The 72,089-nt window shown below is 37.4% G+C and overlaps 4 protein-coding genes and 2 pseudogenes across 4 annotated transcripts; 3 read left to right on the forward strand and 3 right to left on the reverse strand.

The window, feature by feature from the left end:
* Window positions 1-22,547: 22,547 nt before the first annotated feature.
* Window positions 22,548-23,591, reverse strand: LOC143531894 (uncharacterized). Its single transcript, XM_077027086.1, has 2 exons — window positions 23,523-23,591; window positions 22,548-23,451 (listed from the first exon to the last, which is right to left on the reverse strand). Exon 2 carries the CDS (start codon window positions 23,438-23,440, stop codon window positions 22,559-22,561), a length of 882 nt encoding a protein of 293 aa, XP_076883201.1. The 5' UTR covers window positions 23,441-23,451; window positions 23,523-23,591; the 3' UTR covers window positions 22,548-22,558.
* A 2,045-nt stretch (window positions 23,592-25,636) lies between these two features.
* Window positions 25,637-27,945, forward strand: LOC143531915 (uncharacterized). The gene is made up of 7 exons (XM_077027099.1): window positions 25,637-25,836; window positions 26,625-26,791; window positions 26,889-26,991; window positions 27,075-27,191; window positions 27,289-27,459; window positions 27,541-27,664; window positions 27,758-27,945. The coding sequence occupies exons 1-7, from the start codon at window positions 25,795-25,797 to the stop codon at window positions 27,871-27,873; spliced, it is 840 nt and encodes a 279-aa protein (XP_076883214.1). The 5' UTR covers window positions 25,637-25,794; the 3' UTR covers window positions 27,874-27,945.
* Window positions 27,946-27,951: 6 nt separating this feature from the next.
* On the reverse strand, window positions 27,952-31,111 carry LOC143531914 (uncharacterized protein At5g41620-like). Its single transcript, XM_077027098.1, has 3 exons — window positions 30,734-31,111; window positions 29,455-29,580; window positions 27,952-29,378 (listed from the first exon to the last, which is right to left on the reverse strand). The coding sequence occupies exons 1-3, from the start codon at window positions 31,109-31,111 to the stop codon at window positions 28,089-28,091; spliced, it is 1,794 nt and encodes a 597-aa protein (XP_076883213.1). The 3' UTR covers window positions 27,952-28,088.
* A 1,095-nt stretch (window positions 31,112-32,206) lies between these two features.
* LOC143531909 (F-box/kelch-repeat protein At3g61590 pseudogene) lies at window positions 32,207-40,707 on the reverse strand (annotated as a pseudogene).
* A 15,986-nt stretch (window positions 40,708-56,693) lies between these two features.
* LOC143531910 (cation/H(+) antiporter 18 pseudogene) lies at window positions 56,694-60,354 on the forward strand (annotated as a pseudogene).
* A 3,237-nt stretch (window positions 60,355-63,591) lies between these two features.
* Window positions 63,592-64,130, forward strand: LOC143531895 (disease resistance response protein 206-like). The gene has a single exon (XM_077027087.1). It carries the CDS (start codon window positions 63,597-63,599, stop codon window positions 64,128-64,130), a length of 534 nt encoding a protein of 177 aa, XP_076883202.1. The 5' UTR covers window positions 63,592-63,596.
* The last annotated feature ends 7,959 nt before the right edge of the window (window positions 64,131-72,089 follow it).

Below are 72,089 nucleotides of genomic sequence, written 5' to 3' on the forward strand. Positions count from 1 at the left end.
GTAAACAATTAAACATAATTTATTTAAAACTGTGAAATTAATTAATTGTTATTAAGCTAAATATTGCATGATTTGTGCCAAATTAAATGATTTTTTATTTGCAAGAAATATGGCACGCGTTAAATTAAATTATGGTGTTAAAACTGAATTCTTTTATTAAATGCAGGGCATTCTTGAATAATATATGCTTAATATAAATCAATGACTTTCTAAATATTTTGCATTGAATACCAAACTATCTTAATGCATTGTGTTACCTTCAAAACTAGAGATATAATCAATTCATCAACAATTATATTTACTTAATTATGTGCTAGTTTTACTCCATGTAATGATTACACCGGACAATGTTTCCATTTATATCAGATATCATGCATTTAACTCCCTCTTTATTTAAACAAGTATGATTTCAATCTCACATATCTTCTCCTCTAATCTTGATCCATCTATTGCAGTTGCAGTAATGGAAGAAGAGCATAAACCAGATCAATGCCCTTCTGAGGCTTCAAGCATATCAGCAGAAGGTGAAAACTTGAAGAACAAAGCCCTAGATATTAGCAAACCCTTAGAAGATCAATCTTCTTCTAGGGCTTTTCTTGATCTTAAACTTTCAAACATGGATCAAGAAAAGAAAATCGAATTCAATCTGCTTAACCTCCCTTCAGATCTGGAGGGTGCCAATTCATCTCAGGCCAGTGAGTCATCGAAGGAGATGGCTCGAGAAAAATCTAGGGTTTTCTCTTGCAACTATTGCAAGAGAGAGTTCTCAACTTCTCAAGCTCTTGGTGGTCACCAGAATGCTCATAAACAAGAGCGGCAGATTGCGAAAAGGCGCCAGATGGAGATTCCGCCTTATGCCCACCTGCTGCCGCCACCACCATCAAGTTATGGTAATTATACTTATTACCCTTCTTTCTCAAGTTTCACTAATACTCCACTTAGCACCAACAGATCATCATATATGGAAAGGCCCTCTTCTTGGGCAAATCCACCGATGAATTATCAGTTTGCACATACCCCAAGTCAGGACCAATTCACCACCAGACTATCATATTTTGATAGACCAAAGTTGTTGGAGAATTTTCAAGGAAATATCACAAGTAACAGTGGTGGTTTTGTTCCTCCTGGAGTTGGATCTTCCTCTTTCAATCAAGGAAATATCACAAGTAACAATGGTGGTTTTTGTCCTCCTGGAGTTGGATCTTCCTCTTTCAAGTTTGAAGGGGGCACAAGTGCAACTCATGATTTTTTGGGAGTTTCTTCCGGAATTGGTAGCTCAAGTGCTGCACTTAACCATGGGATCGAACAAGAAAACAGTGCAAATAATTATTTGGCACAAATCGGTATGGCTCGTCCAGAGAATGATCAAGATGGATCCACAAGCGGTCTTGATTTAAATCTTAAGCTTTGATGTTCACTAGTGTTCTTGTTGATTTGTTGTTGGGATCCCAGAATTTATTTCTTTTTAATATGGTTAAATTAAACTATTCAAGAATTTACGTTGTATTCTGTGATTGCTTATTTAAATGTTCATTTTTTCTTTATTTATGCGGATTTGTTAATTGTTTTTAATAACTGGAAGTTATTCATTGAAGGTTCATTGTTTTTGTGAGGAGGGTGTTAAGAAAACAAGTTAGTTTGATAACTTCAATGTTTCAGTTACAAGACTCTTGCCCCTTCTCTCCCTATTGGTGTTATCTTTTTTTTAAGGCGTTTTTTTTCCACAGTAGGCAATTAGACCTACTAATCATCAAACCCGAGTATGAGCCATGAGAAAAAATTTTAATCGTCCATTATTAATTTGGTGCTCTAGTGATTTGAACTCAAGACCTCCCTTGAAGGAAACCGTCCCCTATGGGAGTGTTTGAAGTAATTTCCAGGGCCATTACATCTAGGTGACCGGGTTGGACATGTTGGGCCCGTCAATTCAATTCATTAATGATGTAGTGAGCTTATGAAATTGCAATTAGGGTTTTATTATATTTGGTAATGTCTTGGTTAGCAAGTTAGATTAGGCTATATAAACCAAGATATGCCTTGTAGAGGTGAAGACGAGATGTAACCGAGTTAGGGTTCATCTAGATGCAACCTAGTTAGGATTCATCAAGAGTCAGACCGAGTTAGAGTTTGAGAGATTGTAATCAGTTTTTGAGTTATATTTCCTCTATATAATATTGAAAGTTATTCAATATTAATTATTGTGTGTTTATGTTTTAATGAGTTATATCAATTCGTCCTTGAGGGAGAACCCTTTGACCATCAACAACAGGCCTGCTTGCAATGTCAAATATATGATTAAATATAATAAAAATGAGTTCATTAATTGCAAACAAAGTAAAAATTTAATCGAAAACACTTTGATCAATGCAACGTGTCAAATGATCGGTTACAAAACTAATTAAATGCTGTCGCATTCAATGATCGATACATTGACCTAGACTAAATTAGCCCATACGTTTGTTGGCCTATGACCGGGCAAGCAACCCTAACAAGAGTTTACAATTACAACCCAAATAAACATGTTTTTACCCAATAAAATTTAAAATAAAATAAAAAGAAACTGAATTAAGACATGATTAAAGATTTATATGGGATCAACATGCCCCCTATAATTCTTTTATCATGACTTTTACTATCTTCAAGCTTTGAATTCATCATGCTTTCCTCGGTTGACAACGCCTTCATCTTCTTCACCATCCACTTTTGCATCTTCAAATTCTTCTTGATTGTTTGTATCATCTTAATCAGCATCTTCATTCCTGGCCCGTCTTCATCCATATATGTTGGTATGCCTCCAGGTGGAAAGTCTCGAATTGCACTTACTTTTCTTTCTTATACTTGACCCTTGTGTTACTAGTTTCACCCTTATCTTAGATTTCACTCATAACACGTACCCTCATCGTGTTCACTCACTTCTTCATTTTCGAACATCATGAATGTTTCGTCATCCAACTTGTAGCATTTTTGCTTTGTTATGGCCTTCAAGCACCATTCAAGCATGTCTAAGAATTGCAAATATACCAACTTAAATTCAAGACCTTTATCAAACGGTTTCCCCATCTTGGCTGCAATTAACATCCAAGTATCTACCTTGGGTACATCTTGATAACCACCATCACTTAAACATATAGATGAAGGCTAACAAAATCGATTTCTCTCACACCTTCTAACTTTAGTGGGTAATATTTCCAATAAATTTTCAGGAAATCTTCATCAAACCATCTTACTAACATTTTATGCACGGTTCGAAAAGCGATTGTATGTTGCACGAGGAATGTGTGAACTTGCAAAACGAAATATGACTTTGAATTTTGGTTCCAATTTAAAGGCCTTGTTGTCGTTCATTATATTGAAGTAATCCCAAACTTCAACTGCTTCCTTTTGTGAAAAGTTCAATCCTTCAACATTGAAACGTTCCCTTCATTCTTATTATCCTCTTTAGTAACTCGATCTAAGTGATTGAAGTAAGTCTCCAAGTATGCTTTCTGACGGGCAAAATATTCTTCATCATTTACCACGACACCATGATTTTCTTCTTCTTCCAAAATTAGGTTTGTTTCAAACTTCCATATCCTTTGAGCGTCTTTTCGATGTAACAAACGCTCCACATAGTTTCACATTGAAAAGTATAATTTCTTTGTTTAATACATTTTTTGTTTAATTTAGAAACAAGATACACACTCGGGATCTTCTATATTTACCATTTATGAAAATCTTATCTAGTGAAAAAGATTTCCTTTTCATTTCATTTTTATTAACGACAATCGAAAGCGAAATTTATTTAAATCACCAAAAACCAAAACAACATGACATCCAGGTTGGCCCAGTAAGTCACTGGATACACTAGCAGGGCATCAGCCACACTATTATAGCACACTGTTACAGTACAAACCGTTCCCAGTCCACCCACGATATCAATGACCTGCCACGCCCGACCTAGTTTTAACCCAAAGAAAACTTAAAGTATTTACATTAATTCTCCACTACGCCCCCCAACAGTCATCACCGCATCGGTATGCACCATATCATTCTTGGTCTTCCGTAACACCATAAGTGAAGAGATAAATTGCACGAAACGTTTTCGCCTTTCTCTTGGAAAACTATGTGAATTTATGTAGATTGAGAACATCCCGAACACCAGAAAGCATACCAAAGAGGAACATTACACCAGGCAATTATTGTTTAAAGATAATTAATCATGCAATGTTATCAAAGCTAGATTGTGAGGTATGATCAAAAGAAAAGAAGTGATTATGGTTGTTGTGAGTAACACCAAGTCTCCTCAACCTCCTGCAGCCTTCAAGGGAGAAGGTTATGAGTTTTGGAGTATGTGAGTCAAGACGGTGTTGAGATCACAGGATCTTTATGTTTAATGCCAGAGATGCCGATGCAGCTCGTCATAGAGAGAATGGAAAGAAGGATGCTCTCTTGCCCTACTTCAGCAGGCAATGCACGGCATCATTTTTTCAAGAATTGCAGCGGCCGAAACTGTAGACCCGTAATTTGTTAATTGGTTATGTTTGTTTTTATTTTTATCAAGTCGAACAATGCCGTTTATTTGGTTTAGAGTCGGATGATGTCCAACCCGTTTTTGGGCCTGTTTGGTTATGCCCGGTTGGGCTTATTTTTCATGTTTGGGTCGAGACTTAAATCATGGGCTTGTAGTTACAAAGTTTGGATTAAACTTTGAGTTCCATGATTAAAGGGAAGTTAGTTGGCGGTTACAAAAAGCAGTTATCCAATAACCACCATCTTTCAAAAGTCGCGTCTGTTCATATATGTTTCTATAAAAACCCTAGAACAAGAACATGTTTTGTAATTCACTTTTACATATTCAAGTTTAATAGAGAGTTGTTCTTGTTCAATCTTTGTTCTTATATTGTGGGTGTGTGTGTGTAATTATGTTCTTTGCCAAAAAAATCAGCATGGTGTCAAAGAACCAAACAAGATGGTGAACGATCAGAAGGTTATGCAAGATCAGAGAATCGAGTTTGAAGACGATTGGGATCGATCATCAATACAAGAAAGTTTTTTTTTTTTTTTAAGTCTCTTGTTCTTCAATTCTCATGTCTATCATATTGTGTGTGTATGATTGTTCCTGATTTACCAATAGAATCAAGAAACCAAGCATGGAGGGTGCTTGAAACTGAGTACAAAGGTGATTTGGGTTGGGATGGGTTGGATTTGGGTGATGGGTTAGAATGAATTTGAGTCAGGATGAATTTTTAAAATAGAGGGTTAGGTTAGGTATGGATCAAGATGGATAAAGTTAACCCATATTGGCCCAAGTGAAGGTTAAAATACAGAAGGTTTTAAAAACCCCTAAAAAATTCAAAAAAAATAATAAAAAACTAATAACTCAAAATATAAATCAAAAACACAAAACGTAAAATAACTAAAATTTTTCCTCCGTCGTCCTTCATTAAAAAATGGTATTGTATCGGTTCAGGTTAGATTTTTTCATGGTTTTTTTCGGTTCGGTTTTGCTTTTTTTCATTTCGATCGGTTTCATTATCTGTTGGGTTTCAATTATTTCGGTTTCTATTTTGTTTCGTGTGTTTTGTTTGAAATAAAATTGAGTGGAGCTTGTTTTAGTCCATTCTAACCCATAACCAAACCCATTCTAACCCATAACCAAAAGTCACTAGCATTTTTCCAACCCATCTTGACCTTCTTACAAAATTTTTTTGATCAATCCTGACCCATTTCCATTTTAAAAGTTATCCATATTAACCCAAAACAACTCATTTACATTTGGGTTTGTTTTGCCACCCTTAGCTTTAACAATGAAATTGTAGTGGCTTCGACGTGAGTTTGAAACCCTGCAGATGAAGGACGATGAGGCAGTTTCAGATATCTTATCCAGAGTGATGAGAATGTGAATCAAAAATGGGCATATGGTGAAGACGTCTCTGATCAGCTCGTAGTTGAGAAAGTACCACAAAGCTTACCCACTAAGGGGGATCATGTTGTAAAAACTACTGAAGATTCAAAAGAACTCTCTACTCTATCATTTGATCAACTCATGGGCCCAATACAGTCCCATGAAGCGCGTGTCAATCGAAGCGTGGCAAATGCCGAAGAAGAAAGAGCCTTCCAGGCTAGAGAAGTGGTTGGGTTTGGTAATCTTGTAAAGGACGATCAATATTTCGTGTTCGTGGCAGAGACCGAGGTGGTCGGCTTAATGCTTGAGGTAAGAGTTGTAAGGCCCCGTTCCCAGATGCCCTACTTTGGCGATGGATTTACTCATAAACACAGTTCTAAATATCGTAGATAATTAAAACTTTTCACATAATATTAAAACTTCAAACATTGTATTACCAAACATAAATTCTTGTCTGAGACGTTCAAATTGTCTTATCATAAACATCATAAATAAAACATCATGGCATTTCTTCATAGATGCCATCTTCTTTGGTCCTTGCCATGTGTCTCCCTCAAGCCAGCTGCTTTAACCTATTTGTCTGCGTGCATACTAAAAGTTAGCTACGCTGAGTGAGTTATAATTAACCAGGCAACATACGTTACATTCACATACTTACAAATACGCATTCGAAGGTAGATATTATATACTTATCATGTTCATCTTTCATTCATACATACTTACATACATACATTCGTTCATTCTTTCATATTTTCATACTTTCTTTCTTTTTTACACTTTCATGCTTTCATACCTTTTGTACTTTCGTGTTATAACTCATTTAGTTCATACATAATATCTCTACATTTATAAAAACCATTTCGCCCTACATACCTCGGATATTATTAGTGTCCGGTGCCCTATGTACCTCGGATATTATTAGGGTCCAGTGCCATACGTACCTCAGATATTATTAGGGTCCGGTGCCCTTCATACCTCGGATATTATTAGAGTCTGGTCCCTTCTTCTCGTTCCATACAACCATATTCACGTACATACTCTTAGCTCTTTCTATATATTTATATACATATTCATATACATCCACGTACATACTCTTAGCTCTTTCTATATCATTCATAGACATTCATATAGCATACACTTACCACTTAAGGTAAGTTTATTCACTAAACACGTAAGAGTATGCACACAGCCCCGAAAACATAACATAGAAAGGGTCTATGAAACACACCTGAATCTTGTTCCTCTCTGACTTTTAGTATGCACGCAGGTTAATAGAATGAGGCAGCTGGCTTAAGGCAGGACACATGACAGTGGAATGAAGTGGCTGGCATCTGAAGAAAGAAGGATGCTATGTTTTTATGGTTATATTTTATTTTAAGACAATTTGTGATGTTTAAGGACAACAGTTGAAAGATTTTTAAGAAATGGTTAATGTTTTATATTTTTACGAGCGTTTTAATTCCTCTGATATTTAGAACTGTGTTTATGAGTAAATACAACAACCAATGTAGGCACCGGGATCGGAGCCTTACACAAAAATCCAGACTAAGCGTCGATTAATCCTTGAGTAATCGCTAGTCCCTACTTTACTGATTAATTTTGAGCTAATCGGTCAATGATCAAATTCTTGCCATAATAAGGATTAATCGGACTTAATCGGCTTTCTCTGATGAGGTTTTGGCCAAAATCGATGGTTTCTGGCGAAATTCTGTCCTAAATTAGCGATTTCCAGGGAGATTCGAGCAAAAATCAGCGGTTTCCAGTGAGATTCCATCCAAAATGTGTTTTTGCATGTATAAAACTGAAAATTACATATAAAAATATGTGTGTGTGTGTATAAAATCGTAAATTATACCTAAAGTCCGATTCGATAAATCCGATTAATCGCTAATCCCCACCTCACCGTCGACTAGCGACTAGCGATTTTTACAACACTAGTGAACGTTATGTGATCATGTGATCATTGTTGAGTCGTGGATCTTTGTTTGCTTGCTATTGAATTTATCATATGGCAAGCCAACCCAATTGGGCTAGCTCACACTAGACGAAAATGTGCTCGATCATGTCATCTAACAAACCACACGCTGGGCATATCAATGAATCGACTCCAATGTTCTTTTTCGCGAATAAGGTTAAAACTGAGACTCTATCCAACTCCGTTCTCCACGCCAAACTTCCAACCTTGTCGGGACCCAAATATTCCACTCAAATTTATAATCAACCAGGTTCAAAGTTAACTCATTTATTTTTTTTTTCTTTAATGCTTGAAACAGAGAAAATTCCGACTGACCACAATCCCTATTCAACCTTATCGTCTCCAACCCCGACCTTATCGTTGGCTTTCGACACCAAAATTTGTTTTGAAATTGTTAAACAAATATCTATTCCCACAATACTTTCTTTGATTAGGTATCGTCATTAATTTTTGTCAAGCATTTTTTTTAAGATTCGTGTTATGTCTTATCTTGAACAATTTTTGAAATGTCAGTCTTCATTGCCATCTTTAGCATGAGGTTTTCATTTCATAAATCTTATCTATCTATATATTAAAGCAACACAATATTTTCACTTGTCATTCAATTATACCCTCCACGGCTCCAAGTGTATAAGTTTTCATTTTTACAATTTTTCCTTCATTAATGATAAAATGAAAAATATGTTGTTGGTGGGAATTGAACTCAATACCCTACTTTTAAAAATGTTTATGGCTTACCAACTCAAACAGGATTAATTGATGTTAGTTTTCTTTTTTTCTTAATTGGTATAAATTCACAGCCTTTCATTTTATTACTTTTAAAATACAAATACAAATTATTCTTACTAATCTATATAAGTTAATATGTATATTATTAAATTTAATTTTTTTAATTTACTTTTTAATAACCTATGTATCACACGGGCTCTATCTTAATAATTGTAATACAAGAAAACCCCATGTCATATTTGTTTAAGGGTTTAAAACTTTAAACCAAACACAACCTAAAGATACAATATTGGATTGGATATTTGAATTAAATATATACATGTTCAGACATTGAAGCCCCTGCCATCCAAATTATGCGTTTTTCAGGAATCATACTACTATCTCTTTCCAGAATGATGATGTGACACAATATGTATACAAATTCAAACATTACAAGTTGTTGGAACTATATATAAATTTTCGGTGAAAATTAGCATGTCCAAAGTCGTATCAATGAGGAAGTTAAGGTTTATAAATAAATGACAAAATTATATATTTATAATATTATAACTGTCATCATAACCCGCAACTTTCTTAAAACAATTAAAAAGTTATAATTTAAATTAATTGTACCTCTATTAAATTATAGAATTTATAGTTTATTACAAAAGGGTCAAATTATTCTACATACGGAGATAAAAATAAGAAGGGTGTGAATTATTTGTAGTCACGCAAAAACCCCCTCAAGAAAATAAAAAAAAACCATACCTCAAAATTTAATAAAAAAAGAAAAAAATAAAAACACAAAAATGTTTCCACCGTCTTTCTCGTTCTAAAAAAAACAATGTTGAGTGAAAAACATCATTATGTCTTTTTGTTTATCATTGTGTTTTGTGTTTCTTTTCGTCATTGATTGTGTCATTTTTCCTTGAAATTGTATTTTTTTTTCTTGATATTGTGTTATATTTTGTTCGGCAATGTGTTATATTTTGCGATCTATTGTGTCTTTTTTAGTTATAATTGTGTCATTTATTCATTTTCGTCATTGTGTCTTTTCGTCGGATTTTTTTTTTGAACGGGAATGATGGGAGAAACATTTTAGTTTTTTAAATTTTTTTGTTTTTTATTTATATTTTGTTATTATTTTTTTATTTTTTGAATTTATTTTTAAGTAATTTTTTATGTGATCACAAATCCTTCTCACATTTCTAATTTTGTCTTACTTTGTATTTTAACTTTACCGTATTACAAAATTTATGGCCGACTCTAAAAAAACAATAAATGTAACCAATAAATAAGATAATAGAATTTTGACTTCCTTTTTTTCATATTTGAATTTTTTTTTTTGAAAACTTACCTTTTAATAAAGGTACAATTAATTGAAATTATAACTTTCCAAATTTTTATGGCAATTTAATAAATGTATAATTAATTTTTGTTGAACTTATAGAATTATCGTCTATTACTAAATTTATATCCGATTTATAAATAGAGAGAAGTTATTCTACAAATGAGAAAAAAAACGAGAATAATTAGAAGGATTTGTGACCAAAAAAACTCCTATAAAAATAATAAGAAATTAATATAAAAATTAGTATAAATATCATAACTCAAAGTAAGAAAAAAAAACAAAAATGTTTCCCCGTCTTACTCGTTCTCAAAGAAAAAAAACGCTGAGGAAAAAATATCATTGTGTGTTTTATTTATTATTGTATTTTTTGTTTATTTTCGTCATTGATTGTGTTATTTTTTTCTTGATATTGAGTAATATTTTTCAACATTGTGTTATATTTTACTATGCATTATGTTATATTTTGCGATCTATTATGTCTTTTTGTTATTTATCATTGTGTTTTTTTTTTTGTTATGTCTTTTATCTCGGCATTGTGTCTTTTTCGGTTTTTTTTACCATAGAGAAAGACATGGAAAATATTTTAGTTTTTTTTAACTTTTTTTATTTTTTATTTGTATTTTGAGTTATGAGTTTTTTATCTTTTTAGGGTTCTTTATCACAAATTATGCTCACACTTTCTGTTTGAGTTTATCTTTTTATTTTAACATTTACATTTAAAAAAAAAACCATACACCTAACCCATCAAATAATACCGTAAAAGTTTGGCATTTCTTCTTTGAAAACTTATTTACCAACGCTAAATAATCCAACTTTAAATCATCCAATATAAAGACTGAGATTATTTTAAACTATAAAGTTTGATTTTACTAAGAATGTTAGGAAGGAGGGTATTTTAGTCTTAACATTTTAATATCAAAACTCACCTACTTTAATCTTAAAACCCACTTAAATTAATTTCAAAAATCCACTTACATAAACCCATATACATCTTCACTCATCTCCTACAACCACCACCACTCCATCGCCCACCGCCACCACAACTGTCACCCGCCGCCGCCACCTCGCCGGAAAAGTCTATGGAAACTTCGCCGGAAAATTTCACCGAAAAAGTCGTCGGAAAGTCACCGGAAAACAATCCTCGAGAAATTTCGCCAGAAAATCGCCGAAAAATTCACCGAAAAGTCGCCGAAAAAAAGCCACCGGAAAATGGTCGCCGAAAAAATCACAATGGAAAACACTATGAAAAACACAATTTAAAAAACACAATGTAAAAAACACAATGAAAAAAATCACTATGAAAAAAAAAACACAATGATAAAAACACAATTCTATGGCACAATGTAAAAAACACAATGAGAAAAAAAAAACACAATGATAAATACAATTGTATAACACAATTTTGGTAAAACACAATACGTAAAAAACCCACTAATTTTTTTTTATTTTTATAAAACAATATGGTACTCATATAAAAGATAAAAAGACACTCGTTATTATGGTGAATTTGTTTTTCAACAAAAACGTCGTAATAAAAAGTTATTGACGTTTTAAAATGATGGGGGAATTTGGCATGTCCCTTGCATGTGGAGAGAGAAAGTCAACAAATGTATTATTCCTTTTATGTTATTCCCTTTGTTTTCACACATGATTTCTACCTAAACTAATCTCAACCCTCGATATTCAAAATCAATGGACAAGATTACTTCATATGCTTTCTACAAAAACTATACTTCCTATTATAACCTAACCCCTATAATCATAAAATTTTATAAAGGTTTTGTACGTTTGTTATAATGGCTCGCGATGACTTGTCCCGTGTTGCCCGAGTTTTACCGTCCGATTAAACGTCATTTTAAATATGATTGTGTTTTTGTATTTTAGGCTATACGAGTGTTTTGGGTGTTAATATTTTATCTTTTGGGTTTAGTGTTAGTACCATAATGAAGTTAACCAAACTGGCCAAATTTATTACGCTATGATCATAAGTTCCTTACGTACGTGTGTCATTGCTGTTTTAGGCGTTCAAGGGTCTTTTTTTTTAGGATTTAGTGTCGTTGCCATTTTGAAGTCACTAATATCGACCAAATTCGCAGTGTGGCAATGCCATCGCAACACAACAGGTTTCGGGGTTGGATAATCTATCAAGTACTGATTTAGTGAGGAGAAGATAGATTGACCGAATTCACAGTGTTGTGTCTCCGGGGTTTGATACCTAGTTTAATTTAATGTCAAACCGTTTCTTTTGGTATTAATATTATTCATTGTTTCTTTTTCATGATTTGGACTTCTTTGAGTTCTTGTGGCTGTTTAATATCAAAGTTCTACATTGTTACAGCCCAGCTCTCCTTGATTTAATGTTCATCGGCCCCAAGCCGGACACCTCTTTGAAGAAACACTAATCGACCCCGGGCAGATTACGGATAATCTGGGGGTTAAATAGATGTTTCCCACGAGGGGTTAGATCCGGCGAAGATGGTTCTTCAGATAACCTGCAAAACAGACACCGTGAGCTCGTCACTGAGAAGGGGGGGGTACCTCCTTGTGACCACCCTCCGGCGTGAGAATCAGACTAGATTGCTCTTGAATATAAGTGTATATTAAGAGAATGACTAGAGCAGATATCAGGTAATATATCAAGATATGAGATATGAGATAAGATGATACCATTCCAAGGTGTTGGAGTATTTATAGCCGAAGGTAGGTTTCCAAGCAGGTACAGCCGGCTGAATAGTATTCCTGTTCTGCCAACTGTGGGCTACGCACATGCCATGCTGGTAGTTGGTGGGTAGGCAGCGGCTGATAGTGACCAGGCCGGCTGTGTACTATTCTTTTCCACCAACTGCAGGCTATGCACGTGCTACGACAGGTTGGTGAGTAGGCAGCGGCTAATAGTGACAGGGGTTGGTGAGTAGGCAGCGGCTGATAGTGACCAGGCCGGCTGTGTACTATTCCTTTGTCACAGTGAGCTGTCGCTGCTTTTGTCAGACCTTTTGTCCATACCTCGTCAGGTACAGTACAAAAGGTCCTCCAGTAGCGTACGGACTGGCTCATTTGGGCGGGAGTATTCCCGGCTTTGGGCGGGAGTGTTCCCGGCTTGCTCACTCCTTCTTCAGGTGACATTACTGAATTATTTAAGAGTTAAGTGCCTTGTGCGTGTAGCCTTGCTGCGCAGGTAGCCTTCCCTGATGGCTTGTATCCGCAGCTGCGGGAACAGGCGGGGTACTTCACCATTGGGAGGCTTTTCCTGCGGGAACAGCTTGCGTACTGCGCGTAAGGACGTCACGTCTCTGAGCATGGTGGGTCCTGCGGATCCAGTTGGTTTCTGCGCAGACGTCCCTCTTCAAGGTGAGTCTTGCGAGTTTAGCCTTTGCGCAGACGTCCCTGTTGAAGGTGAGTCTTGCGGGTTCAACTGCGCAGACGTCCCTTTTTGAGGTGAGTCTTGCGGGTCCAACTGGGCTCTGCTGGGACCTACCTCTTCAAGTCCCCCCAGTCCAATGTTCTTCTCATGAATTGTTAATAAGTGAGGTGAACTTTTGGACTTAAGCAAAGGGTTTTGAAAAGGGTTTAGTTTTAAGGTTTTCCATGGGGATTCTTCCCGCGGAATTCCTAATGTCACATGCAGAAATTCCCTACTTTTCTGCTTGATCTTTGGGTATGATGCGGGTAGGTCTGTAACCTCCTCGCAAGTCAGGAGCGTTGAGTTCCACTTGTGTAGATTCTCCATGAGGTTTTGGTAGTTTTGAACATAGTGATCAATTATGTTTAAACAACCAATTCCATCTTGGAGCTTCAAACAATCTAGTTCTCGAAGTTCCCGCTATGCGGGGATGTTATTCCCGTTTCCGCAAGCATGGCCCAGAAGATCCTTCTTGGTTTCAATTCCCTGCGGAGTGCTAGGTATGTGAAGGGTTTCGCCTTGACACTGTACCCGCACTCGTCTTATAGTTACTTTACTTCCAAGGTATTCCTGGCTTCAATTCCCTGTGGGTGCTAAGTATGTGAATGGTTTTACCTTGACACTGTACCCGCACCCGTCTTATAGTTACTTGGTTGCCGAGGTATTCTTGGCTTCAATTCCCTGCAGGTGCTAAGTATGTGAAGGGTTTTGCCTTAACACTGTACTCGCACCTGTCTTATAGTTACTTGGTTGCCCGCTTGCTCTTTGCCACGTGTCATAGTTTCATTGCACCTGCGATTTCTCTCTCTTCCGCATTAAATTCATCGCATTTATTGCGATGAGTATATAAAGGGGGAGAGAGTGCATCTTAATCCACACTTTCACTTCTTTCTTCTTCAAGCGATTTCCGGCGAATACTCTAACCTTTCTGTCGAGCATTCTCCTGAAATCGTTGCCTTTCACCCTTCCAGAATGTCTTCTTCCCATGATGTTGAGGCTACTGCCGAGGAGTCTGACGTGTTCGTCGAGAATCCGTCGTCCACTTCTGATAAGGACGATAAGAGTACTGCTGGCGAGTGCCAGTGTGCTCTTCCCGTCGGCCAGTATCAGTATATCGTCAGGAAGTTCATGCTCGAGCCTTTCGAGCCTGAGTTTCCTGAGCCACACCAGACGGTGTATGATGCCCCCAAGGGCAAAATAGGGGTGTATGCTGCATTCTTCATCTATGGGAATCTCAGGTTCCCATTGACGAAGTTTGTATACCGTGTTCTGGAGAGACACGGTGTGCACCTGACGGAGGTACACCCAATGGCGATCGCAAAGATCCGCCATTTTGAATGGGTGTGCCTCATTCTGGGCGTGGAGCCCCATGTCGACCGCCTGATGACCTTCTATTCTTGGAGGTGCATCCAGGGGTGGTATACCTTGGTCAATCGGATCAAGGGTCTGAAGATCTGCGCAACCGAGCGCAGTCTTCGGTCTTGGAAGCGGGAGTTCTTCTATATCTCCGCTCGCGTCGTCCCGATAGCGATGACGTTTAAGAACGGGAGAGCTCTCCCGAACCTTCACGCCTCCAACTATGAGGAGGCGGAATGGTTCGCCAAGATTTCCCGGATCCAGTCTCCGGTTTACCGCTTTGCGGAGTCCGGGATGGTGATGCTCGGGATGAGCCGGGTGTGGAAGGAGGCGTCACAGATTCCCATCGTCCTTGAATACGGTTTGAACTCTGTCCCTTACGGTATGCTTCATATTATCCGTTAATTTAGGGTTTTTGTTCTAACCGTTTTTTCTTTTTGTTTACAGAGGGAAACGAATTGCAGTCTCTCCTGCAGCCGCGGGAGAGTGATGGTCCCGCTCGAATGGGTACTCGTGCTCTTGATGAGAACGAGTTGCCCATCTTGGAGCAAACGGCGGATCGGTTTGTGGAGGTCTAACCGCCGGGCCACGAAATTTTGAGTGCCACGCGGCCAGGTAAGGAACTCTTTAACCCCCGCCCTCTCCATGCTCAAACCTCTGCTGGAATTCCTCTAATCTTGTCATCTTCTGACGAGGAATCCGCAGATGGTCCTTTGTTGGTGCGGAAAAAGAAGGCTACTGGCGCGAAGGGCAAGGCGAAGGTTGCCTCCACCGCCGATCCGGTTGTCCGGTCTGACTCGGAAACCCAGAGCGAGGAGGCGGCGGGGAACCCTGGTGGTAGTGAGACCACTGTTCCGGAGGTTGAGATGGCTGTCACCTCCGGGCAGCCCAGTGTAACGACGGTGAGCTGCGTGAAGAGGCCGGCTCCATCGGGTTCGTCCCCGCCTGTCAGAACCTTTAGGCTCAAGAAAACCCGTAAGTATAATCTTCCTTAACTTTAACTGCATAGCTTTCCGCTATTATACTTATATATCTTCTTTGTGCAGGCGTGGATGCTACCGCATTCCAGGGTGGAGCGGGGAGGAGCACCTCCGGACCCATGACGGTAGGCTTGGCCAACCTACCTGAGGCGATGACCCAGGCGACTGCGCCTGCTTCAGTTGTTGGTTCAGTTGCTCACCCGGTTGAGCCAACTGTTCCAACTGTGACGACGTCCCCGCCGGCTGTCAGTGCCATATTCACTGATTCTTTCACTGAGCCGGCGGTGAGTGTTTCTGTGGATTCTTCCACAGCCGCGGCCGCGGTTGTGAGTTCACCTCCGGTGAGTTCACCTCCGCTGGTTTCTACCACGGCGGCCTCCGCTATGCCTCCTCCGACGCCGGCGACTACGGCCGGTCCTTCAGGTATGTCCGGGGTTGGGGCGTCAAGCCAATCTCTGCCTCCTTCCCATCTGCCTGACCTCTTGGATGGATATCCGTTAGGTTCGGGTGATGGGTTTGGCGGCTACAGGCCTGTCGTCGACCCTACAGGTGCGTAGGGTTATTTTGGCCTTTTATTATTTATATATATTTTTTTTTCTTATCATCTTTTCTTAACTGCTTTTTGCTTTTGCAGTGTCGGATTCCAATGAAGTGTATGTTCCACAATGGAACATCCGCCGAGGAACAACCCTTCGGACGCCTGTAGAATGCGTCAAGTGGGCGCGCCACGCCGCCCCAAGGGGGGCGCTGGGGGAAGCAATGTCAAGCTACCAAGAGGGTAGGTTGACAAATGAGCTCCGGATTCTCCTAGCCCGGATGCAGCCGCGCGTCGAGCTGCTTTGTCGTGAAAACGACAAGTTAAAGGCAGCTCGGATCCAAGAAGTGGCTTAGGCGCGGGCTGTCCGAGAGGAGAACAGGAGGCTCTCTGCTGTTGCTGCGGAGAAGGAGAAGGCCTTCAAGGCCCTTGAGGTTGAAGTTTAGGCCCGTCTCAAGGCCCGTTCCAAGGCTGCCCAAGCTGTTAACGAACAGCTTCGGTTGGCTAAGGAAACCGCTCGGAACGCAACTGAGAGGGCCACCAGGGCTGAAGCTGTTGCTGAGCCTCTACGCACCGAGAATGAGGAGCTCAAAGCCAAATTAGAGAGGCTCCAACAGGCTCATGACGCCTTGGCCATGGAAGACGCCAAGAAACTTCAAGAAATCTTGGACCAGAGGGGTATGCTTGACCATACTGAGCGTAAGCTAAAGGGCGTTGAAGAGGCTGCTGCTAAGGAAGTGTTGCTTGCCAACCTTAGCAAAAGTGAAGCCGAACGCGCCCGTAACCAAGCTCAAGCTGCCCTCCAGGAAGCTCTGGTTACCAAGGAATGGCTTCTTCGAGAAGCGTTGTCGCAGGTAAGCTTAGCTTCATAATGTCTTCACGCTTTTCTTTATACTTTGAAAAGGTTGATACTTGTATTTTGTTTTGTAGGTTGTGCATCGGGTCTTCACGGACACATCATATGACGATGCCATGAGCGCAGCCCTCAACGCTTCTCATGAGGATGGGGAAAAGGCTGGCTTCCTGCTTGGTCTAGGGTTCGTTGAGAAGGGCATCCCGCCTTCCAACTTCCCTTTATATGATGTGGATACTGAAGCTGCTTATGACCAAGCAGTGAACCAGTATGCTGCCTTCCCGCATCCAGTGGTGGAGAAGGTGAACGAAGTTGCTGTTGCTGATGATGGGTTAACCATTCTCAAGACCTTCCTTGAACCGCCACAACCAACTGATGGTGCGGGTACAAGTGGGTTTGGAGGGAGGGGTCCTGAAGCTTGAACCTTTAGATCCCTTCCCACTGTTAGGACAGGTTTATGTTTTTGTATAGATTTACACTCTTGTAGGCGGGTAGATACCCGGCCATTTTTGTAATACTTCAATTTTTATGGAATGTAAATCCTTTGTGCGGGTAGGACCGTCACTCTTGTTTTATAAACGTTATACGACTTGCTCATGCATATTATAGTTTAATTTGGCACTTGTTTTGCCGCATAAACAATATATGATTCGCTTGTGCATATTTTAGTTTAACTTAGCAATTTATTAAGTACTTAAAATAAGTTAACCCATCAACGTGGCAGATAATAGGTTAAAGTTTTGCTTCCTCTTTCGTGATTGTGCGGGTAAGACCGTCACTTGCACTTAGTAGGATGGCTAAACTTTACCTATATCTGACATGCGTGGAGGTTTTCCTCATTTTTTACTTGGAGATATTTTCTAAGTGTTCTAAGTTAACCGTTCGACGCGCGGTTGTCAATAGGTTAAAGTTCAGTTTCCTCTATCATGATTTGTGCGGTTAGGCCCGGCACTTTCATTTAGTGGGATGACCGAACTTCACCTGACTGACCTGCGTGAAGGTTTGCCGTTTTTTGTGTTTATGCGGGTTCTGCCGCTTTCCACACGCAACGATTTCTTCACACTTATTTATGCGGTGAAAACCGGCATCAGTGTTTTGAATAAATTAACCGTTCGACGCGCGGTTGTCAATAGGTTAGTTCGGTGTCCTCTATCATGATTTGTGCGGTTAGGACCGGCACTTTCATTTAGTAGGATGATCAAACTTTACCTATGACTGACCTGCGTGAAGGTTTGCCGTTTTTTGTGTTTATGCGGGTTTTGCCGCCTTCCACACGCAACGACTTGTTTTCCCACTTATGTATGCGGTGAAGACCGGCATATCAGTGTGGAAAGTTCATTAAGTATAAATGTAAGACCATCAGTGTCAATGTGATAAGGAGAATCATTTCCATTAGAAGTGGCTCTGGGCCTTTTCTTTTACAAATTTGGAATTGATCTACATGCAGACTGTGTAATTGAGCTCCCTTCCATGTTCTTGGGAGTGTCATCGAGCCTTTCGAGCCGATATGCACTTGGTTCGGAATCTCGTTGTTTACGCAGTATGTAGTCTCCGACATTGAAGCTGCAGTTTTATTCGTGTTTTCCCCAACTGGGGTTCTACACGCATTAGCCTGCTCAGCGTTCATTACGTCACGAGGTGCGTGAGCGTCCCATCTCTGACAAATGCTTCGACGATGTCCTTCAAGTCTACGCATTCCTCGGTGTTGTGGCCTCTTGTCCTGTGGAAGTCACAGAATTTGCTCTGATCAGCGTTGTGACGCTCTCGGATTATTGGAGCCTTTGGCCATGGGAGTCTCTCGGTGTCGAATATCTCGGTGACGCTTTTGGTGAGTGGCGTCCATCTGGAGTTCCGGTTTGACGACGGCATGTTATCCTTTCCGCCTAACCGAGGGTGCGAGCCGGATGAGGTGTCAAAGTTTACCATTGACTGCCAAATGCCTAGCTTCCTCTTTTTGTTTAGTCGGGCGGTAAGGACATTGTTTTCTCTTGTTTTCTGGGTGTAGAGGTTTGTGCTTTGGGGAAGATCTCTACCCAGTTGCTTTTCCGTTTCAGCGAAGCGTTTAGCTGCTGTCATGATGGCATCCCATGTGGATGGCATGCCATCTTTACCCGTTAAGGTGCGGATGAGCTCTGGGTCTTTTGTGCCCTGGATGAAAGCAGCGCGAACAAGATCTTCGCTAATATTACCCAGACTTAGCTTCTTTGAGTTGAAGCGAGTGATGAAGTCTAGCAAAGATTCATCTTCCTCTCGAATGCAATTGAGGATTGTCCATTGCTCTTCGGTATACTTTCTTTGTTGGCTGAAGTGTTGGCTAAACTTCTGTTGGAAGTCTGCCCAATCGTAGATGTGGTGGACCGGTAGACGGTCGAACCACGCTCTGGCTGCTCCAACCAGCGTCATCTGGAACATATAACACCACGTGGGTTCCGTCCAGTTGCTGACGGTTGCCCCCGCTATGAATCTGTTCAAATGATCGTCTGGGTCAGATATACCATCATAGGTGCCGATGTTTGACATCTGTTTGGCACTTCTTGGGGCGATTGCTTCCGCAATGTCCCTTGCAAACTTGGAGGTTCCCGCATTTGCAGCGGTTGGTCTGAAGGTTTTAGAGAAGTCACGTGGGTTTCCACCCGCGTTTTTTGGTTTGAAAGTTTCTCCAAAATTCCTTCTCGGTTGGAAGTCCGTTTCCTTACGCTTCCCTTTCGCCATATGGCGAGGGTTTGCGTCGGTGTCGGATTCCTTCGAATCATCGTCCCAGTACTCGCACTCATTGCTCATGTTGAGCTGTTGAGTGCTTCCGAATTCGTCAGCCTGTTGGAGTGAACGCAAGCGTTCATTCAACTCAGCTTGGAATTCCCTTTGACGTTTTTCCGCCCACGCTTTAACTTGTTCAAGTGTTTGGCGGGGGGTCCTCGTCTGTTGTCTTTCCACCTGGGTATCAATGAATCCCAGGGGAGGATTGTTTACTGCACTTGCCCCGGCTCGGGTACCCGGGGTAGTGTTCGTAAAATTTACTGCACTTGCCCCGGCTCGGGTAACCGGGGTAGTGTTCGTAAAATGTGTGTATTCGCCGGTGTTCCCCCCAGTAGCTGGGGTTGTGGTTACCGGGGTTTCTTGGTCATTCGCTGGCTTTGGCAACGGAGTAACCTTAACCATCTTTCCAGAAGTTTGAAAAAACTGAATAAATTAGTTCTAGCTTTTATGCACGGATGGCGCCAATGAAGAAACACTAATCGACCCCGGGTAGATTACGGATAATCTGGGGGTTAAATAGATGTTTCCCATGAGGGGTTAGATCCGGCGAAGATGGTTCTTCTGATAACCTGCAAAACAGACACCGTGAGCTCGTCACTGAGAAGGGGGGGTACCTCCTTGTGACCACCCTCCGGCGTGAGAATCAGACTAGATTGCTCTTGAATATAAGTGTATATTAAGAGAATGACTAGAGCAGATATCAGGTAATATATCAAGATATGAGATATGAGATAAGATGATACCATTCCAAGGTTTTGGAGTATTTATAGCCGAATGTAGATTTCCAAGCAGGTACAGCCGGCTGAATAGTATTCCTATTCTGCCAACTGTGGGCTACGCACATGCCATGCTGGTAGTTGGTGGGTAGGCAGCGGCTGATAGTGACCAGGCCGGCTGTGTACTATTCTTTTCCACCAACTGCAGGCTATGCACGTGCTACGACAGGTTGGTGAGTAGGCAGCGGCTAATAGTGACAGAGGTTGGTGAGTAGGCAGCGGCTGATAGTGACCAGGCCGGCTGTGTACTATTCCTTTGTCACAGTGAGCTGTCGCTGCTTTTGTCAGACCTTTTGTCCATACCTCGTCAGGTACAGTACAAAAGGTCCTCCAGTAGCGTACGGACTGGCTCATTTGGGCGAGAGTATTCCCGGCTTTGGGCGGGAGTGTTCCCGGCTTGCTCACTCCTTCTTCAGGTGACATTACTGAATTATTTAAGAGTTAAGTGCCTTGTGCGTGTAGCCTTGCTGCGCGGGTAGCCTTCCCTGATGGCTAGTATCCGTTACTGCGGGAACAGGCGGAGTACGTCGACCATTGGGAGGTTTTTCCTGCGGGAACAGCTTGCGTACTGCGCGTAAGGACGTCACGTCTCTGAGCATGGTGGGTCCTGCGGATCCAGTTGGTTTCTGCGCAGACGTCTCTCTTCAAGGTGAGTCTTGCGAGTTTAGCCTTTGCGCAGACGTCCCTGTTGAAGGTGAGTCTTGCGGTTTCAACTGCGCAGACGTCCCTCTTTGAGGTGAGTCTTGCGGGTCCAACTGGGCTCTGTTGTGACCTACCTCTTCACTCTTCTAAGCCTACACCTGACCTGTCCTCATGTACACGGTTTGTGACGTAGCATTCCTTCTTGATCTCCTAGACTTGCATATGAAGGATGATGCACGCTAATTGTTGAAGATCCCATGATTGTTGCTAACCGGCTATAATGTAGAAGTCATCGATTATTTTCAAATCGAAGAAGATCAATGTCGTCTCTAATCTTCTTTTTCATTCTAGATTCATCCCTTTATTTTTATCTTCTTGTTTTGAATATTCTTGTAAGAATCATTGGATTCTTAATTATTGATTAGTTCCTATATTTATGTTCAATCACACTTGTACCATTCAATTCTTGACGGTTAATTTGTTTTGTTTAAATTTCCATGTACAACTATTAGTATATTATATACAAAATCTTATCTTATTTTGTCTTATCTTACAATACTAATAAAAGAAAATGTTGAAGCTTAGGTGTCAAGCCTGCGTTTCTCCTAATTTCTAATCTTTCATCTCATTCATTCTAGCTATCCATGGATCATGGATCAAAATCATTTTGTCAAGCAGGTTATAACATAGTGTGAATTTTAATACATAATGTCATTTTCATACCTGAAGTTTGACCAACTACGTAACTTTAGCATATTTTTTAAATTTCTTGCAAATCCACAACCGATGTTTTCAAAACCATGCTGTTTTAGTAATTTTCGTTAACCCATTTGTTTTTCCTTTAAGTCTACATTAAATTAATTAATAAGTATTTTCACAATTGAAATAAATGACCTTTTTTTATTTTATCGTTTGATAAATCCTGTGTAATACAAAGGTTCAAAAGCTAGTATTTTTAGTATGAGAACATAAGAAACAATACCAATCTACTAAAAATGAGAACGTAAAAAACAATACCAAGTAGACAACTGCAACACCAATCCACATAAGCAGTGTTCTATAATAACAAACCTAATAAAAACAACAAATGAATCATAATCAACAACAAAATAACAACAGCAAAAGAAAATAACATAATAATAACAGCAAAATACAAATCAGTAAAATACAAACAAAAATTAACATCAAATACTTATAAAAACAAAACTAATAACAACAAATTAATCCGTCTTGATGTTATGTATATGCTACTTAATATTAACAACACAAACTTGTGAAAATAGAATTCTGAAAAAGAAATTAATTACGAAAGGCACCATATATCTTTAAAGTTTTAACTAACTAATAAGTAGTAACACCAGGACTTTCAAGATTTGGACAAGTCCTTGTATCGGTTGCACACGGCATCTTACTATAACCAATCCAAACTGTTTCAAGATCTATGCTTCCTTCTTCCATTTGCATTTCCATCTCATCTGATCTCTTCACTTTCGCGATCTTCACAAGCACGATACAAACAAAACTAACAAAAACCGTCGTCATGAACCCAGCCCCAACTCCCCACCAAACCCTCACTACTCCTTTCTTCTTTTTCGGTATAACAACCAAGAACCGACCATAGTTTCTAGTATAACAAACTTGTCCAACACCCATATCACTTAGAGAAAATTTGCCATTTGAGTCGCCAAAAGAAGCACATTTAGCACCCTTAGGAAACTTCAAGTCAGGAAAATGAACTGATATAGGTGCATCAGTTGTGTTAAGATCAATCTTTCTGGCATTTGTAGTTGTAGGATTTGATGCATCGTAAACTCTAAAACCAACAACCGAAGACACTAGCAAATACCCTGGAACCGTGTTGTTATAGAATTGAGATGACAAGTTACCCAAATCTTGATACATGATCACAACTCTCTTCACAAATGGCATTGGGAGAGTTCTTGATGGGATTTGAAAGCTACTGAAGTTTGCTCCTTTTCTCCACAATGTTTTGCTTCTGAATCTAACATAAGAGACATCCATGCCTGATAAATTAGCAGGCAACTTGACCGCGTAAAGAGTGCCTGTTTTGTATCGCTGTTGTTGCGATAATAGAGCTTTGAAAGCGTGTTCGTGGAGAATAACATCTAGTGGTTCTCCAGCACCGCTGTCTTTACTATCTGAGCTTTGGACAAAAGAGCCGAAAGATGAACATAGAAGCATGAGCAGTATGATATCTTTCATTGTCACATAAACTCTGAGCTGTTTTTCTGTGATGAGAATAATAAATCATTTTTCTCACTAATGATCAATTATATTTGGTAACATCATTTGGGAGCAAATAGGAATAAAAGTAGAGTATAAAAAATACAAGGGGAACAACTTTAATAATAATTAACAATCATAAGAAATGATGTAGTGAAGCATGACACGAGTCTTTTTCCCAGGGAATGCGGAGATGATTCCACAAGTTGGTATTTATTCTCTTACAATGTGAGGCAATTTAGCAATTAATTGTGGATCAGTAAGAAAGTGGGTGACATTGAGCTGGTCCTTGTAAGTCAAAATGATTTTAGCTTCACTGTATACAATTTTATTCGTTACTCGTTAGTACAAGGGTTAAAACAAATTCAATATGTAGTTAACAATAGTTTCTATTAAAATTTATATGTTAGATGGCATCATGGTGATATAATAAATTATGAATATTTAAAATGTGTGTGGTTTTTTTTTTTGGGTGGGACGGGGTTACTCATTTTAAAACCATTAATACATCGAGAATGGTGAGAAACACATAATACATTTGTATATAAGGAATAGAAAATAAGCAAAGTAGCGGAAAGAACCATCATATATATCACATCCAAAGCACTACATACAAATGTATATTCGGTTTTCGCAATTCTTAACTTATATTAGGTTTTAAACAAACGTCACTATATGCGTTTGTGCGTGTCTGTATGTGTCCATGCACGCATGTATGTCTTTGTACATTATATGTGGCTATGTGAGTGATTTAGGCATAGCAAAATTAATTATTTATAAAAAAAATAAAGTTAAAAGAAAATGGTATAGATATATGGTTATTGTTTTTCACTCCTCTATTGAAATTTTTTTAAAAAAATAAGAACAAATTAGTATGATCGTTCGTTTTTATAATTTACACATGTGTAGTAGCGAATAATATAGCATTATATAGATATTTCATATTAAATTAGTTTGATTTTTTTATATACGTAATATATGTGAAAAAGTACAAAATTTAAGATATGTGTATGTATGTAAGTGGTACAAATTTAAAATACAAATTATTGATAAAAAATGATTTGGATTTACTTTTTTTGTTCTAATAATTTAGTATTGTGTAATCATATAAATAAGGACCAATGTGATGAGTGATCCACTTTTTCGTCGTGAATAAGGGAGACTAAGAAAATCAACTACGTACGAACAAATGACTTTTAGTAATGGATGAGTAGCAATCGAGGTACATGACGTCTACGGCAAAGAACTTTTTAGAGTATTCTCATCTGATCAACAATTTCTTGTGAGTGGAGTTTTTAAAATACATGGAGTGATTTAATGTAGGCTTGTAAACGAACCGAATGTTCGGTGAATTGTTCGTGAACCGTTTAACGGGAAGTTCGTTTATGAACAATATTGAATTTTAATAAACCATATTGACGAGTATTGGCCGATAATAATCCATATTCATTTTATTACCACTGGCGGTCTCAAATTTAAAAAAGTTGGCCGTCAATGGTCCTCCGTTAAAAAAGACTTAACGGCGTTATACTTTTTTACGAATTTTAAACTTATGTTTTAGGGCTTTTGATCTGAATGAGAATACGAGTCGATTGATATAAAACTTAGCTCGAACCGGTGATCTAAGCGACTTGATTTTTGTTAATTGGAAGTTCAAACACCCGAATTAAAGCATTGTTTCGGCGTTTGGGAGCAGCGTTTCAAACTAACTTTTACATCAATTGACTCGTATCCTCATTCCGATTAAAAGCTCTAAAATATTCGTTTGAAATTCGGAAAAAGGTATAACACCGTTAAGTCCTTTTTAGCGGGGGACCATTGGCAGCCAACTTTTTTAAAATTGGGACCGCCAGTAATGATAAAATAAATAGGGATTATTATCGACCAATACCAGTCGATTAAAATCCAATAAACCTTTTATTATTTTATCAATATTAAAAATGACTCGAAAACACATCGTTAAGGCTACGCTAGGGACTTGAATGAGAATCCATGGATGGTGTAAGGACTCATACTGTAGAAAAAACACTCTAATATGTGAAAGATAAGGTGAACTGAAAACAAGAGTCAAACACAGCAGTTGATACTTCATAGTTCATACTATGGAAGCTGCAAACAAGTTGGAGATATATGAAGTCGGACCCTGTGAAGACCCATACCAATTCGGGTTATCCATTGGCAATCATTTCTCTAAGCTCATAACAAGCAGACTATCCACAGATTCCATCTTTAACAGCCAACTTCTTCCTTTTGCTCAAACCACACATGCACACTCACTCTTTCAATCTCTCTCAAATAACAACTCCACCAAATTTCCATCTTACTGGAACGAAATGCGAGGAATAGCCGATGGATCCGGCGTCCCGTTTCTTCATGTAAGCAATTTGTGATCATTGGCATTTCGGGCTCGTTGCTCGTTTATTATTTATTAATTAAGATAATGCAATTCAAAAAGGGCTTATGGGGCCGCTTGTTACCCGTTTGATTTCTGTCTAAATGTAAAACGCTATATTTTTGCTTTCTTGAAGCTTAAAATTGATCTTGTAAAAAAAAACTGGGGTTAAATAAAAATACATATTAATTTTTTTTTAATATATATATATATATATATAAAAGCTTGGCTAGAGCACGTGTGCATTATCTTAAACCAGCCGAGCCGAGCTGTGAAATTAATACATAGAACTTCAAAAGTGTCAAAACTTAAAAGATACACTAGGCTTGTTAAAGTTCGACAAGCCTAAACGATCTTCCCATACAAGGCTTGAGGTCGGGCTTGATAACTAACGAGCTGTTAGGAATTGGTGAAGCCTTTTGGCTTGTGGTCGATTGGAATAATAATAATAATAATAATAATAATAATAATAATAATAATAACAACAACAAAGCCACTGGGACTGAACTATGTAAAATCTTGTGTCGTACATATCGTTTATTATTTTCTATATATTGCGTGATAATCGTTTGTTCTCGTTTGCGTGTTGTTTCCGCTGTGCCACTTTGTTCCTAACACGAGCCTTATTTGAGGCTCGGGTTCAATAAGGCTCGGCTCGTTTTGAGCTATTTGTCGCTCCGATTTCAAGTAGCTCGCGAACGGCTCGGCTCGTTTGCACCCCTGGTTTAATCGTTTCCGTTTCCCCAACTCACACTGATGCTATTGTGACAGATCATGATTTTGAACTTTCGGAAAGAGATTCTACCGTTTATTCCAAAGCCGAAAAAGGTTGAAGATGAAGAAACGATAGATGACTGCTCGGATATTCTTGTTGTTAATGATGCAATGGCTGTTGCAGTTCATAATGAGGATGCTAACGTCGCTCTTGTTGGCCATACGTAAGCTCTAAATTCTAGCTTCAAAGTTCAAATCCCATGTTTTGTGGTTAAGTGTTCATCTTTTCTTAGATTATCAGATACATTACTGATATTGCAGGTATATGATTAAAGCAGCATTAGCTAATGGACTGTGTTACACTGCTTACACCTATGCGGGCGAGCTTCCTAGCTGTGCATTCGGTTTTAATAACAATGGCCTGGTAATAATATTATTGCATAACTGAAAATCAGATCTCTTTATGTATTTCACGATGCCGACTAATAATAACTACAAATCCTGCAGGCATTTACACTGAACTCGGCACCACCAGCCGAGTCAGAGATAGTGGCAGGTGGGATCGGGCGAAACTTCATTTCTAGAGACCTTCTAGAAGCGACAAGTCTCGAGGATGCGATTACCGTAATATTCAGATTACTTTTTTTTTCATCAAATTTAGGTGATTCAGTAGAAGGTTTGACTTTTTTCTAATATGTTGACTTTTTTGCTGGTTATTTAGAGGATTCGTTCGTCACAAGTTTCAGTTGGGCATAGCTATAACCTAATGGATGTAAACGTACGTAAGATCTTGAATGTGGAGACTGCATCAAGTCAACGACTCTCGGTTCGTGAAGTTGGGTCAACCCCTTTCTTCCATGCCAATATGTATCTTCATCTTAAAGTTGACCAGGTAACATACTAACAGTTATTATGGTTAAAGTGACAGCTTCTTTTGTTTTTGGTAAATGAAATATTGAATTTTACAATGAAGGTACATGATGAAAACTCAATATGCAGACAGAACAGGGCAGCTTTGCTGCCCAAAAAGTCAAAGCAAGACCTTATTTCACTTCTTGGAGACACATGTGATCATAAGTATCCTATCTTCATGCAAGGTACATCAGTAAAAACCATCTATAAATGTCACATGATATAAAATTATGAATTTATGATCCAATGTTATCGGTATTTATATTGCAAATCTTCAGGGCCAACTCTTTACACGCTGTGTACGGCTGTGATTGATTTAGATGAACGAACATTATCAATAACCGAAGCTAATCCTAGAAAGGGCGAAGTTTCTTACGTTTTCAATATGGCTTGATCTATTTGATGATTTCCACAATTCTTGTAAGGAATATTTTGCATATTTTGATAATTTAAAAGCATGTGTGATTCAACCGATACAAGAGATGTACATAATGAAACTCGAACGACATGGTACAATAATAATATGTAGATTATGCACGCGGAAAACATAAAATGTGAAGCTAAGAACAAGAGACAAGACCTTGTTACTTTTTTACACGTGTGCCCACTTTATGTCCTCGTGTTCTTGCTTCGAGTAACTTTGTTTGACTTTAGGCTACTTTGCTCCTTTGACTCGGGTTTGACTTTGGTTGATGACTCGGAAATCTCGAGATCTTCGGTTGGTAGCTTTGTGGTCCATCCTCGAACCGGGCTCGGGTGACTTTTCCACATGTGTTTATTAGCCGACTCATCATATTCGTTTCCCGGTTGTAGATGATGGTTTTTTAGTAAACTATTCAAATACTTTGTGTTTAGACTAACGTTTTCTTCTGTTATTTCTGTTTGTTGTTCGCCTAATATCGCTTGAGCCATTTGTTCTTCAAACTTCACTTGCAAACTAGAGGGGTCGCGTGCTGCTTTTTTCTTACCGTTGTCGGGTTTGGTTGTTGAATTTACCGTATCGTCCTTGGCACGGGCCACGGGTTTATCTAGCTCAAAACAAGGTGAATCACCTCCATTGGAAGAAGCATTTTCATCATCATCACCATCATCAGGAGGTGCACTAGTAGCCAAGTTCATAGGGATTGACTCGAGAGAATGTCGTCTTCGGGCCGTGGGTCCCACCACTGACCCGGAGCCTGAGCCGAGTTTTTGCATACCTTTTCGTTTCGCTTCTAGAAAAGCCTCGATTTCTGAGCTTAATTTCTCAACTACTGATATTTTCGTTAATGACGTTTCTTGTTTAATTTGCATTCGTTCGTCTAGCCACGATTCGGAAATATGAAGAATCATTCCGTCTCGGGCCGATCTATGGTTCGAACCATTCCCTTTATCGAGATTTACATGTTTCAAAGAATGCAACTTGTGTTCATAGTTTTTAATCCGCCAAGCAAACTCGTCACAAAGATCTTCCAAAAGTACCCTCAACCGCCTCTCATTTTCCATGTCTTTTAAAGCATTCACGAGGGCTGTTTTCGTCTCGTAAAGCTCGCGGGCCAGCTTCCGGTGAAGTGTCTCTGATCGTTTTCTTAACTTCCTCTCGTCTTCAAGCTCGTCTCTCACTGATTGAACCGCAGCATTGGCGTGACCTTGTTTATCTTCGGTCATTTGCTTCATCAAATGCTCCATTTGGTGACGGTCACGGGCCAGTTCTTTGATCTTGGACCGGGCCAGGTCTAGCTCGCGTTTCAAATCACGAACCAGAGTTATATTAGCCGCGTGTAACTCTTCGAGGCTCCAGATACGGTTCAAAACTTTGAGCAGCTCGGTTGATGTTTTGAGACTGTAACTTGTCTCACCATTTCCACCCCTAAACTCTACCGAACTTGTAGGTGTAACAGCAGGGTTATAAGGTGCAACCTGTGATAAAAATATTAAAATCATCCAATTTTCAAACATATACTTCAAATTTATATAGATTAAAATGATTTTGTACCTCCATTGAACTACTGCCATAACTTGCGGGTGAGACTGTGCGTATCGCGTTATGGTTTCTTTGAATTGCCTGCTGATGTTGCATTAATGATGCTGCAACATGTCTTCTTAAACTACTAGCACTCCCCTACATTCATCACAAACCAAGATTCAAATAATTCAAACTAAAGTTTATAACTTTATCATGATGGTGCTTTGGTAACAGGGGTGAATCTTGATCAAGATTCAAGAACATATAAAGTATAAACCAAATTAAAGTTTACAACTTTATCATGAAAGGCACTTAATGTTGCATAGGTGATGCTGCAACATGTCTTTTTAAACTACAACACTCACCTGCATTCATTATAAACCAAGATTCACATAAATCAAATTAAAGTTTACAACTTTATCATGATGGTGGTTTGTAACAGGGGTGAATCACTGATCAAGATTCACGAAAACAAAGACCAATAAAAAGTTTACAACTTTATCATGAGGGCAGGTTGTAACAGGGGTGAATCATTGATCAAGATTCAAGAAAGCAAACCCAAATTAAAGTTTTCAACTTTATCATGAAAGACACTTAATGTTGCATAAGTGATGCTGCAACATATCTTTTTTAATTACTAACACTCCCCTGCATTCATTACAACCCAAGATTAACAGAAATCAAATCAAAGTTTACAACTTTATCATGATGGTGGTTTGTAACAGGGATGAATCATTGATCAAGATTCAATAACACAAACCCAAACTAAAGTTTACAACTTTATGATGATGGTGGTTTGTACAGGCATGAATCACTGATCAAGATTCAAGAACAAATAAACCAAATTAAAGTTTACAACTTTATCATGAAAGACACTTGATGTTGCATAAGTGATGCTGCAACATGTCTTTTTAAGCTACTAACACTCCCCTACATTCATTACAAACCAAGATTCACAGAAATCAAATTAAAGTTTACAACTTTATCATGATGGTGGTTTGTTACAGGATGAATCATTAATCAAGATTCAAGAACACATAAGCCAACAAAAAGTTTACAACTTTATCATGATGGTAGTTTGTAACAGGGATGAACCACTGATCCAAGATTCAAGAACACAAACCCAAAATAAAGTTTGCAACTTTATCATGAAAAACAGTTTAAATTAACATAAAAACAGACCCCCACCATATACCCACCCACCATAATCATTAATCAACAAATTCCACTAGAAAAAAGTAAAAACAACAATCAATATGTATATCAGATCCAGACTCATAAAATCAAGAAAACTTTAACTTATGATTACCAGTTCAGGATAAGGATCAGGTTTGTCTTCAAGAAGGTGATGCCTGTGGTGATGATGGTGGTGATGGTGATGGTTCCGCCTGCTTCCACCACCATGGTGCATTTTAGCAGAAGGTAAGTTGCAGTTATAAATCTCCCAAACAGTAGCACCAAGCTTTCTAGCAGAAACCTTTAAAGGGTGGTTGCTCTCTAAACCCTTGCTATCTTGCACACCACCACAGTTGCTATCATGCGCACCACCACTGTTGCTAATATGCACAGGGAAGGGCAAAACAGGAGTGACTTGTCCTCCTTTTTTACCAGCTATTTTCTTCAACTTTTGCCCCAAATTCTGCTGCTTTTGGGGTGTTGGTGGCTCCTCTTCATCACACTTTTTCATCTAAAAGCTTTTTTTTTTTTTAACTTTCTCTCTCACCCCACCACCAACTTTTCTCTCACTAGAATACCATACTTCGGTATTTAGTTTTTGTTTTTTTTATTATTAAGTTGAGTATATCATGTCATCTGGGAAGGTGGGTTCTTTTGCTTCTGTGTGTCTGTGTTTTTTATCTTTAGTTTCTTGTTGTTCAACCAGGGATGTGATTGAATCATATGTGTGGGACCCATGGTGGGCCCCAGTTTTTGGTTTAAATTATGGAAGGTTTGGGCCTTGTGGGGTCCTTTCCATGTATTTGTCCGTTGGGAAAGGGAAGTTTGGTATAACCAGTCTTTTTCTTACTTTATTTTACCTTTTTATAAAGATTGTTTTTCTTGACATTTTGGTGCACATGATATAAATATGAATGATACATCTCTGTATTGAATAAAATTAGGTAAGTTATATTCCTTTGGTTAGTATTTCTAATGTTCTCACTGGTTTTGGTTTTTATACATATGGTATGCATCATCCTGTGAACCTACCAGTTCGATCCAGCTAAACGGGTCATTTGGGATCAAACTGGTAGGTTCACATGTTAATCCAATTAGTTCTTACTTACTTTTTTGAATATTTTTAAGGTAAAAATTAAATAGATCAGATATTTTGTACCAAAAATTAAAACATAAAAGAAAAACAAGCATCAACGGAAACAAAGTACTTGCTTTACATGCATTCTAGAAAATACCCGTTTTACGTACATTTATATCGATACGAAAAATATAATAAATTCTGTATTAAATGAGGTTTGTTCATATCAACCCGTCAAAACTTGTGTCATGTTCGTATAGGGTTGAGTGTACTAAGATCAACATTTTCTATACATAAATCACTTAAAATAAATAAACTTTAGATATGTCATTGACATGATTCCTAGTCCAATCAGTCAATCTCACATATGGTCTCCACCAAAACAGATGAGTCATAGAAAAACAAGACTGCAAATGCTTCAAATGTTTCATTGCATAAAAACCAACAACACATGTTTCCCCACAAAATGAAACATGAGAACATGTATAAAGACAGATACAAAGTTCAAAGATTTCAGATAACCAAATAACAAGATATCATTTCTAACAAAACAAAAACAACATAAAACCAGACCACCTCAAATGTCACATGAACTGCGTCCGAGGTTCAAAGCAAAACCCTGAAAAGATTTCAAGCGGAAACCGCTTATGCATCGAACACTTCTGCGACCAAAACCATTGTCGCGTATCCATATCGTATATAAGCAAAGCCGTCCCACCGTAACTCTGTATGTATATCAAATCACCACCTCCACTACTAGCAAAAACATCGTCCAATTCACCAAAACCTTGAACAAACTTGTGGGGCATTCGGGTAATTTCCGTCCACTCTACCCCATCAAGAACCCATATCCCGATTCCCTTAATTACCCCTGGTCGCCTCACCCTCCCGATACCCCCAACAAGCACGAGCTTTCCTTGAACAGTCATTAGCCTCCCACACGTAAGAGCACATGGTGCTAAAATTACCGATTCGTCCCTCAACATACCAATCAACACTTCAGTATTATCAAGATTGTAAGCTACCAACCCATGAAGGTTTTGGGGGTTTTGAACATCAATCTGTCTCGTGCAAAAGACCAAAATGTACAAAACGTTGTCACAAATTACACTTACGTCCCCGGGTCTCCACCCTTGCATAGCCCCTGTTACCAAGGATCGCCACGTCTTTTCCTTCGAATCATAAACGTGGATTGAAACTTTCCATGACACGAAATCATCGGAATCTTGCATTGACCTGACGACGGAGATGGTGTACTTTGACTTTGACTGGTCAACGGATAACGCCAATGCGCTATAAACCGGGAAACCCGAGCTCGGTGGGGTCTTTAGAATTTGATATTCCCGAGTTATGGGATTACAGACATAAATTGATTTACTTCTTTCCTCGTCCAAAAACGATACAAGACCACAAGACGGAGCAATGTTCCACGTGTGGTGGACCATAAACGGGAGCTCAAAGTTGTACCATTTTCTCTGACCAGAGTCATAAAGATACCCCACAGGTTCAAACGAGCTCGCGAACATGAAGTACCATGTTTTATCCGACAAAAGATTAGCATCTTTTAAAGTGAATCTCCGTGAATGAACAATATGTTTCCATCTTTTACACACGCAAGATGCTTTGAACGCCGCAGATAACGGAAGGCACGGTAATATTCTTTCGTGAATATCGTTTGGAAGGATATCTATCGAGACGGGCTCTTCAGATTCCCCTTCATTATTAATACTACTATCCGCCTCAAAAAATTCCAAATTTGGAATGAAAACCCCGGTTCCCTTTGGCTTAACCTCTGGCTCGTCATCCGACCATGAACTACCCTCTGTGGATAAATTCAGAGAGTCCTGACACACAACAAAACTAAATTTTTTGTGAGCAAAAATAAACCCTTACATGTTTGTTATCGATCTATATCATTATGATGTCACCAAAACCTGCTTTTTTTAATCCCAAAATTTTTCAGTTATTTTAGACACTCTAAATGACATAACCACATAACGGGGAAGGTTCATGTGCATTTTAGTCTTAACATGAGAACGTAGTAAATAATACCAATTTATAAAAAAAAAAGAAAGTAAGAAACAATACCAACTACAATACCAATCTACATAAACAATTATTTATAATAACAAAGGAAAAAACCTAAAAATTATAACAAAAGAATCAAAATCAAGAATAAAATAATAACAGCAAATACCAACAAATACTTATATCAGCAAAAGAAAAAATATAATAATAACAACAAAATATAAATAAGCAAATACTTATAACGTCTCATAATCGAAAATTAGCAAATACAAACAAAAAATAACAGCAAACACTTATAAAAATAAACCTAATAATAACAGCAAATTAGTTCTCACTGTTTTCATGTTAAGAATAAAATGTATTTGATCATGTTTCATCACATAATTACATAATTAAACTAAATAATTTGAGTTTTAATAGTTAATCTGATTTGGGTTTAATTAAATTTGAACAAATCACATCATAACGACATAGATCAACTAAATTAACATCAAATTAGCATCCAATTGAACAAATTAAACAAAATGAAAACAAGGGTTAGGGTTAATATTCATACCATGTTGGGCAATCGATTAACCGGCCTCCAGACTTGCTTCACCCATGGGCGATTACCCTGTATTCATCACAATTAAAAACCCACAAGATAACAGTCAATTTGGGAAAATTGAACAAAGCCCACAAAATTTCAGTCAATTTTGGGGAAATTGGACAAAACCCACAAATTATTTCTAGGGTTTGAATCAATTTATTAAATTTCTAATTATATTATTATTATTAATTATTATTATTATTGTCGTATGCAAGAAAATCGATGGGTATTGTACGGGGGGGTTTGTGGGAGCACTTTGGAAAACGAGGACAGGTGGCGGTGTTTAATTGGTTGGGTGTGCCCACCTGGATTAAAGGTGGCCAGCAGACAAAAAGGTAATAATAATAATAATAATAATAATAATAATTTATACTATATAATAAATAAAACTTTATAAGTGACACATGTCATTATCAAAGTGATCCTTACAAAAATTTTTCCACCTCTCTCCCATATTAAATACATTTGATATTTCTCTTTCTTATTAATAATTTGTATTTTATTTTTTTACTTTTCAATCTTTTATTTTCTTTTTTTAATAATTCTTTCTTGATTTAAAAATTTTAATACCAACATAAATATATTATTTTGTTTTATATAAATATTTAACTTATTAAATATATATGATTATTTACTAAGTCACAAGTCTTTTTCTTTCAACCTTGGAAAGACAAATTCTCTATTGATGTATTCTTAGCGTTTATGTTAACTTAACATGCGGGTTTCTTTAACCGGTTAAAATATCAAATATGGTTTGGGTCAAAACAATTTATGATTTTCATGAGTTTCGGTCCACGGGTTGGTTTAAAAAAGTAACTTTTACAACTTTTTTTAATTGACTATTTAATCAACCTATCATTTATGTTAAGTTCATTATCTTGGAAATCCACAAAAATATAAACACTGGAATAAGACAACTTCTTATATTTGGAATACAAATGTTAGACATTAGCACACTATTAATCATAGATAAATTGACTTCGTATATCCTTATATTATTGAAGACTTCAAAAATATAGATTTTTTATTGAGCGAGTTATACTTGCACCAAAAAATGATGCCGACCTTAAAAATCAGCAAACGTTTGCTATCCATGTTTCTGGGATATGAAAAATATTACCATTCTTCAGATGGTATCTATTAGACATAAAATGATACGTAAAAGAAAATATTAGTTTCCTGATGTTTTAAATGACCTCAAAATATAAGGTTGTAAAGGTATAGGTTGGTCCTAAAAGCCGATATTGCTTAAAATATAAACTAGCAAATTGTTCTATGCAATGAAACTAAACTATATGTTAAAGTACAGTATGATAATTGTGTTATAGAAGCCAAAATCATATCCGGAAGTAATATTGGAACTCACACTTTTATTCTTAAAAAAAATCCTATACCTTTAGATAAAATGATTAATTTCAAAGAATGAAATTTTTACTTTATTTTTGTTTTGCAATGAAGATTAATAAAAGATAATATCAATTATTATAGATGGTTAGTTTGTTTTTGAGAAAATTTATTTTAACTCATGGTCAGTGATGTATTACATTATCTAGAGTTAAAAACAGAAAAATGTGGAACTACTAAGTTTTGATATAGAAAGTAAAATCACAAATAAACTAAAAATATTATGTATAAAGAAATATTTAGAGATTTGTGAATTTTCTAACGACTTTTTATTTCTATATTGTGTAATCTGTAATTTATTATATCATATAATATATCTTTACATCTTTTGAACAAATTTTTTGTATTTCACATTGTGTTATTATTTAATTAATTTACTTATTCTAACCCGTGTGTACACGGGTAGCTAATCTATACTATTTAATAAATAAAGTTTTATAAATGTCACATGTTATCACTATGTTGATCCTTACAAAATTTTTCCTCTTCTCTCTCATATTAAGTACATTTCTCTTTTTAATATTTCATTTTAATTTTTTAATAAATTCATCCTAATTTAAAAGAATTAATACCATCATAAATATGTAAATATTTTAATATAAAATATATTGCATTAGTTATTAATATTAGATTTTTATAAGTAACCAATACGAAACGAATGAGTTTCTTTAACCGGTTAAAGTATGAAACATTGCTCATGTCAAAACAGTTTAAAATTAGAATGAGTTTTGGTCCACGAGTTGGTTTAAAAAAGTTGTCATTTACAACTAAGTTTTGATATAGGAAATAACAAAGAAATAATTTATGATTTATGAATTTTCTAACATTTTATTTCCAAATTGCATAATGTTTAATTTTTTTACCGTATAATATATCTTTAAATATGTGATACATTTTTTTTAACTTCACATTATGTTATTGTTTAAAACAATTAGTTATTCTTGCCCGTGTGCTACACGGGTAACTAACCTAGTAATAATAATATATCAAGGTTTATTCCTGTCCGCCGATTTTAACCCATCGTTATTAGGGTTTCAATGAACAATTTTCAATCTTGTTCGAACCCTAAAAGGCTAAAAGGGTAAAATCAAATTTGTGTTGTTTTCATTTGTTAAAACAATTGATGTGATGCTAAAAATTGTGAGGATTTTGATTATTAAGATACAAACATTCGTATAAATAAATTACAACAATGAGAAAGATGGATTGTAAGAACATGAAAAAAAAAATGAGTACCTTGTATCTTGGTCTCCATGGGAGATGCATATCAAAGAGAGATTGGGAATTGCTTCGTATCTAGAATGATAGAAGAATGATGAAATTCCTAGGACTGGGTCTTTATATAAGAAAGTTACATGAAGTCATTAATGGATAAAATCGGACATAACAGATTTTTATTTTCTAGAATCCTAAAATTATCTTGTGTATTAAATGCACTAGTCAAAGATATTTACGTGTAATATCCATGTAATATTTGTAATAAGGTGTAATCTTGTGATAAATTTTTTTAACGTTGAGAATGCGGCATGCATATGCGTGAGGCTTTATGGGCGAGGGTATTTACGTTGTTTAACGCGCGTAACAATCTAACGTCTACAACAGGACAATGCAAAATAGTATAACCACGCCATATTTGCTACCATTTGCGAACACAACTTTTTGGCACGCGTAACAGCACTAGCACCATTTAAAATGGTGTAACAACATCAATTTTTTTAAAATAAAAAAACTTCCACACTTGGACCAAATTAGCACCACATAAATGTGATACCCACCTCCTATTTTTTGTAATAAAATTATCATTCGGGCCTACATAAAGATAACAACATTGCGTAAGTAGGTTTAATCTAGTAGTTGGGATTAGGCCATATCATTCGGGCGTTTCACCATTTATACGTGATAACATGATTAACAATATAATACATCATGCATGAAAAAAGATCAATCATACAACTCTAATGATAAAATGCCTACACATTATATGATAAAATAAAAAATAACAAACAAGAAAAGCTTGAAAAGCATAATATGTTATGGGAAAAACAATACAAAATGCATACGTATCTTTATAATTTAAAATTAAACAAAACTAAAAATTATAAAAATAATTAACCATTTAACATTGGTTTGTTTTTAATCGCGTAATTTTATAATAATAACAAATAATAATAATAATAACTAGCATTTAAACCATATTAGCCCATTTAATTATGAGGAAAGATACCAATAATAAGAAAAGGTAATTCCAATACTACCCTTAACTAATTAGCTCATAAATTAAATGTTCCATTTAATTAGTTGCAAATATGCCAATCTTAATTTTTACCATTGATTAAAGTGTTATATTGGTAAAGATCTCTTCTTACATTTATTATATTTTTGTACTAATATTACTTTTCGTATTAACTTAATCATATATATACGCACACACGCATATATATATATATACACACACTTAAATTCATGCGAGAAATAATTTTTACCAATCAAAACTTTTTTTTATTTAATTAATTAGAAAGGTATATATATATATCAACATTTCAATTGCTTTTTTGGTAACTAATAAATGATTTAAAAATTCAAATTATATTTGTGTATTTTCTTTCAATCTCTTATAATTCTTAATTATTCATCATCATTTTATATTTACATTTTCCCGGTTTATTTGTTAAAATATCGACGCAATTTCAAGTAGCATCAAATGTTAAATTGTCGTAATTTTCTTCTAGTATGCTATATATCCAAATTGTCGTTATTTTGATAATGTTTTCTTTAATCCAAATCACACTTCTTATTTTTAATTATCTAAATCAATATTTTATTCAAATCATATTTATATTTTTGTATTTTATTTAATTATTTTTTAATCGGTCTTCTATTGAAAAGTTACACATCTTTTGTATTATTATTTTAAATATTTTTAATCAATTTTTTGTGTACACAAATATGAGTTATGTGTAAGTGAAAATAAAATGAATTAACAATTTGTGTATATGAATATTAGTTATGTATAGGTTAACATAAGTTATGTGCCAGTGAAAATGAAATAAACTAGCAATATGTGAAGAAAATTTGTTAACTTATATATAATTAACAATCTGTGTAACCAATTTGTAATACTACCTAATGAGCACATGTATAAACCTACACATGATAAAAAAACCTTTTTTTATTTTACACATAAAACTAAATATAATAAATCGCAAAAACATTAATAACCTATATTTATAACATTTTCATATACGCATTTGATAAATTATAAATGAAAATATTATAGTATTTAATTTATAATACTTTTGATTAAAAAATAAATTAATGAAAAGAAAATCCAAATAAATTAATTTCTAACTTTAATTAATTGATAACAAATATCAATTAAATGCTATTAATAACTCCATTTTAACTTTAAAACCTGCAACACAAAAGTATCATTCATATTAATCCTAGTCGATAGTATTCTTTTCAATTACAAGTTTGGTATTTTAATTTTGGGCCATTTATTACAATTAATCAATGGATAAGATCCACTTCTCGTCCTAATATTATTTCTTACATGAACCATCCCTTATCTCTCTCTCTCTCTCTCTCTCTATATATATATATATATATATATATATATATATATATATATAGTGATGATCTAAACTAACTTTTTGAAATTGAGAACTTTGAGAACCATTTTGATCACAAAAAACCCCTTAAAAAATTATAAAAGGAAAACAAAAATTTTTAAAAGTAAAAAAAAACCAAAAATTCTTATTTTTCATCCTAGTCTCATAAAAAAACAACTAATTATACACATATGCATATTTTTATTTAATCTTAGTTTACATAATGTACATATATGTACATTATCATTTATTTTAATTACATATAAAGAATAACATGTATAAAATTAAAAAAATACATATTATACATATATGTCCATTATCATTTGATCCCACCCCTATATATGTGTGTGTGTGTGTGGTGGATTTATAATAAGAAGTGGAGTGTGTCAAAAAATTGTAAGAAGTGATCTGGTGCTTTAGATTTGGTGATCTAATGATCTAGATGTAAAGTGTGTTTTGTAAACTGAGTGTTTTATTTTAATATTTGTTTTATAACACTTCATGGGCATAATCGTCGAGTGTGTTATATTATATATGAAAACATTATCAATATATAATTATAATTTTTTAAACCAAATTTAAAACACAACACCAAAAACATCACAAAATATATTACAGTGTGTTTTATATTTAAATCAAATAATAATCAAATTCTAAAAAAAACACCAAAATTTAATTTAAATTTAAAACACAACATCAAGAACAAAAACACACTTTCATTAATAGAAACACACCAGCTGAATTACCAGAATACCACACTATTATTCTATATTTTATATGTAGGTTCGTTCAAAATATCATCATTTTTCCCAATCGTTCATTCAGGGTTACAGTGTTATTTTTTATGTGTTTGTTAGAAAATTAATTAAGAGTTATAATTTTTTTTATATACCATAACAAGTATACAGATCCATCATAACAATTTGTTTTTTTTTTACTTTTTCCCTGCCATCTCGTCTTCATTTAAATTTTCATTGATTTTCTTGTCTTCAAAACAATATATATATATATATATATACACAGAGTCCACATATTATTTAGATCAGGTTAATTTGCTATCATTTTTTTAAAATATAAAATACAAGTTCACCAACAAGAAAGTTAGGATTGTTTTAGCCGAAGGTCGCTGCAAAATCGTTTTCTGCCGGTGAATATGCCAGGTCGCCGAATTTTTGGACACGCAACAGCCGAGTAACACCGCTGTTCGGCCCTAGGGTCATTTCCGGAGCGTCGGTTCATAGGCGAAACCTTAGTTCGTCGCCTGAAACAAATTTTCAAATTCCACCAATCCACTTTTTTATTCTCCATACCAAACATACAGTAGATCTGGTAAACGAAACTCGAAAGGAAACCGGATCTGGAGGTTTAGACGCCTCCTTATTCTTCTTCCAAGCCATATTCAACCACCAATTGGATATTATGAGCGTAGTTGATGATAAGGGATGGTAGTTGATGATGGCAGGTGGCACTCAAACAACAATACCTAGTAAAAAAGAAGGTTATGCAGTAAGAACAATATCACAATGTATGGATGATCTTAGTATTGTGTGTTTTATCTAATCCAATGGTCCTAATTACTTCCTGCATTTCTTAGGAAATGTTAACTTCTTATTCTAATCTTAGTATATGTGTGTGTATGGACGCATTACTTTGAGAATTAATATATATTGAGAATGGTAACAACCAAATAAATCACGTGTACCTAATACATTAAGGGGGTGTTTGGTACAGAGAATGGAAAATGAGAGAAAATAGAAATGGAAATGAAATTGTAGAGAAAGAGAATTGGTATGGAGAATGAGAATCATTTCTCTTGTTTGGTACACGAGAAAATAAACAGAGAACTCTACCATACCCAACCCCACCTCCACCCAACCTGACACCACTCACCACCGCAGCCCCACCACCACCAGCACCACCACCACAGCACCACCACCACAGCCAGCCCCACCACCACAGCCCCACACCACCAGCAGCACCACCACAGCCCTTTCTTCAACCACAGCCCACCACCACCGGCTGCCGCCACCAAATCCCCTTCTTCAACCACAGTACACAAGAAATTAAAAAGATTCAAATTTTTGGAACATAAGATATAGAAAAAGGAGGCTCAGATCTGTCATCACTGCCTCTTTGGAGATTTTGTGGTGGTGGTTGTGGTGGCGATGATGATGATGATGATGATAATCAGAAGCCACCTGCGACCACCGCCGATTTCCACCACCACTGTCACCCACCTGCGACCACAATCACCCGACCATCTGAAAACCCTAACCTACCACGAACCACCACTTGAAACCCTAATCTCCGTTCACCCGTACCACCTGCAACCTACAACCGGTTACCATCTCTGTGTTCCCCACTGCGAACGGCGGAGACGGGGTGGTGGTTGCAGACTTGGAGACGAGGTGGCGGTTGCAGACTTGGAGACGAGGTGGCGGCCGGAGACGAGGTGGTGACATGCTATGAGGAGGCTGCTGAGAAATGGATTTCTCTTTGTTTTAAAGATAAATGGAATTCTCTAGTTTTAGAGAAATAGAAAGAGAAATAGAAATGAAAAGTGGAAAACAAACAAAAGAAATATTTCTAATTCCATTTCTCCCCAATCAAATCCCTCTACCAAACACCCCCTAATGGTTTAATGAGTTACTGTGGTTGGCGTTTATGTAAGCGCCTTATGTATAACACTTAAAACAAAATGTAAAAGTCCATCATGCGAAGTTCGTAGCATTCTTTTGATTCTGATATAAATATAGCCACACATTAATTTTTGGTATCTAGAATGGTAGAAAAATGATGAAATTCCTAGGACAAGCTAAGTCTTTATATAAGAAACTTTGCATGAAGTCATGAATGGATGGCATCTGATACAAGATATTTTTATTTCTTGTAATCCTAATATCCTGTGTTTTAAATGTACTTGTAAAAGATATTACGTACAATATCCATGTAATATTTGTAATAAGACGTAATCTGCTGACAAATCATTTTAAAGTTGAAAATGTGATGCGTGTATGCATGAGAGCTTTATGGGCGAGGGTAATTAGGTCGATTAACTAAAGCAACTATTTGACGTCTACAATAGCACAATGCATAATAGTATAACAACACCATATTTGCTACCATTTACGAACATAATTTTTTGAGGCACGTAATAGCATGTAACATTCGTTACTTTTCAAACCTGAAAACCTGACGCATTTCAAATTTTCGGTTTTTGTTTATAAATATATATATTATTAATATTCTCAAGTTTCACTTCATGTGACATTCGTCATTTTTGAGTTAGTATTGTGTTCGTTAAACCGACCCGGTTTTTCATTTTAATGTACTCTTGTTCGTCGTTTATCATACCTTCATTTTCTATTCGTATTGAATTCCGAGGATTTACGGTTATCATTTGTCGCTTTCAATTTATTTTGCTCAATTAACGAAAGTTAATGTTTTAAAGATAAAACAATTTGCAAACTGTGCGGGTAAAATATAAAAATATCCAAATTATATAAATTCTATTTCATATGGATTGCACCTCAAAGTTCAAGGACTAAAGAGTAAATATATTTTGAAAACCAATCCGTTTTATTAGTCAAGGTGATCCGTTTAGTTATAAATACAATCATATGTTACATATTTCATATGTAATAGTTTTTCCTAAAGTTATTTAAATATATTAACCATTACTAATATATATATATATATATACACTTTATTCAAATGTCGCATAGATAACATTACTTACGTATAACCAAAGTACATTTTATTATTATTATTTAATTATGTCACATTTTTTTTACTTAGTTAGTTTTAAAAGATGAAGAAAAATACATTCTTACTACATTTAAATCTTGGTCAAAATTCTTTATGATGATAATAAACGTGTTTGAATATAAATTGTAAGTTACAATTTAATTTTTATAATCAATTACAAGTTTTAAATGGCATTCATGACCCATTAAATATTTTGACCAATTTAATACAATTGAAATAACTATAGCTCACTTCACTTATAAATAGAGCTTCATTCCTTCTCATTTCCTCACAACTCAATTTACAAAACATTCTTGTTATTCTCTCATTTTGGTGATTTTCATCTACTTTGATTTATGAAGTTAAACCGTGAAGTTCAAGATTTATTCTTTTATTATCTAAGTTCTTGTTCCGGGTATGTTTTTTTCAGTTTCTGCTTGTTCGGGTCGTTTAGAACTTAATGTTATATTATTTATTTAACATTAGTGTTAGTTCATCAAAAACGATCTTGACTCGCTTATGTATTTATTTGGTTCGGTTTAGTTATTTTATTTATCCAACATTTAAAACTAATTCTTTTCATCTCACTCTCTAAAATATAATACTTTTTACCATGTCAGAAACGAACCCAACCTAAAGTTGAGTCCGGGTCCGACCGGAAATGAACCGAATTCTTTTAAGTCGTCTTTATTATTAAATAAACCAAATAAATTATTAAAAATTATTTTAAATCAAATAAAATCATTTTAACATATATAAATTATTTATAAATTTAAGTTTAACATTTTTCACCTAAAAACTAATGTTCACCTTCATTAAACCCTATAAAATTATTTTATTTTTCCGTTTCGTTAACTATAGCTCGTTACCTTTTTATAAATTGTAAACATAAACATTTTTTCGAGATAAAACTATAGTTAAAATCCGTGATTAGCAAATATTATAATTCCCGTATTAGCGTTAAGTTATTAATAAGAAATTAATTTAAAACGTTAAAACCTGTTAAAGCTTAAAAAAATATTATTATAATATAAAAATGTCATAAAATAATAAAATCTGCATTAAATAATGCTTAACTCCGTTAACAAAATAAATTTAACCTTTTCAATCCCGATAGTTAGACTTTGCTTTTGTTTTAATTATAGTTCGAGAAGTTCAATCGTTTCGGATTTCTTTAACGCATATTCGACCGCTTCGGTTTCGTTATCATGCTTTCGGTTTTCATTGCAAGGTTTATCTTCAATTTCAATGTGAGTTTTTCACCACCCGTTTTTAATATTTTTATTGTTTTGGGGTAGCATATGTATCCATATTAAAATTCAAGTATTGTTACTTCTATTACAAAACTACAATTCATATATGGACTTGTGTGTTACTTGTATTACTTCACAAATATTACTTGCACGAATATTACTTGCACGATTGGGAAGCCTCATTAAGTATGATCATACGCCCCCCTTTGCACTCCGGTCCATTTGTATCGAGTGGAAAATGGCCTCATTATCCGAGTACGTTGATTGCTATCAACTGAAAAGGACCTTACTTGCGCGATTTCCCGAGTACGTTGGTTGTTACCAATTGGAAAGGACTTACTTGTTCGTTTATCACTTGTCTATGAGTTGTATGGTTTTTACGTACGTATTTAAACTGTGGAAGCTCACCAGCTATGTTTGTAGCTGACTTTATTTTATACATATGTTACATGTGTAAAGATACGAGGATGAAAGTTAGAAGACACATAGCAGGCCTATAGGATATTCAAAGAATAACTTATCATTTGTTTATTTATTTGTTACAACTTGTATTATTTGATAAACTTGTGTTACATGAAGATTTAAATGAAATAATGTTATTATGGTCACCTAATAGTGTCACGTGTGATTGAGCAATCTGTACGTCACACTCAGGCGTTTCCGCTTTAGCCGGAGTGTTACATAGCACCATCACCAAAATGGTATAAACAATATCAAATTTGTTATAATACAAAAACCTTCCAAACTTGGACCAAAGTAGCACCATATAAATATGATAACCACATCCTATCTTTTGTAATAAAATTATCATTCGAACCTACGTAAAGATAACAATATAGTGTAAGCATATATAACAGCACCGTTATTCAAAGCATTGTGTTACCCTTAAAAAATTCTTTGGTTCAAATAAAAACTATATCAATATTAAAGACGTCTTAAAGGGAAAAAGTGCTTCATTTTATGGTATAATTTTTAAAATTAATTACGTAATAATCACCAAAAGTCCATCTTCACCCTTACAGCCTTAAGGGGGTGTTTGGTACAGAGAATGGAAAAGGAGAGAAAATAGAAATGGAAATGGAATTATAGAGAAAGAGAATTGGTATGGAGAATGAGAATCATTTCTCTTGTTTGGTACACGAGAAAATAAACAGAGAACTCTTCCATACCCAACCCCACCTCCACCCAACCTGACACCACTCACCACCGCAGCCCCACCACCACAGCACCACCACCACAGCCCCACCACCACCACAGCCCCACACCACCAGCACCACCACCACAGCCCTTTCTTCAACCACAGCCCACCACCACCGGCTGCTGCCACCAAATCCCCTTCTTCAACCACAGTACACAAGAAATTAAAAAGATTCAAATTTTTGGAACATAAGATATAGAAAAAGGAGGCTCAGATCTGTCATCACTGCCTCTTTGGAGATTTTGTGGTGGTGGTTGTGGTGGCGATGATGATGATGATAATCAGAAGCCACCTGCGACCACCGCCGATTTCCACCACCACTGTCACCCACCTGCGACCACAATCACCCGACCATCTGAAAACCCTAACCTACCACGAACCACCACTTGAAACCCTAATCTCCGTTCACCCGTACCACCTGCAACCTACAACCGGTTACCATCTCTGTGTTCACCACTGCGAACGACGGAGACGGGGTGGTGGTTGCAGACTTGGAGACGAGGTGGCGGTTGCAGACTTGGAGACGAGGTGGCGGCCGGAGACGGGGTGGTGGCCGGAGACGAGGTGGTGGCCGGAGACGAGGTGGTGACATGCTATGAGGAGGCTGCTGAGAAATGGATTTCTCTTTGTTTTAAAGAGAAATGGAATTCTCTAGTTTTAGAGAAATAGAAAGAGAAATAGAAATGAAAAGTGGAAAACAAACAAAAGAAATATTTCTAATTCCATTTCTCCCCAATCAAATCCCTCTACCAAACACCCCCTAAGTAACTTCCCTTAATTACAAAATTGTCATTGATTTAATATTAGCCGTTGAACTGATTTGATCAATGTTCTAGTTGTTTCTTGCATTTTAGGTTAATATTATTTTGTTTTCGATATTAGGACGCTCTCTTTCTTTCCCTCTTCCTATTTAAATGCGCGCGCGCGCGCACATATATGTATGTATGTATGTATAGAGAGAGAGGGGGGAGAGAGATAACACAACACATGTTTCATTGTTACATTCATGATTCAAATCCTGTTGTGTAAAACCCCAATCCCGGGAGGCCTTACCGTTGGCAGCATCATAAGCAAATAGTTTAACTAGAATTAATGCAAAAACCATAGCAGCGGAAACTAGTCTAACAATGCGGAAATTAAAACATAATCCGATAAATCAAATAAGTTCAAGTACGGAAAATAAACAGGATAAACGAAATGCCACTCTTTAAACAAACGGATAACTTCTAGTGAAGCCAAGAGGATCCAAATCTTCCGACAAATACCTGAAATCAGTCTGATATATATATATGAAAAAAAACATCAACGTTGCTGACTGAGTTCTAGGTTTTAAAATCATAAATAAGGCTTAAACATTAAACATCATAACATAATTAAATGCACACAACATAGCATATAAATAGTCAGTGCACCAGGTCATAAAGGATCCGTAGTTGCCTCGAACAAGACAAACACCAAGTTGTGACATTGATCGAGGACTTCTTAATTTTCCCCGTGAGAGGACTTCTTAGTTTGCCCCATAAGAGGACTTCTTAGTTGGCCCAACCCGTGCCCGATCTTTTAAAATATGAGCATCGGCTTAACACGTGCGTACAAATCAAGTGTAATTCATTAGAACATATAATTCTTTCTAAAACCATTTCATATATACTTATCATTATAAAATCTCATTTATTATATATATATCAACTCAAAAGAATAGTAAAACATTTAAAATTGGGCTCGTAGAACTCACCTTAACGTGCCACGCAAATTAACTAGAGCTAGAGAAACGAGAGAAACACAACTGTAAAAAGGATTCCATGAGCTAGCCTACAACGTAAATTTGAATTTTTTTTAAAATAGGAAAATTGAAGAGCATAAAATGGTTTTTAGGAGAGAGAAAGATTGTTGATTGAAAATAGAAAATCCGCAATTTGAAATGGCGGATGTCATATTAAACATAGGGCTTGTCAGTTTTTGTCTGGTGACGTGGACGAGAAACATGTGTTCCGCCATTTGAAATGGCGGATCTTGAATATTTTATTCGTGTTACGCCATTTCAAATGGCGGATGTCAGTTTACAGCTGACCGCCAGTCACCTAGCTTACCCCTATGTGTCAAAAATATGTTTTATTGACATCCGCTATTTCAAATGGCAGATGTGAACAGTGGCAGTGCTTTTCTATGACCCACATTCTATGTATTTTATTATATTTCAATGACATCCGCCATTTCAAATGGCGGATGTGAACAGTAATTTCGTACTTGACATGACAACCATTTTATGTATTTAATTATATTTCAATGACATCCACCATCTCAAATGACGAATGTGAACAGTATTATTAATAAGTATTTAATTTTTACAAGCAATCAATCTAGTAATTTATACCCCAACTCGTGACATCTATGATGTAGCTAGCTTGGTAAAATATTCGTTACTAATATACTAATATTAATTGTTTAAAAAACCATATACGAATTTTCTTTTATTAATAAAAATTCTTATAATTAGTATTATTAATAAATATTAATTATTACACCTAGCTTAAAGTATTTTTGACAGACTCTATTTATAATTTGAAGAAATGAGATTTAATAGTACGGTTACTGTTCACACTTGCCATTTGAAATGGCGGATGTCAAGAGGACATCTGCCATTTCAAATGACGGATGTCTATCAAAAATTCTTTAAGATAGGTGTACTAATTAATATTTATTAACAATACTAATTATTAGAATTTTTAATAATAAAAGTAAAAACGTATATGGTCTTTTAAACAATTAATATTAGTATATTAGTAATGAATATTTTGCCAAGCTAGCTATATCATGGATCTCACGAGTTGGGTTATAAATTACTAGATTGATTGCTTTTAAAAATTATTCTGGCATAAGTTTAAAAAAAACGTATTTTTTTAAAGTAAAATAAACTTAAAATGTCCCAATTTCATACTAATAAAAGCTCAACTAAAATTTCACTGTTCACAGCCGTTATTTGAAATGACGGATGTCATTGAAATATAATTAAATACATAGAATAGTTGTCATGTCATATACGAAATTACTGTCCACATCCGCCATTTGAAATGGCGGATGTCATTGAAATATAACAAATACATAGAATGTGGGTCATAGGAAAGTACTGCCACTGTTCACATCCGCCATTTGAAATAGCGGATGTCAATAAAAAATATTTTTGACACATAGAGGTAAGCTAGGTCAGCTGTAAACTGACATCCGCCATTTGAAATGGCGGAACACTAATAAAATATTCAAGATCCGTCATTTCAAATGGTGGAACACATGTTTCTCGTCTACATCACCAGACAAAAACTGACAAGCCCTATGTTTAACATGACATCCGCCATTTCAAATGACGGATCTCCTATTTTCAATCAACAATCTTTCACTCTCCTAAAAACCATTTTATACTCTTCAATTTTCCTATTTTAAAAAAAATTCACGTAAATATACATCTCCATTAATATAACTTTAATGTTTGACTTGCAAATAACATGGTTAACTTTAATGTTTGGCACCCATGAAAATATGCATGGTTTTCTCCAAACTTCACAGTACGTATGATCCATAAAAAGGAGCTAAGGGTTGGCTTGTGATTGCCTTAGCAATACACATACTAGGCCGAACTCAAATCGAACCTCCCACACTTGAGTTTGGGTTCTCGTGCATATACCCTTACCCTTGTGCCTAGTCATAATGCTCAATGGCTAGACCCCATTTGGTTATTGTAAGAGTTGGGTCTAAAATATGGCACCTTAATAGAAAGTGTAATAGCCGGAGATGTCGATCACCACCATTGTGGGGGTCCTCCATGCAAAAAGGGTACGGGCCGAAAATGAACCGACTAGCCAAACTCAACGCGCCACCAAAAAAAATCAGTTTGCATACCTGATTAATGAAGAGGGATTTCCATTGAAATCTTCGAGAAACGCCTACAAGAATGGAATGGAACGAGATCCTACAAGATCATGAGACCAGAAGCATTCAATAACGGCTACATGATCGCTTTTCGCCTTAAGTGGGGTTTAAGATTTTACCCGAAAACGCGAGGAGGTCTATCGATAGTACCGTCCTAGAAAATAGTTCCTACACGTGCATTAGTTCTGTCTCCACTAGACAATAACACATAAAAAAAAATATTGCATAAAGCCTTACTTGATCTTCACCCAAGGCAAGGAGATTGGAGTTTTGCTTGTTTAGAAAGCCGGTTATGCGAGGAAGATGAACACCAGTTGATTTCGTAGAAGGATAAATATGTGATGTTAGTTAGGATAAGGCTTTCCAGTATTCTCCACATGGTCCATAGTTAAGAGTAATTAACAGTTCCTCTTGATTTTGATTAATATGCATGCTATACAAATGACCTTACGTGAAGTAGGGGTGTTAGATGTTGACCACCTGACTGGCCAATTAATGGCTCGTTAGTTTCAGGCAAAATGGTTTATATCTCGGGAGCATCCCTAGTTACTGTTAAAATGTGTAAAACATAGGTAAATACAATACATAAACAAACAATTTAAACATGAAAACAATAACCTAATGTAGTAACGAGAATGCAAATGAACAAATATTGATTGTTTTCATGATGGATGTTTTAAGATAATAAAATAAGAATTTCATTAAAATGTGGAACATACTATCAAAATCATTAGTTATTGTGCTGTTTGACTGAACCTAATGTGTAGTTGATTCATTTTCCATTGATCCTGTTTGATAACAATATGAACAAAGTAGATCAACTAACCATCAAATTAACGGGAATACCTGTTAGTATATTTATTGTGACTGATGATTTACAGTTGAAGCATTCAACAGCTATGGAAAAGAGGAGTTTGTTACTGCAATATTTGGTGTCCACAGCTGATCAAATAGTCTAAGGGTAATTTAGGGATTGCATATGTATGTAAATGTGGTCCACACACTTAATGTGTTAAGCGTATGGAGTCCATTCGCTTAGATTGACTCCATTACGGCTAGTTGGAGCCAATACGCCTAGTGTTTGGCGTATGGATTACTCATTCGCTTGCTAAAGAGCCCATATGCACAAGATGTGAGCATATGGGAAGCCATTAAATATCACCCCATACGTTGGAAGCATCAGCGAATAGGGACATGCCTATAAATAGGCTGATGTTCAACGAATGTGCTTAGAGATCTTGGCCTTATTCTTTAACGAATAACGTTATGTTGTCGGATTCTCTCTAAAATGATAGGCCGCCCAGAGGTGCACATCTAGGTGGATTGAGCTTAACCATATGTATGTATGTATGTATGTATGTATGTATGTATGTATGTATGAATATGTAATCATTCATGATTATCAATGTGAACAATCTTTCGGATCGATATCATTCTATTATGTCTCATTGATCATGATGTATCACAATTGCGACTAGCTCCTGGTTGTAACAGTTTCACAATACATATAAAATGACAGTTTACCTATAATGTGGAAGATAGCAAGAAAAACTAAAAGGTGAGGTTGATAAATGAAGAAAAATCAAGAGTTTTATAATTATCTAAATCTAAGCATGACTATATTTTCAGTTAAGCATCTAGCAATTAATGAATTTGATCTTTCATTAAAATAATATAACTCAATAACATACTGATATACTTAAATAATTGTTAATTCCGTACAAATCAACCAGAAAATGTAAAAGAAATCAGCATTAGCCGGTATATATAATACCGAATTTGATATACCCAAAAAAACAATTGCTAAAACTATAAATAGAGATATACATTTTATGAAATCATGCTATTATGCCACAAAAGGAATGCTTACGATTGAAGACGATATACAAGCATTGAATGAAACTTGAGTTTGCTATTGTAGATTCGACGTATCATCCTGTTGTAAATACCTTCGCATACTAAATTCATGACAACTGAACTCGATTTAAGGCAGCCAAAACTTAGGTTGAATAGTTTATTGGTGAATATTATAATCGAAATAGACATGTTCGATTCGCAAATAATCTGCAATGGAAATTGAATTAGAGACGATGTTGCCTGAAATCTGGGATTGTGAAGACAGGTCGAAGCTTATTCTTGAACGGATGATTTTGTGATAAACAAATCATGTTTACAAAATAAAATCATAGTTGAAACAGTAATAGAATTAATAGTTGCCAAATATAATATAAAAATTGATTACTAATATACCCTTCTATATAATTTAAAGGGAAAATAGAAAGAAAATATTGACCGAATGTAATTACTTCTCGTAATAAGAATACTTTTGAAATGAACCTAAGCCTATATGTGTGTTGGGGGTGGGGGGTGGGGTGTACGATTATTGTAAAAAAAAAAAACAGTGGTTTTATGAGAAGCATAAAAATAGATCTAGGACCTTGAATTTATGATCTAGTTGTTGATATTATTAGTTTCTAAAAAATGTATGGTATCTTATTTATATGGAATAGTATCCTATTTATGTGGTGTGTTTTATTTTAAAGCTTTCTCACTTGTCACAATATAATTGTTTTTATTTAAACCCTTCTCTCTCTCTCTCTATATATATATATGTGTGTGTGTGTGTGTGTGAAAGAGAGAGAGAGAGATTTCAAATGAGAACCACTTTGAATTTTAAGAACTCGAAAAAACTCAACGTAATAATTTTTTTTTTGAATTTTTTTTACATATACGTAATATATGTAGGTTACATATACGTAAAAAAACTACATAAATTTTTACCCACCAAGTCGACTTATTACATATGTGTAATGGACGTTTAAATTTATGTAATCACTGTACATCATTATTCTCTCTCATACTTTAATTTTTTTATAACATTTAATCTCAATCACATAATCTTAATCTATTTAATTAAATGTGTGGTCAAGAATGAAGTTCCTATATATATGTGTGTGTGTGTGTGTGTATGAAATTAACGTGCTAATTATGAGAATCAAGTAGAGTAATTACGTAATTACATCATAGAGTAACTACTCTATGATGTAATTACGTAATTACTCTACTTGTATATAATTACTCTACTTGATTATCACAATTAGCATGTTAATTTCATTTGCATTGGATCCAAACCCTTTCTATATACACACACACATGGCAGGGGATTGTAAGAATTAGTTTTCTAAGAAGCCTAGGAATAGATCGAGCAAAGTAGTTGATGGTTTGGATCTATAGTGTGCCAAAAAACACATGGAGTCCTATTTATATGGTATAGTGTCCTATTTATACGGTGTTCTTTATTCAAAGTCTTCCTACACTTCATAGAAAACTATGATTTCTTATTTAAACCCTTTTTTATGGACGCCTTTAGAAACTAATTTACGTCGAGAACTTCAAGAACTGCGTAAATCTTGTGTACCTAATGCATTAATGATTCAATGAGATAGTGGAGTAGGCGTTTATGTAGCCACCTTATGTATAAACACGTTAAGCAAAATGCAAATGTTCATTATGCGGTTTTTGTAGTTCTTAATATTTTTTTGATTCTGATCTGAACATAGCCAACAAAAATCGTACGCACTCACGCACGCACACACAGGCACACACAGACACACATAGAGGAAAACCGGTAACTCACACAGCCTCCAATTTACTTTGAATTCGCTTATATGTTCACCATGCTACTAGAAGCCTAAACCTATCTAGGAGCACCACTATTATTTACACAATTTGATTTTCGTCTTATTTTTTCTTGAATAAACATTGAAGTTTTTATGTACAAAAATATGGAATACTAGCTTGAGGCTCGTATACTACATGGATAATTAATTAAAATTAAATATTTAACAAATAATTAAAATCCAAATTCAACAATATACTTATCATACATTGTTCATACAAAGTCATCAAACATTTATAACAATTTAAATATAAACAATTATATGATTGACATTATTTGTTGTTGCATGCCTTTGAGACTACATAGGTTTTTTGAAAAACAAAACATATTAACTAAAAGAAACATAACATATAAAAAAATCATTATTAATTAAATATTATAAACACAAAGATGACATGATACACTTGGAGACTGCATATTCAAATAGGCGGATTCATTTCACTCAATCGACGGTTCTCTCTGTAAACACAAACATCAATTTGAATACCTAAGATATGGAAATATTGCAATATAACAAAACTACTATAAAATCTTAAGAATATGTATTGAATAAACATGCGAAAATTGAAGGTTTTTAAATATCCCGATTAAATATACAAAATATGTGAAAACTAAAGTAAAAAAATTAAGGTAACGTAAAAATTATTGGGTGCATCCGATATTAAATTTAGCAAAATTTAATACATTGGATTTATTCATTTATAATTATTAATTAAAATTATTACTAATCGTACGTTATTAATAGTAAAGAATTAAAAATATAATATTCAAGGATTGACAAATAAATAGTATTAATAAATTACCATATTTAAATAATAAAATTAATAGGTAAATAATTTGTGAAGATTTACATAGAAACGACACATCAGCAAAAAAATAACAGTCTTTTATTAAGAGTACTAGGTTAGATCCCGCTTAAACATGGGTTGGTAATAAAATGAAAACAGAGTTAAAAAAATTGTTATTTAAGTAAACTAAAGGAAATTGTAGCATTCTCTTAAGGAAAACTTCTTATTAGAAGTTATAAATATTTTCCACTGGGATGGTGTTATCATGCATGACATTATTGTTCAGATAAGGTTCACTCAACATAATCATTTAATTTGTTATACAAATTTATACTATTAACTACAAATTAACATATCTTAACTCTTAAAACAAACTAATATGTGTTATGTGTTACCCACAACAAAGAACACAAAAGAAAGAAAAAGAAAAAAAACAATACACTGAAAAAAAGAGCATATTAAGCTAATAAAACATATACATATTTTGCAGTCATAAGTTACTGAATATTGATAAAGCATTTAAAAATAAAAAGAAGGTGTATGCAAGTCGATGCATTTTTAAGTTGTTATCCCTGTTTAAGTCGATGCATATTTCATCCCTGTATAAAAAGAACAAAAACAGTATCTTTGTCAAATGTCACAGTTAAAGGCTTAAATAAACATACCGATTTGGTGCAAGCCAGATAGAAATGAATACACGTGCGATGACAATTGAATTTCAAATAAAAAAAAATACTTATAACACTTGAATTTAAACAGTTACATAATTGTGAAATCAAGATCAGTCTTTTTATGTTAGGAATATTAGAGTGCCATGTAACAGAATAGATGACTCTCATGAGAATTTTGCTTAAAATTCCATTGCTTTATTAGATAGAAAGATTGATATTATATTGAAACATAAAGAAGTAACCCACAAACAGCATATTATTATCGCAATAAAAGGTTGTTCGATACATAACATTTCGTATGCAACTAAAGTATATATGTGCAACAACTTTAGTTATATCTATCACACATAGTAATGCAAATGAGTCAAGGCCCTACGCTACTCAAGCTGGTCTCGTATACATAAATTGTAGCTCGAGCTCAAGCTCAGGTCGTATATATAAATTGTAGCTCGAGCTAATTTTAAAAAATTTTAGCAAGTCAAAGCTTGGCTCGAGCCCAAATGTATATTAATTAATACAAAGAAGTCTAAAAGGTGTTAAATTAAACATAAAGATACACAAGGCTCGTTAAAGCTTGAAGAGCCTAAAATAATAAAATATATTCTTATTCAAGGCTCGAGCTCGAACATGATAATTAAACAAGCTTTAGTTTAGGCTCGGGCTGAGCTCCTTCTCAAATCAAAATACAACTAGAAATTGCATAATCCATTGTTTAATTAATTGGCCAGCATGTTCGTTAACCCAACATTTGTAAATCTATTTATTTAAATTTAATATAAATAGAATGAATTAAAATTGAACAAGTGTAGAGATGGATCAGAGAAAACCTGACGCCTATTTTTTCTAAAATTAAAACACGAAACAGGGCACTTCTTAGCTTCTCTCTTTGTGTCATTTCATTCTCAATTTCAAAAAAGATGGAAACAGTTACGATTAATCGCCATATCTAAAGACCCTTTGGATTCTTTCTTCATCTTCGTCAATTTCAGGTATTAATTTGATCAATTTCACGAGTCTCTGTTTCTTGATTTCATGTGTATATTTTCAAGATTGTTTGATTAATGCGTATGCATGACATTAATCAAATCAAGATTGGATTTTTATTTTTTGTTCTTGATTTCATGTTTATTGTGTGGAAAGAATGAGTTTAACGTGTAATTTAGCAACAATTGTGAGTAGGGGTATTATGGTAATTTCACTGCAGAAACTCTTTTTGAGTAGTTTCCAGCTTTCAGCATTCTATTTTTGGGTCTGAGCTCATAAATTATTTTATTTAATTAATTATTTATTATCATATATTTAAAAAACTATAATATTAGTTTATGGTCCGTGGTCGTAACACTACTCCCATTTGTGCACGCTTACCTGAGTTATTCATATCAATAATTTAGGATCATAACCTAATTACTAGTGTTAGCCGAGTTTATTATGTGTTATACTTATTTATTATTTGATTTACCGTTTATTTTTAAGTTTGTTTATTACTCATTATTCTATCTCTACTTTTTTATATTAGAATAGGTACTGTCGTTTTATTATTATTATCTCATTATCTTGTAATTTATTAGTTTATGGCTCGTAGTCGTAACACTACTCCCACTCGGACACACTTGTGTTATTCATATCAATAATTTAGGATCATAACCTAATTACTTTACTAGTGTTAGCCGAGTTTATTATATGTTATACTTATTATTATTTGGTTTACCGTTTAAATTTAAGTTTGTTTGTTAGCCATTATTCTATCTCTACTTTTTTATATTAGAATAGGTACTGCCGTTTTATTATTATTATTATCTCACTATCTTGTAATTTATTAGTTTATGGCCTGTAGTCGTAACACTACTCCTACTCGGACTCGCTTACCTGAGTTATTCATATCAATAATTTAGGATCATAGCCTAATTACTAGTGTTAGCCGAGTTTATTATCTGTAATACTTGTTATTATTTGATTTACCGTTTATTAGTAAGTTTGTTTGTTAGTACTGTCGTTTTATTATTATTATTATTATCTCATTATCTTGTAATGCGGAAATCATGAACTTGGTTACAATATATGGTTGTTTGGAATTTGAAACATTTGTTGATGATTAGGTTGGTGTGAGTTAAAGGCAGTAGAAAATGGCCAGCAATGCAACATGTGAACCCCCAATGAAGGCTACATCAGAAGGGGTGTTCCAAGGAAACAACCCCCTTGATTATGCACTCCCTCTTGTAATTGTGCAAATATGTTTGGTTCTCGTGCTCACTCGACTTCTCTCTTACCTTTTGAGACCATTACGACAGCCTCGAGTCATTGCTGAAATCATTGTAAGTTTCACTCATGTTTTATATTATGCAACTGTGTTAATGAGTTTTTGCATAATTATAAGCTTTTGTTTTGTGTTTTCTGTTGAACCATTGGTAATGGTATGCTTTTAATCAAGATCTTTGTACAAGAGTATTTAAAAAAATGACCGGTTTGGCTGGTTTGATATTAATGTAGTTCGGTTTTGACAGAATTACGGTTTACCAGTTCGGCTACTGGTTTGGAACATGTTTAGCTGCTCTTATTTTTGGAATACAAAATGTATATATGTATTACTTCTTGAACCATCTTCATATTTTTAAAATTGTTGATAGAAACAAAAGATTTTGGAGATAAAAAAAAATGACCAAACCGTCAAACTGCTAAAAGCAGTTGGTTTTGTTTGTCGTTTTCTGAAACCGTATTTAGCGTTTGACTCTGAATTTTTGTCAAAACTGGTATATGGTTTGTTAAAAGATTCAGATTATTATTGTTTTAGTATTTTTTATCACATCTATTTTAAAAAAATTATAAATTATAAAAAAGAAAAGAACGGGCCAAGCCCATTTAACCGGTCTCAGCCCATATTATGCTTATGTTAATAATTTTTTTTTCAGGGTGGAGTTTTACTAGGCCCGTCAGCTCTGGGCCGCAACACGGACTACCTTCAAACCATTTTCCCTAAAAAGAGCCTACCGGTATTGGACACTTTAGCCAACCTTGGGCTTCTGTTCTTCCTCTTCCTGGTGGGCCTGGAGCTCGATTTAAACTCGCTTAGACGGACCGGAAAGAAAGCCCTGTGCATAGCCGTAGCCGGGATCTCGCTTCCATTCATGTTAGGAATATGTGTTTCTTTTGTCCTTCGTCACACCATCTCCGAAGGAGTCAATGCAGGCCCGTTTATCGTCTTCATGGGCGTCGCAATGTCCATCACTGCATTCCCGGTTCTAGCCCGTATCCTAGCCGAACTCAAGCTTTTAACCACAGATGTAGGCAAAATGGCCATGTCAGCAGCTGCTGTCAATGACGTGGCAGCTTGGATCCTACTTGCACTAGCCGTTGCACTTTCGGGCAGCGGGCAGTCCCCGTTTGTGGCCCTTTGGGTTTTCTTGTGTGGTTCGGCTTTCATCATGTTATGCTCGTTTATCATCCCGCCAATTTTCAAATGGATGTCCCGAAGGTGCCCGGAAGGTGAGCCCGTTGACGAGGGTTATGTTTGTGCCACTTTGGGGGTTGTTTTGGCTGCGGGTTTTGTGACTGATGCTATCGGGATACACGCACTTTTTGGGGCTTTTGTGGTGGGTGTTCTTATCCCAAAAGAAGGCCCGTTTGCAGGGGCGTTGGTGGAAAAAGTTGAGGATCTTGTTTCAGGCCTATTTCTACCGCTTTACTTTGTGTCGAGTGGTTTGAAGACGAATGTAGCTACGATTCAAGGAGCCAAATCTTGGTGTTTGCTGGTGTTGGTCATATGTGCAGCTTGTTTTGGGAAGATTGCGGGCACAGTTGCGGTTTCGTTGTGGTGTAAAGTTCCTTTCACTGAGGCTCTTGCTCTCGGGCTTTTGATGAACACGAAAGGCTTGGTTGAACTCATTGTTCTCAATATCGGGAAAGACCGAGGAGTATGTAATATCTTTTACATTTTATTGCATTTACGGGCCTACGATTGTTATAGAGTTTGCAATTTCTAACACGACACAACATAAAGATAATTAGGTTTTGGGTTGGTATATCTAAAACGGGTCGTACTTGGGGGTTGACCTGTTTAAATAAAGGGTCGTGTTGTGTTGACCTGTTTAACCCGTTTTGTTAAAACATTTCAACCCGTCAACCTGTTTAGTTACAAGTCAACCAACTAACCCATTTATGACCGTTTAAATTAATAAGTTTACAACATGGTTAACTTGCCAACCAGTTTGACACGTTTAGATAAATGAGTTGACCGTGTTGTGTTCGGGTTCAGGGCCGGCCCGGGGGGGGGGGGTCAACGGCCCCCGGCCCGGCACCGCGCTAGGCCTGAAATTTTTTTTTTAATTATATGTATTTTTATGAAAAACAATATGTATATTTAATGTTTAAACTCAATATGTATATTTTTCGCCTTCGGCCCAAAATATTTTATCAATTATCATAGACGGCCTTGTTCGGGTTTCACTCATTTAACCCGTGGGTAGGGCTAATGTTTTGGACACGAATAAAAGTTCTGGTCGTGTTCGGGTTGTACAATTTAACCCGTCAGCCCGTCAATCATTCTTTCTTATAATATGTCCTTGGTTTTGGATGCAGGTGCTAAATGATCAAACTTTTGCCATATTGGTTCTAATGGCTCTAGTCACCACATTCATCACAACACCTTCAGTGATAGCAGTATACAAGCCCGCGAAAAAGCCCACAAAGTCAGAATACAAAAACCGAACGATTTACAAGAAGGGCTTTGCAATGAGCCAGTTCCGAATGTTCTCCACATTCCATGGAATCCGAAACCTGCCTGCAATGATCAATCTAATCGAAGCCTCACGAGGGGCCCGAAAGAAGGAAACACTCACAGTCCACGCAATGCACTTAATGGAACTCAGCGAGCGGTCTTCGGCTATACTTATGGTTCACAAGGCTAGGCGAAACGGGTCCCCGTTTTGGAAGAAAAACCCCCACGCTGGTTCGGACCAGATCGTGGTGGCTTTCGAGGCCTTTCAACAGCTGAGTCAAGTCACAATCCGGCCCACAACCGCCATTTCGCCTGTATCGAGCATGCACGAAGATATATGTAACGAGGCCGAGACGAAGAAGGCAACCATGATCATTTTATTATTTCATAAGCACCTGCGGGTGGATGGTCATCTCGAGACAACCCGGGCCGAATACAGGCTCGTTAACCGGAAGGTTTTGGAGCATGCACCGTGTTCGGTTAGTATATTAGTGGACCGCGGGTTTGGTGGGAGTTCACATGTTGCTGCGAGTAATGTTGACTCGCTTATCACGGTTTTGTTCTTTGGTGGTCGTGATGACCACGAGGCGTTAGCTTACGGGGCCCGTATGGCTGAGCACCCGGGGATCAGCCTGGTCGTGGTCCGGATCATTCTTGACCGAAAAGCAGCTAAGTTGGGCTCGGTGAGCGTCGAAATAGACGATCAAGCGCCTAAAGACGACGATGTGATTGCTGAATACAAGAACAAGTTACTGAAAAACACCTCACACAAATATGTGGAGAGAACGGTTAAGAACGGGCCCGAGGCGATTGAGGTGATTCGTGAAAATACTCGCTGCAACCTGGTTTTAGTCGGGCGAATGCCTGAAGGTGAGCTGGCAGCATCTATGAGGAAACGAAGCGAGTGCCCGGAGATGGGGCCCATCGGGAACTTGCTAATCTCGCCCGAGTTTCACATCACCGCGTCAGTGTTGGTGGTCCAGCAGTACCATCCGCAGCTTTCGGTGTATTCTTTGGCTTCGTTAAAAGAGGAAGGATTTGCTGCTGACCCGTGGGAATACGAGTCGTATTAATTGTTTTGGTTGTTGTAACTTGACCAGCCTGGCTGGTCGGGACAGGTCCGATCTAGTCAGATCTTTTGTGGACTGGGCTAGATTGGACCAGTTTGGGAGTAGGTTTATTAAGCAGAAATAAACTCGGGACGAATTGTGTAACACGCTACATATGTCGGGCTTTGTTGGTATGATGTGACGATGTATTTTCTTTTTCTTGAAATTTCAAAGCAGTGTAATTACGAGCGGAAATGTGTATATTGTTAGAGCATTCTCGGTTCCCTATCCCTATATCCATATATATCATCTTGTTTAATTAAGACTTTTTTATACCTTTTTCATTACAGTTTCTCTTTCCACTCTATAATTTAACAAAAATCACCACCCTTTCCCCAAATTTACAAAAAATCACTACCTTTTCTCTCTCCACCCTATAATTTACACTCACAACCACTCAAAACCACACCCTATAATTTACAAACTCCCCTTACAAACATTTAGGGAACCGGATGAGAAGGCTCTTATGTCACAACTTAAATAAGCAAGCAATAGATCGATAAAACATGATATTCATTTTTCCTATATGGATGGCATACATAATATGTTGGTTTTGTTATTCATATTTGATAGTTTAAAACTTTAAAACATTTCACAACGGGTTAGCCCTGAAATCTAATCCCAAAAACCCTACCTGACGCCAACCCGACCCGACCCTGGATACCCTTATAATCATGGCCTCTCCACTATTTTAATTTTTATATCGTTATGGAATAAAAATAGCACGTTTCCTATGGATGAATGTTATGTTTTTAGATAGCGGTTCGCTACCCTTAAAAATCCTTAGTGGTCTGTTAGGTTTTTCGATAGCGGTTTGCTATCCAAGGATTTCCACGGGTAGCGAACCACTATCTAAATAACCATTTATATATCTTTAGTTTATACTTGGTTAACTCCGTTAGTTGTTATCTGTTAAGTACTATGGTCTAATAACCATTTATATATATTAAGTTTTTCTAAAAATAAAACAATTAGTATAATAATATTATAATAATAGGTATTTTAAAAAGACTCAAATACCCCTCACTTAACAGAAAACAACTAACTGAGTTAGCTAGTTGGACTGAAATAGTGAAATAGCAAGAAAAAAAAACCACAGGGATAGAAATGACCAAAAAAAAAACTTTTTTAATGGAAATAACAAAAGCAACCAAATCAGACGAATGGAGATGACGGTTGTCTCAGAATTTTTATCATAGAAGTGCTTGTAGATATCAATATGTCACCTACCCACTCACCCACTTACTTCCTTTTTGTAGATACTGTTTGCATAGAAAACTTAACATCTATTCGACTTGCTATTTTAACTTTTTATGTTAATGTAACGGATTATAAGGTCATATCAAGTCAACATGTCACGTAGAAAATGACCATGTGAGTCTTATGACATCTTTTAGTGGTTATATACTTATATCAGTAAGCCAAACATGCTACGCAGATTGTATAACTTGGTCTCTTACTACCGTTTTTACTCTATCATACAACTCGTATGACTATCAAAGTGATTTGATTGAAAAGCTTTCACTCATAACCCGTATGACCATATGACCCATAGGACACGTTAGTAATGTCTAGGCACATTTAAAAAATCAAATTACAACACTTCATGATCGAGTTCATGTAAACATTTATAGCTTCATGGCTTTCTAGACGATGCTTATCAACGACATTAGCAAATTAATACTTGGTAGTCTAAGAAGACTCAATCCAAATTAAACGTGTGTTTATTCCAAAACGATATGAAAATTAAGACAATAGTGGGGAGGCCATGATTATAAGATCAATAACGCAATGGTCAAAGAAGGATTCAACTTGATCTTATAGGTTGGGTGTGCTCCACTTTAATTTCCAGTTTCCACATGGATTTTCCAAGTAACTTCTTTCTCTTGTTGATAAAAATGATTGATTTTAGATAAGGATTAATTTAATTATATCACTTTTTTTTAATATTATCTACAAAAACAATTTGTCAACGGGCGGCTCAATTCCTAAGCTGCCTGTTTAACTCACAAAACAACATGTTTAAATGTTTCTTATTTTCATATTCTAATTACTTTTTTAACAGATTTTGATTTTCCCTTATACTCTTTAAAATATAGTGTTTAAAAAAATTTCGAATACACCGTTGTAACGTGTTTATTTTCATATACACGGGGAGACAAATTTATTCAAAACTATCTCTGGTCAAATATAATATATAATTTTTATTTTGTTCCATAACAACATAATGCTATTTAATCGTAAATACAAGATTAATTCTACCTCAGTTTTGGTGTAAATTTTATTTAAAAACGAGGATCACAACACAAAGCCAAAACCCACGGGTCAAATACAATGTGTTTTTAGTTTTTTTTTCTACAACAACATAAAGTTTTTTCAAAATCTCAATTAAACCCTTATGACATGTTTATTTTCTACTCGCATTTCAATATAAATATTTAAAACCAAGTAGCCGTAACAAGTGGTCAAAACCGCGACTTTATAATTGTATTTATAATATTATATACAAAAGATTAAGAATATGTTAACTTACAATGTTTTTATCATCTAATATTGTGAACTCGGCTAGTAATTAATATTCACGAACACAAAGATACATTATTAGGCAAAGTTGTGTATCTTCTAAGTGCGAATGTGGGCTAACCCACTTGTTAAATACACATGTTTCTTAGGAAGAAGGTCTTAGATTTAAACATGGAGAAGAGAGAGTATGAAATTATTGATTTAAACTAAAGTAAAGTAGAAGTAACATTTGATGTTAAAAATATATATATATAGTAAGTGCATATTATTATTGTTGTGAAACAAATTGCTATTCGATCGTATTGGTTATTGCTCTAATCACTTGATGTAATTGTTATAAATAATGTTTTCATTTAAGTTAAAGTTTATAAAGCATACTATACAAAGTGTTTTATGCATAAGTTAATACCAAAAAATCATATTACTTTAGTTAGTTGATGGTAATTATTATAAATAATGTTTTCCACTAAATCAAGGGTTACAAAACATGTTGTATAAAGTATTTTATACAGGGTTTATTTAGTATTAAAAAGTTATATATCAATGATAAGATACTCCAGTCGGGTTATCCATCAACTGTCCTATATAAAGGAGATGAATTAATGAAACAAAAACCCGCAATATATCTTCTTACACTATCTCATTTCTTAAACTTGACTTCCATTTCAAAATCCTTATTTCAAATGAAATCACCAACCATTTTTGTTACCTTCTTCCTCTTTCTCTTCTTCTTAGTGTCATCCGCTTATCCGGGCATGAAAAGACAACCCAACCCATGTAAAAACTTAGTGTTCTATTTTCATGACATAATTTATAATGGTAAAAACGCCGGTAATGCAACTTCAGCTATTGTAGGTGCGCCCCAATGGGGAAACCTTACAATATTAGCAGATAAGTTTCACTCTGGGAATATAGCGGTTTTTGATGATCCCATCACTTTAGACAATAATTTGCATTCAACTCCAGTGGGTCGGGCTCAAGGGATGTACTTCTATGACACCAAAAACACATTCACCGCATGGCTAGGGTTTTCGTTTGTGTTGAATAGTGAACAACATAAAGGAACCATAAATTTCATTGGGGCTGACCCGATTATGGTTAAAAGTAGAGATATATCCGTGGTTGGTGGAACTAGGGATTTTTTCATGCATCGTGGGATTGCGACGATTATGACAGACTCTTACGAAGGGGACGTGTATTTTAGGCTTCGTGTTTAAGTTCTATGAATGTTGGTGATTAAGTCTTCATGATAGGCTAAATATGATTGCTGTGTGACAACTTTTACGTATTGAAGTGTGATGCAAAATAATACATCTTTTCTTTTATGAATTTCATATATATCACTGAATAATGATGTTATTATTGCTATCTTATTTATATAAATAAAACTAAATTCTATATTTGATAATATATAGTTTTAATATATACCATTTATATTATCAACTAATTTATTTATTTATTTATGCCTACTTGGATTCTATATAAACTTGTTAACCATATTATGAACAATTATTGTAGTTATTATGATATTATCATTGTTGATCAGGGCATGGTTGATTACATTTTTGATTTATTAAATTTGAAGAGGAAGGTCCCAGCAGAGCCCAGTTGGACCCGCAAGACTCACCTTAAACAGGGACGTCTGCGCAGAAACCAACTGGATCCGCAGGACCAACCATGCTCAGAGACGTGACGTCCTCACGCGCAGTACGCAAGCTGTTCCCGCAGGAAATGCCTCCCAATGGTGAAGGACTCCGCCTGTCCCCGCAGCCTCGGATACAAGCCATTAGGGAAGGCCACCCGCGCAGCAAGGCTACACGCACAAGGCACTTAGCTCTCATTCAGTGTCACCTGAAGGAATGAGCGAAGCCGGGAACAATCCCGCACAAGGGCGGGAGGGGGAATACTCCCGCCCAAATAAGCCAGTCCGTACGATACGGGAAGATCTTCTGTACTGTACCTGACGAGGTATGGGAAAAAGATCTGACTAAAGATACGACAGCTTATGGACAACAGTATGGCGACCAGCATGCTCCTATACTGTATGTCACTATTAGCCGCTGCCTACTCACCAACTCTTGTCATACCACGTGCGCAGCCGGCAGTTGGTGGAAAAGGAATAGTATACAGCAGGCCTGGTCGCTATCAGCCGCTGCCTACCCACCAACTACCAACAGGCACGTGCGTAGGCTACTGTTGGTGGAACAGGAATACTGTTGCAGCCGGCCACACCTCCTTGGAAACCTACCTTCGGCTATAAATACCACAAATGGTATGACCATCTCATCTTATCTGGTATCATCATATTATACCTGATATCTGCTCTAGCAATCTCTTAATATACATTTATATTTAAAGAGCAATCTAGTCTGATTCTCACGCCGGAGGGTGGTCACAAGGAGGAACCCCCCCCCTTCTCAGTGACAAGCTCACGGTGTCTGTTTTGCAGGTTATCAGAAGAACCATCTTCTCAGGGTCTCACCCCTCGTGGGAAACATCTATCTAACCCCCAGGTTACCAGTAATCTGCCCGGGGTCTGGTTAGTGTTTCTTCATTGGCGCCATCCGTGCATAAAGCTAGAACTACATTTTTCTTCAGTTTTTTCAAACTTCTACAAAGATGGTTAGAGAAATTCCGGTAACCACAACCCCAGCTACTGGGGGGAATACCGGCAACACAGTTTTTACAAACACTACCCCGGTTACCCAAGCCGGGGCAAGTGAAGTAAATTTTACGAACACTACCCCAGTTACTCATGCTGGGGCAAGTGCAGTAAATGATCGCCTACTGGGATCCACCGATACCCAGTTTGAGAAACGAAGATTCCCCCGCCAAACTCTCGATGAAGTTAAGGCATGGGCGGAGGCACGACAAAAGGAATTCCAGGCTGAGTTGGACGAACGCTTGCGTTCCGTACAACAGGCCGACGAATTCGAGTACTTGGAGGATGACTCGGAGGAATCCGACTCCGACGCGAACCCTCGCCATAGGGCAAAAGGGAAGCGTAAGGAAACGGAATCCCAACCAAAAAGGCATTTTGGACAAGCCTTCAAACCAAAAAGCACAGGTGGAAGTCCACGAGACTTCTCCAAAACGTTCAGACCAAACGTTGCAAATGCGGGAACGTCCAAATTTGCAAGGGACATTGCGGAAGCAATCGCCCCAAAAAGTGCCAAACAAATGTCAAGCATAGGCACATATGATGGTATATCTGACCCCGATGATCATTTGAACAGATTCATAGCGGGGGCAACCGTCAGTAGTTGGACGGAGCCTACGTGGTGTTACATGTTCCAAATGACACTGGTTGGGGCTGCTAGAGCATGGTTCGATCGTCTACCGGTCAACCACATCTACGACTGGGCAGACTTCCAACAGAAGTTTAGCCAGCACTTCAGCCAGCAAAGAAAGTATACCGAGGAGCAATGGACAATCCTCAAATGCATTCGAGAAACAGATGAATCTTTGCTGGACTTCATCACTCGCTTCAACTCGAAGAAGCTAAGTCTGGGTAACATTAGCGAAGACCTTGTTCGCGCTGCTTTCATACAGGGCGCGAACGACCCAGAGCTCATCCGCACCTTAACAGGTAAAGATGGCATGCCATCCACATGGGATGCCATCATGACAGCAGCTAAACGCTTTGCGGAAACGGAGAAGCAACTGGGTAGAGATCTCCCACAGAGCACAAACCTCTACACCCAGAAAACAAGGGAAGAGAACGTCCTTACCGCCCGATTAAACAAAAAGCGGAAGCTAGGCATTTGGCAGTCAAGGGTAAACTTTGACACCCCATCCGGCTTGCAGCATCGGTTAGGCGAAAGGGATAACGTACAGTCCAAGAACTCCAGATGGACGCCGCTCACCAAAAGCGTCACCGAGATATTCGCCACTGAGGAGCTCCCATGGCCAAAGCCTCAAATAATCCGACATCGTCACAATGCTGATCGGAGCAAGTACTGTGACTTTCACAGGACAAAAGGCCACAACACCGAAGAATGCATAGACGTGAAGGACATGGTCGAAGCATTCGTCAGAGATGGGACGCTCGCACACCTCGTGGCGCAATGAACGCTGAGCAGGCTGATGTGTGTAGAACCCTAGCTGGGGAAAAACACGAATAAAATTCAAGCTTCAATATGGAGACTACATGCTGCGTAAAGAACGAGATCCCGAACCAGGTGCGTATCGGCTCGATGGCACTCCCATCCCAACAACATGGAAGGGAGCTCATTTACACAGTTTGCATGTAAATCAATTCCAAATTTGTAAAGAAAAGGCCAAGAGCCACTTCTAATGGAAACGATTCTCCTTAAAACATTGACGCTGATGATTTTACATTTTTATGAACTAACACGAATATGCCGGTTTTCACCGCATAAATACGTGGAAAGTCGTTGTGTGGGGAAGGCGGCAAAACCCGCATAAACCCAATAAACGACAAACCTTCACGCAGGTCAGTCGAAGGGGAAAAGTTCAGTCCCATTAAATGAAAGTGCCGGTCTATCCGCATGAATCATGAAAAAGGGAACTGAACACTAACCTATTGACAACCGCGCGTCGAACGGTTAATTTATTCAACACGAATATGCCGGTTTTCACCGCATAAAAAAGTGGAAAGTCGTTGCGTGGGGAAGGCGGCCAAACCTGCATAAACCCAAAAAACGACAAACCTTCACGCAGGTCAGTTGAAGGGGAAAAGTTCAGTTATCCCACAAAATGAAAGTGCCGGTCTATCCGCATGAATCATGAAAAAGGGAACTGAACACTAACCTATTGACAACCGCGCGTCGAACGGTTCAAAACAGAATTTCTAATAAAAAGATAAGGAAAACCTACACGCAGGTCAGATGGTAAAGTTTAGCCATCCCACTACGTGCAAGTGACGGTCCTACCCGCACAATCACGGAAGAGGAAGCAAAACTTCACACCTATCTACCACGTTCAAAGGTTAACTTATTCTAAAACACTTGGAAAATTGCTAATTTAAACTAAAGTATGCAAGTCATACAACGTTTACAAAGCAAGGAACCCAACGAAAGTAGCGGTCTTACCCGCAAAAAGATTTATATTTCACAATGGTTGATTACAATGGCCGGGTAACTACCCGCCTACAAAGAAAAAAAAAATCTATACAACTATATCTATCCTAGCAGCGGGAAGGGATCTTCAGGATCAGGCTTCAGTGCCACTTCCACTTGGACCAGCCCCATCAGTAGAGCGTGGCAGTTCAAGGAAAGCTTTGAGGATAGCTAGCCCGTCATCAGCAGCAGCAACTTCATTCACCTTCTCCACCACTGGATGCGGGAAGGCGGCGTATTGATTTACTGCTTGGTCGTATACAGCTTCGGTATCTACATCGAATAAAGGGAAGTTGGAAGGCGGGATGCCTTTCTCAACGAACCCTAGACCAAGCAGAAAGCCGGCCTTTTCCCCATCCTCGTGAGAAGCGTTGAGGGCTGCGCTCATAGCATCGTCGTAAGATGTCTCTGAGAAGACCCGATGCACAACCTACAAAAGAAAATATACAAGTGTCAAACCTTTTCTATTTGCAAAGAAAAGCGTAAAGACATGAAAACATACCTGAGACAACGCTTCTCGAAGAAGCCATTCCTTGGCAGCCAGAGCTTCTTGGAGGGCAGCTTGAGCTTCGTTACGGGCGCGTTCGGCTTCACTCTTGTTGAGGTTGGCAAGCAACACCTCTTTAGCCGCAGCCTCTTCGACGCCCTTTAGCTTACGCTCGGTATGGTCAAGCACCCCCCTCTGGTCCAGGATTTCTTGAAGCTTCTTAGCATCCTCCATTGCCAATGCATCATGAGCCTGCTGGAGAGCCTCTAATTTTGCTTTAAGCTCTTCATTCTCCACGCGTAGAGGCTCAGCAACAGCTTCAGCCTTGGTGGCCCTCTCAGTTGCGTTCCTCGCAGTTTCCTTAGCCAGCCGAAGCTGTTCATTAACAGCTTGGGCAGCCTTGGAACGGGCCTCGAGTCGAGCCTGAACTTCAACCTCAAGGGCCTTGAAGGCCTTCTCCTTCTCCGCAGCCGCTGCGGAGAGTTTTTGGTTCTCCTCCCGGATAGCCCGCGCCTGAGCTACTTCTTTAGCGCGAGCTGCTTTTAACTTGTCGTTTTCACGACAAAGCAGCTCGACGCGCGGCTGCATCCGGGCGAGGAGAACCCGAAGCTCATTGCTTAGCCTACCCTCCTGGTAGCTAGCCATGGCTTCCCCCAACGCACCACTGGGAGCAGCGTGACGAGCCCATTCCACGCACTCCACAGGGGTACGAAGGGTTGTTCCTCGGCGTATGTTCCATCGCGGAACATACACTTCATTGGAATCCGACACTGCAGAAAACAAAAGGCAGTTAGGAAAAGATGATAAAAAATATATAAGTGAAAAAGGGCCAAAGGAACCCTACGCACCTGTAGGGTCTATAACAGGCCGATAGCCGCCGAACCCATCACCTGAACCCAAAGGAAACCCATCCAAAAGGTCAGGCAGATGGGAAGGTAGCAAAGATTGACGAGAACCCCCACGCGTACCTGATGGACCGGCCGTCGTTGCCGATGGCGGGGGCATAGTAGCAGCCGCCGTGGTCGCCGCCGCGGTCGCTGCCGCAGATTCCGCAGCAATGGTAACCGCCGGCTCGGTGAAGGATGCTGTAAAAATCGCACTCACGGCCGGCGGTGACGTCATCTCGGCTGGAACAGTCGGCTCAAAGGAGTGAGCAACTGAACCAGCGGGAGCAGGCGCAGGCGCATGGGTCGACGCCTCAGGTAGGCTGACCAAGCCTACCGTCATCGGCGGATAGGTACTCCTCTGCGCTCCACCCTGGAATGCGTCAACATCCACGCCTGCGTAAAGAAGAAAAGTGTTAAAAAGGATAAAGCTATGAAGATAAAAGCTGAAGGAAGTTGTACTTACGGGTTTTCTTGAGCCTGAAAGTACGAACGGGCGGGGATGAACCCGATGGAGCCGGCCTCTTTGCGCCGGTCACCGTCGTCTTCTTGGGCTCTCCGGAGGCGACAGTCGCAACCTCCGGAGCCGTGGTCTTATCACCACCGGGATTCCCCGCCACCTCCTCGCTCTCAGTCTCCGAGTCAGACAGAGGCACCGGATCGGCAGTGGAGGCCACCTTCTCCTTTCCCTTCCCGCCGGCAGCCTTATTCTTCCGCACCAACGGAGGACCATCTGCGGATTCCTCATCAGAACAGACTATTAGAGGAATTCCAGCAGAGGTTTCAACATTGAGGGGTCGAGGGTTGAAGAGCGCCTTACCTGGCCGCCTGGCGCTAAGGATCTCATGGCCTAGCGGATAGACCTCCACGAACCGATCCGCAGTTTGTTCGAGGATGGGCAACTCGTTCTCGTCAAGAGCGCGAGTACCCATCCGTACGGGACCGTCAGCCTCCCGCGGGTTAAGGAGCGACTTCAGGTCGTTCCCCTCTGAAATAAACAGGGAAAAAGTTAGAAGAAATTTAAAATCAACAAAAGGAAAGAAAGCATACCGTAAGGAACAGAGTTCGAACCGTATTCGAGGACGATCGGAACCTTCTGCGCGTCTGCCGCCTTCCAGACCCGGCTCATCCCCAACATGACCATCCCGGACTCCGCAAACCGGTAAACCGGAGATTGGATCCGAGATATCCTTGAAAACCATTCCGCCTCCTGGTAGTTGGAGGCGTGAAGGCTTGGGAGAGCTTGCCCATTCTTAAACTTCATGGCAAGGGGAATGGCGCGAGCGGAGATAAAGAAGAACTCCCGCTTCCACGCGCGAAGACTGCGCTCGGTCGCGCAAATCTTCAAACCCTTGATACGGTTGTCAGGGTATACCACCCCTGGATGCACCTCCAAGTGTAGAAGGTCATCAGGCGGTCAACATGGGGCTCGATGCCCAAAATCCGGCACACCCACTCAAAGTGGCGAATCTTGGCGACCGCCATAGGGTGCAGCTCGGTCAAATGAACACCGTGCCTCTCAAGGACACAGTAAACAAACTTTGTCAATGGGAACCTAAGATTCCCATAGACAAAGAATGCTGCATAAACCCCGATCTTGCCTCTGGGGGCATCGTACACGGTCTGATGGGGTTCAGGAAACTCAGGCTCGAGAGGATCGAGCATGAACTTCCTGACAATATACCGGTACAGATCGCCGGGCAGAGCACACTGGCACTCGCCAGCAGTACTCTTGTCATCGGCTGTAGACTCGAGATCACGTGAAGACATCTTGCAGAAAGAAGAAAACGATTTCGGGAAAATGCTTGCCTGAAAAGGTGAGTATTTGCCGGAAATCGCTAAGAAGAAGAAGAGAAGGGTGAAAGTGTGGATTACAAAGAGCCCTCTCCCCCTTTATATACTAATCGCAATTAATGCGATGAATTTAATGCGGAGGAGAGAGAAATCGAAGGTGCAATGAAACTATGACACGTGGCAAAAAGCAAGCTGGCAACAGCTGTTGACAGGACGCGTACCATTAATTTCGCGGCCACGCGCCCGAAAAATCGCGCCCACGCGCCTAAAAAAGCGTCTGGAATGACCATGTACTGTCACGTCACCATAACTTCCTGCACGTCCTGACACAGTCAGAAGAAACCGTCGCACGACGTTTCAGAGGTTTGGACTGTTCCTATCTTTCCACCAACCTTTCGAATTTCAAAATTCAAAATTTAAAAATGTTAAAAAGTAAGCGGGAAAATACCCCTTACCTTGGCAAACAAGTAACCGTAAGACGGATGAGGGTACAGTGTAAAGGCAAAACCCTTCACATACTTAGCACCCGCAGGGAATTGAAGCCAAGTAAACCTTGGCGAACAAGTAACCGTAAGACGGATGCGGGTACAGTGTAAAGGCAAAACCCTTCACATACCTAGCACCCGCAGGGAATTGAAGCCAAGTAAACCTTGGCGAACAAGTAACCGTAAGACGGATGCGGGTACAGTGTAAAGGCAAAACCCTTCACATACCTAGCACCCGCAGGGAATTGAAGCCAAGTAAACCTTGGCGAACAAGTAACCGTAAGACGGATGCGGGTACAGTGTAAAGGCAAAACCCTTCACATACCTAGCACCCGCAGGGAATTGAAGCCAAGTAAACCTTGGCGAACAAGTAACCGTAAGACGGATGCGGGTACAGTGTAAAGGCAAAACCCTTCACATACCTAGAACCCGCAGGGAATTGAAG

The sequence above is a fragment of the Bidens hawaiensis genome, unplaced genomic scaffold (genome assembly GCF_021521415.1).
Source record: "Bidens hawaiensis isolate Kalapana, Puna unplaced genomic scaffold, B.hawaiensis_p1.1 tig00009285_1, whole genome shotgun sequence".
NCBI classification, from domain to species: domain Eukaryota; kingdom Viridiplantae; phylum Streptophyta; class Magnoliopsida; order Asterales; family Asteraceae; genus Bidens; species Bidens hawaiensis.

What these genes read in the sequence shown, in the direction of transcription:
- LOC143531895 (XM_077027087.1), top strand. Translation starts at nt 63,597, where the DNA reads ATGAAATCACCAACCATTTTTGTTACCTTCTTCCTCTTTCTCTTCTTC.
- LOC143531914 (XM_077027098.1), bottom strand. Translation starts at nt 31,111, where the DNA reads ATGAAAAAGTGTGATGAAGAGGAGCCACCAACACCCCAAAAGCAGCAG. An exon ending in CTGATCCTTATCCTGAACTG is followed by an intron (nt 29,581 to 30,733) that starts GTAATCATAAGT and finishes TGATGAATGTAG; the next exon opens with GGGAGTGCTAGTAGTTTAAG. An exon ending in ATGGCAGTAGTTCAATGGAG is followed by an intron (nt 29,379 to 29,454) that starts GTACAAAATCAT and finishes TTTTTATCACAG; the next exon opens with GTTGCACCTTATAACCCTGC.
- LOC143531915 (XM_077027099.1), top strand. Translation starts at nt 25,795, where the DNA reads ATGCGAGGAATAGCCGATGGATCCGGCGTCCCGTTTCTTCAT. An exon ending in CCGGCGTCCCGTTTCTTCAT is followed by an intron (nt 25,837 to 26,624) that starts GTAAGCAATTTG and finishes CTATTGTGACAG; the next exon opens with ATCATGATTTTGAACTTTCG. An exon ending in GTCTCGAGGATGCGATTACC is followed by an intron (nt 27,192 to 27,288) that starts GTAATATTCAGA and finishes CTGGTTATTTAG; the next exon opens with AGGATTCGTTCGTCACAAGT.
- LOC143531894 (XM_077027086.1), bottom strand. Translation starts at nt 23,440, where the DNA reads ATGAAAGATATCATACTGCTCATGCTTCTATGTTCATCTTTCGGCTCT.